Source organism: Malaclemys terrapin, chromosome 8 (genome assembly GCF_027887155.1).
Source record: "Malaclemys terrapin pileata isolate rMalTer1 chromosome 8, rMalTer1.hap1, whole genome shotgun sequence".
In the NCBI taxonomy this organism is placed as follows: Eukaryota; Metazoa; Chordata; order Testudines; family Emydidae; genus Malaclemys; species Malaclemys terrapin.
In genome coordinates, this window is record NC_071512.1 from 103,031,067 (window position 1) to 103,102,403 (window position 71,337).

Below are 71,337 nucleotides of genomic sequence, written 5' to 3' on the forward strand. Positions count from 1 at the left end.
AGTGGGTGGGTCAGCCCGCCCACCTCCCACTTGATACCAATAAGGGAACTGACTAGCAAAGCAAAAGCACCCACCTCCTCTGGCATGAACCAAAACCCACAGATAGCCCCCACCGCCCAAATCCTAAAAACGAATGCATGCGAGGAAGAGCGAGATCACCCCAGGGTGTGATATGCTCAGCGCACATGCCAGCAGGTGTTTCGCTATTAACTTCAGTGGGGCCCAACAGAGAAAGCCACAGCAGATCAGAGTCTCCCATGGTGCTTGTCTGGCTCTCTTGCAGCTAATCTTCTGTGCCAGAGCTTTTACACTGGGGCCAAAGCATTAGAGTTTTTGTTTGGAGGGCTTGCTGCTGGCGGGGGCAGTGGAGCCTGGTGGGTGGGGCACTGACTGGGAAAAACACCAGGTCTCTTCCCAGCTGATTATCTTTGCTCGCTGTTTCCTTTACCACCCGTTGGCTGCCCTGGCTAGACTGCAGGCTCTTAGGAACAAGGGCTCTTAGTAGTGTATGTATCTGCCCTGCGTCTTCTCACCTCTCCCTTCACTAGTCAGATCCCCTGGCTGTCTTAGTAGGGTGGCCGGGTTCCTGGTTTTCCACTGGAAAATCCACTCAAAAAGGGGCCCTGACAGTGTCCAGTCAGCTCTACTGATCAGCTACCCAAAGTCCGGTTACTGCAGGTGGGGGCAGCCAGGAGGCACTGGGGTCATCACCCGTGCCAACCCCTACTCAGCTGGGGCCACCTTCTACCTATGCTGGGTGGCTTCAGCTCCCAGGCCTGGCTCTGCAGGCAAGTCCCTCCTGACTTGGGGGGGGGGGTAGGGGAAAAGTAGTGAGCAACGGGAGAGAGAAGGAGGAAGAGGAGTGGCTTGGGACAGGGCCTCTGGCAAAGCAGTGGGGCTGGGGCAGAGGCAGGGGCTTGGGGGAAGCAGTGGGCAGGGCCGGCTCCAGCTTTTCTGCTGCCCTAAGCAGCAAAAAAAAAAAAAAAAAAAAAGACGAGCGGCGGCACTTCGGCGGCAGTTCCTCCCTCTCTTCCTCTTCGGCGGCAATTTGGCGGCAGCTCAAAGAGGAAGAGAGGGAATGAGGGACCTGCTGCCGAAGACCCGGACGTGCCGCCCCGCTACCGGATGGAGTGCTGCCCCTTTGAATTGGCCGCCCCAAGCACCTGCTTCCTACGCTGGTACCTGGAGCTGGCCCTGGTGGTGGGGCAGGGGAGGGTTTTGGGGGGGATAAGTGGGACAGGAGTGGGGTCTCGGGGAAGAGGTGGAGCACGGGATGGACTTTGGGGGAAATAGGTGGGCCGGGATGGCCTCAGGGGGAAGAGATGGGGCATGGGAGGGGTTTTGGGGGGGATAGGCAGGGCAGGAGTGGGGCCTCAGAGGGAAGAGATGGAGCAGGGGAGGTTCCAGCAGCCCTGCTGGAGTGTCTGGTTTTTAAATATTACCAAGTTGGCAACCCTATGCCTTAGCTGTAATGTTGGTACAGTGATTTGGAGCGGTAAAGCACCACATAAGTGCTAAATAGTATTAGTCGCATATGCTCGTGTTCCCATGGGAGCTGCTAATGCGCAGCCATTTTGTGATGACATCAAAGAGGAACTGGATTTGTAATTACACTACTCCTTCCTGTAAGCCAGGAAACATTTGGTTTGATTGGTCATGTGGGTCTTTTATGACCCAAATCATAGCGTCCTTACTTGGGCACCATAAAAAAAAAAAAGTCCCACATGTATGTGTTTAGCATTCAAGCATATAAGTCATCCTCTTCAGTGGGAACTGAAGCATGTTTGTTTGCAGGAGCCGGCCTCATGCGAATTGGCTGTCCAAAGGTTTTTAACCTTTCATCTCAGCAATATAAAAGCGAATGTGGAGGAAAGGAAAATGAAAACACTAATCCAGCTGCATTGTACTTCCTTTTGTTGTAGAGCTTCTAGTAGGCCATTGGAGGATAGCCGTGATGGGATTCTGCTTGCCACAGCCCTTCTCTCCCCCACCTTGTCCCTCCCTTTCCTGCCATGATCCTGATGCCTCCAGCGGCTTCACACCAGCACGCTGTTCCTCTAGGCCAGGGAATTCTCTGATGGCCACTTACAGCTCCTGGCTCCTTTTGTGGCACCCGAGTGAGGCAAAGGGCTTTGAGCTCAGTAATGGCTCTGGTTGGCTTCATTAAATGCTTTTTTGATCCTCATTTGTCACCCCCTTGCCGGAGTTCATCCCAAGGTTGTTCGTAAGATTGTCCGTGTAGACAATCTTGACTTGAGGGGGGAACCCATGTGAGGAGATCTTTCTTTCTCTTAGAAAATCTAGGCAAAGAACTACAGTAAAGATGGCTCCATGTTTGCTAACTTGCTGTCCAGCCCCTTAAAATTTATGGAGTTTCCTTTTTTTATAAAAAAAAAAATGTGCCTATCATAGAGTACATTTTTAAATACCATTTTAAAATATTTTCTGGTAAATTAAAGTGGGGACATGTTTGTAGGGTTCATTGTTAATTTCATTTCCTTTTGCTCAGCCAGCCAGCCAAATCGCCAAGTCATTAATCTTTGTTTAAAAGACGCTCCTTTGCTGAACAATCATGAATGATCTTGATAGATTTGTCAGGCAAATGAATGATAATCATTTGCTGATAGACACAAGCCTAGGTGGGACGATAAATAAGAAAATACGCATTGGCATCATTAATAATGTCTGCTGCCAATGGACTTGGATATCAATTACAATTCTGAATGCAATGCAGTCTTGTTAGCCTATTGCCATTTATCACAGGCACTGAGCAACAAGGATGTATGAGGCCTTGCAATGCAGACAAGTTATTCGGTGAGAAATGCTGGCATGGAAGATAACAGCTTTACCCGTTCGTGGGTGGATCTGTGTGTATTTTTCATCACTCCTTTTTTGCCATCCCCCCTTTCCTATGGCACCTGAACATGTTACATACAAAGGTCCAATTGTATTATTCTCTAACCTGGAGCCGTTCGCTGTTAAAGTGTTTCTGAAGCACCCACAGGCTTCATCCGGGCACCATTCTGAAAAACCACAACTGCTTGGGCCAGATCCATGACTGGTGTAAATCCACATAGCTCCTTTGATGGTAGAAGAGCTTTACCAATTTGCACCAGCTGAGCTACCGGCGCCTAGGTAAAAATAACTCAGCTCTCAGTATTTGCAAACACACTGTCCTGTGTGCTAGCCCTGACGTGTAGAGGACAAAAAGCTCCCACCAATGTCTGCCCCAGAAGTGTAAGCACTCATACGGCTTCATCTGTCACAGCACAAAAGCATCTCTACTTTCTTGGACATACAATGTTCTGAGAGGCAGAACTCCTCCCTGTCGGAATGTCACCGGGGCTGGTGGTGAGTCTGAGAATCTCTATTGCTTCCCAATTGTATTTATTCCCGCCTCATCGTCATGACACCGGTGAAAGACGTGCTTGGGAACTGCCTTTTACAAACCTATCACACGCTCTCTTAAATTGCACAAGTCTTTCTCCATTCATCGTTGACGCCTTACGTGGTCATATCTGAATCACGGCCATGTGACCTTGCCTTTGTCGGAGCTCGTGCTAGGGCCAGTACTCTATGTACCAGCCCCATAGAAACCAGATAAGGTAGGAAAAGAAAACACACCATTGCACGGCAATGCTGACACGTTCATGGCATGTTCCATCCAGCTCCTACTAAGACTGAGTGGGATAGCACGGGCTTATTGGCACCAGTGGCAGCGTCCCTGGCCGTCACTGCCGTAACACAGAGAGACCTGGCACTCAGATGCTAGGAGGCCAACACAATGCTTGATGAGTCCCAGGGCGGCTGGTCCTGATTCTTCAGTGGGAATTCTGGCTGCGCCGGTGCCCAGAGAGCGGGAAAGCCCCTATGTGACCATTCCACAGAGCAAGCATTGCACACGGGCTCACCAGCGGCAGCTAAATATGCTCATTGTAATAGGAAAAGCACAGGCCCTAGCCCACCTGTCTGTGAGAAGCATGGCAGCCCAGGAGACAGTCTGGCCCTGAGTCTGGTTATATCACACTGGTTGCGGAATGGTGAGCTGTGAGGCCGGATAAGTCACTTCATTCACCAGCACAGTGCTGACAGCAGCAGGAAACAGACACTCTAAAAACCCTCTTAATTTTTAAAGCACCATTATTTCCAATAGGACATGTTGGTAATTAAATAACAACGCAGCCCCAGACAAGAGTGTGACCCCCCCTCCCTGGATACCAGCTGGCTGAGGGCCCCCCATACTGTAACTCACATCAGGCCTGACACATTCATTGCCCCAACAATATAGGTGAGTATTCGAATCAGACTCTGAGGATGAAAGTGTCGTAGGAAGAGAGCCTGAGACATAAGGCCTGGTATGAGGCAGGACCTGCTCTCAGAATCGGGCAAGAACAGGGCTGATCATGTAGAAATACACATTCCTAAGTGCTAGTCACAGCGTACTCATGCAAACACATCCCGATATCAAGTGGTACCAGAATATCCCGATATCAAGGATGGTACAAAAACATTCCCCAAGGATAACAGGCACACACTGACCTCTCCCAAAAGATAAGGTCAGGATGACAGTATGTAATAGAGATGTTTTGATTGAACCAACATGTACAAGGTAATGGGTAAAAACTGCCACGTCGGGGACAGTAACTAACTATGTCAGAAGGGCAGTATGTAACTTGTTTGTATCAGGGTATAAAGATGTATCTCAGAGGGTGTAGTTTTGTCTGGCACAGGAATGGAAAGTCCCACCGTTCACTGAGCTGGTCCGTTGTTACAGGCATACACGTATTAGTGGTCCAGTAGAGTCTGCAGGATACTAGTACCGTGCTTCATTGACAATAAACCTGGCTGGGTGCCTTCATCCCTTAACGGATCTTGTGGTCATTGGGCGCTTCGCTCAAGGTCAGCTGTGCCAGTTGTCTGTGCAGGGCTGGGGCGGCACGCAGAGGGACCACACACGCACAGCCAAACATTTATCAACATCTAATCACAGAAGGTACTGATAATACTGCATTGCCATTGCCAAGAGCAGCAAGAGAAAGGCAGCTCCACATCAGCCAAAGACAATGAGGAGGAAGTGTCCTGGTTTTTCAATCATACATGCCTATGTTTGGCACACACAAAACACCGCCAGAACTGAAACGAAAGGGAGCCCTGAAAACTGCAGAACTGTTTTATGGCTGTACTATTCCCTTTTCCGGTACTGAACATCCAATTTTTTCAAGCACTGGTTAGCTGCTTAAGGCCAGGCTACAAAGCACCCAGTCGAAAGCAGGTAAACGGTTAGATGCAGTTACTGATGGCTTAAAGGTGGAAGCACACAACAAATGATACGGAAACGCAGTTCCATGAATACAAGATGGCTGGTGTAACATGCACATTGTCCCACTGAGAGCTGACTGTGGTTTCTGTATCAGCAGTTGATACTAGAAGCAATAAGAATACTGGAAAGGATTGTGCTACACTGACAAGAGACGCCAAGGCATTAGCAATTAACAGTATGGTTGTGTTAAGAGCTACTCGGCAGACAATGAGAAAAAAATGCCAAGTATGGGCAGTGATTTGGCACACGATAACCACACTTTTGCTGCATAGGGATGTGCATCACATTGGCTCAATCTAGTTGGACAAGCCCGTATACCGAGTGCTTTGATGAAACACGTGGTCGATTTACAAAAGTATTTTCGTAATCACCTGGAGCCTGGTTAAAAGCCTGTCAAGTTCTGTAACCCCCCAAATCCCTGGTAACACGCAATGGAACAGTCAAACAACATGCCTGGAAACAGATGTTCAAAAATTGGCCACATAATCTCAGGATTACGAGTGATCAAGAGGCAGAATTTAAAGCTAGAGTGGTCAGTGTAATTAATAATCAAAGGATTTACCGATAAGCAAATAACTTGATCGGTCAATTCAATTCAGTTTCTGTGGCACTTGACATACTCTAAAAAGGACTCATGGTGCATGAGATGGACGGTTGGATTTACTGATAAATGAAGATCTTGCCCCACATAAAGCAGACGTACCAAAGAGATTTCATGAGGCAATTACAAATATTGGCTGACCTCCTTCATCCAAAATACGCAGGTAAGAAATGTGTCATTGGAACAAGGAGAAATTGCGACTTTCTGCCATATTTACTTGCATTTAACACAGAAGACGCACTGTAACCAAAATTGACGTTTTCACCCGCTATCAAGGAAAAAGTTTCCACTTTCACGTGGTGGAAAAAATCCGAAAACGGCCGAGATTCTCTCTGACTTCACAGAACTGGTGGTGCAAGTCCACCAGTGTCCAGCAAGTTCAGCAAGCATAGCATGAATCTTTTCAGACTGGATACATCCATTCAAAACTGAGAAACAGGTTCAGATTGTCCACAGCGCTGCATGCTTCGGATTGCTTAATGCTTCATGGCTACAACTCTGCGTTACTGTCACGGAATGTTTTTGGCTTTGGGTTATATAATATTGAAAACAGACAGGTGTCATGGCCTGTATAACTTCCTGGAGAAAATACCAAACTAAGTTGTTTACAGACATTCTGACCCTATTAGAATTACATATATTAGTATTACACTCACTGCAATTTTACTTGTTTATTTGTACAACCCTACATTAATCTCCTAATCTAGTGCCTGATTTGACTCTGTAATGCAATTTGAATATGTAACTACGACTAAGTGTGATGTGTGTGATGATAAAACAATTTTAAAAATAGAAAATATCATAAATTGGGCCCAACTAATTTTTCCCTAGGTGACAAAACCCCACGATTTTACCTGATAAAAACCCTCTCTGGTAAATACGATATCCCTGCCCGCTAGGTTTGGTCTTCTAGATTGTGAGCTCTCTGGGGCAGGGAATTCCATTTACTGTGTTCATGGCCCCTAGAACAATGTGGCCCTGACCTGCTTGACGTCTCTAAGCATTACTGCGATATTCTAAATCAAAGCCAAGCCAGCCGAGGACTGTCTGCAGCCCTGTCTTCAGCCAAAGTAACCCCACAGAAAGACGTTAATAGCTAGTAGGATTATAGCATTAATGTTGCAAAGAGTCTTTGATAGGGGCTTTTCCTCAATGCTGGTGAGTTTCCTTTCCAGGACTGCTTTCTCTTCCTTGGTCAGCGTGGGTCCTGGGCTGCTGGAGATCCCGCAGAACCAGAAGTATAACTTCTTCCAGCAAGGAGAGCTCGCTGCTGCAGGAAATACAGAGAGGGGGAATTAGTCCCATATTCTAAACGCTGGGGTATTCCACTCGCCTCACCTCTGTCCCACGCCCTAAATACACCGTGCCACTTGTCTGCACATCTCCCATGCAGGACTACTGCTTGAGGCATACGGGTTGAAAACCAGCCCCACTGAGCCACATCCTCCATGGAAGGGAACACGTCACCCTCTCATCTCATGATAGGTCCAGGAACCAATGGCTGCAGCTCAGGAACGGCTCTGCGCAGGGGCTATGCCCTCCCACTCTTTACTGGCCGTAAATGAGAGTGACAGGGGGAGGGGGTGGAGAGGAGCGGGGGAGCCGGTCTTGGGAAGAAGTGGCAGTGCAAGGGCAGGGTTTGGGGGGAATGGGTGGTGTGAGGGCAGGGACTTGGGAGGTTGGGGCGGCGTGAGGGTGGGGCCTCAGGGGAATAGGTGGTGTGAGCTCTGGAGGAAGGGGCAGCATGAGGGTGGGGCCTCAGGAGAAAGAGGCTGCAAGAGGGCAGGGTTTTGGGGGAAAGGGTGGGGCCTCCGGGGGAAGGGGCAGTGTGAGGGCGGGGCCTTGGGAGAAAGAGGCTGAAAGAGGGCGGGTCTTGGGGGGATGGGTGGCACAAGGGTGGGGCCTTAGGGGGAAGGGGCAGTGTGAGGGCAGGGCCTTGAGGGAAGGGGTGGTGTGAAGGCAGGGCCTCTATGGAAGGGGCAACGTGAGGGTGGGGACCCAGGGAGGAAGGGGCAGCATAAGGGGGTGGGGTCACAGTTTAGGTGCCCATGGACCCCCCCACACACTTTTAGGGACATTCCGGCACCCCCGGCGCTGCATTAAAGGATTCACCCCAACCAGAGGAATTAATAGTCCAATAATGACCATGACCATGGTTAAAAAGTTGCTCTCTTCTAAGAGCCCAGAGCAAAAGCCAGACCTCCTTGTTAGTGCTGCCGAGGAAGTGAACGGGTAAGCTGGTTAACCAGCACGGCCCAGTCCACCCTCACAGCACAACTAAGCTAGCTGAAACCCAGATGAAAGAACGGTTAAAACAGCACGTTACATTAGTAGCACTTGATATGTTCCAAGTGCTGGGCAAGCATGAATCAGTCCTTGCTCCTGGCTGGAGATAGCCAAGTGAGTATAACGTTGTACAGAAACTGAGCGGCAAAGAGGTTAGGTGATTTGCCAAAGTGGCTGCTGATTTTCCACACTACGATTTTGGATGAACCATTTCCGGAAGCTCCGTGTATCCATATCTCCCAGAATCTGGTCTACAGACACTCAGCCACTTGGACAATCAGGCATAATGAATCTCAACCTGAGCACCCAAAACCAGTCACTTTGGAAAATAGTTGTCCTAAATCAGTGGCCCAGCTACAATTAGGATTGAGATGTTCCTGGATCCCAGCCCTGCACTCAGGCCACAAATCCAACCTGCCTTACTTTGCCCAGGCATTCTTAAAATGTAACTAAAAAAGACAAAGAAAATCTGTCCTCCAAAGAGGTTAAATCATCCCAGTCGATTGACATATGAAGCATTTGTTGTTTAACGAACAAAAACCCTTCTTATTTCTCCACTGCCCAACTTCCACCAAGCTCCACAAAACTTGTATGTCTCCGACACAGAACTCATGGATTGTTTATCAGGAGTGAAGCGCTGTGTGAATTATGCCTTTTAATTGTCACTGGCTGTTCCTTCCACGCTTTGAAAGGTAGCATATCATAAAAGCTTGAAAAAACATGTTACCCAAACCTCATTAAACTGTTGTATAAGCTGTTCTGCATTTCCTTTCCCATCATTGCTAATTACCAAATTACCAAGACGTCAGGCTATAAAAAGATGAGCTGGGTCAGGTATAATAAGAATTGATAAGAAACAACATCAGCACCCGGAACAGCTACACTGAACTTGAATCCCTACGGCCTCCATTAAAAAAAAAATGGAGGAGAACTTTTGTTGTTGTTTCTCACCTCTTCATTCTGAGGCTGTGATGAGAATGAAGTCAAGCACAGACAGTCTAGACTAAGGAAATGTAGATAATCTCACGAGAGCATTCCCACCTTGCGAGCTCTTCAGATTTGTGGACTCAGAAGGGTTAGGTTCAAAACGTGCACCTGAAATTTTGGATGGTTTTCCAAAGGAAGCCTCTGACCATGCTGAGAAGGGGCCGGGGGCTATTTTCTTTCTAATAAACTAATAATTAGAAGTGTGCTAATGGAATTTGCTGATACAGTTGGGAGGTTGGTCACAGGATGACTATGAGCCACTAATGCGATGCAGGTGCAAAAAAAGACCAAAGCGATCCTAGGATGTACAAGGTGAGGCATTTCCAGTAGAGACAGGGCAGTATCAATGCCATTGTACAAGGCACTGGTAAGACCTCATTTAGAATGCTGTGCACCGTACTGGCCACCCACGTTCAAGAAAGACTAATTCAAACGGCCACAGGTGCAGAGAAGAACTACTAGGATGATCAGGGAATGGAGGACCTATCTTATGAGAAGGGACTGAAAAAGCTTGGCTTTTATAGCCTGGCAAAAAGAAGACTGAAAGGGACTATGATTACTGTCTGTAAATACTAAGGAGGGTGAAGAGCTATTTAAGCTAAATAGTTGGTTAAGCACTGAAACAAATTACCTTGTGGAATCTCTATCATTGGAGGCTTTTAACAGCAAGTTAGACAAACACCTGTCTGGGATGGTCTAGATCAGCGGTTCTCAACTGGGGGTGGGGGACGCGAGCTATTTCAGGGGGCCACGTGACCCCACAGATGAAGCCTGGTGCCCCAAGTCCCGGCACCCCAAAAACTTCAACAAATTACCTAAAATAGCTTGTCTGCATCTAAAAATGTCCTGGCTTTAAAGTCCATATCGCGGGCCCTCTAGGACCTAAAAGCAGGTGCTTGGTTGGTCTATCTAGGTGCTTATCTGGCCCCCACCACTGGTATATCTCAAGATCTGCTGGGAAGTTTCTGCGTCCAGCTGGCCTGGCCGATGTAGGCAGTTAAAGCTGGGATACTTTTAAAGTCTAAAAACGCTGTTGCTGAACCTGGCGCTGAGGCCGGGGCCATGTGGGAGAAGGAAATTCCACATGTAGGGGGAGAAGGAGGAACCATTTCTCTGGAAAGTTGATTTGTTTTTTGGTTTTCAATGGAAGCTCTCTGGAACTATACAGAGGGTTGGAATGTTAGACCAAACCCGAGGGGGGAACGGGGTAGCGGCAGAGTGCAGGTGCGGTGGTCAAAGATAAATTAATTTAGCATGTAGCTGTCACCTCCACAAACGTGGTATCGTTAGATCCATGGGCCGGATGCCATTGAAGTCATTCGAAGGATGCTGGTGGACCAGGTCCCCTACACCCACACGTGCACATATTTGGAAGACCCAGCTAACCTACCTCCATGTTCTTTGCTCCCTGAATCCGTGTTCTCCCAAGTCGGCTCATCCCCATCACTCTCGCCCACTGAAGGATTTACCTCCGCCGACTCGCTCTTGTAGCTCACCAGGTCAATTGTGGGAGCTTTGCTGTGTCTAGTCCACCACGTCAGGCTAGCCAGCTGGATGCAAAACAAACAGGGAAAGCAATTTAAAGAGCTGACAGTTCATAGAACAAGACCAGTGTTGGTGACATGGCTGGAAACGGGAGCTGTGATTAGAATGGGGAGGGTTTGACCTCACAAAATCTGTTTCAGAGTAGCAGCCGTGTTAGTCTGTATCCGCAAAAAGAACAGGCGTACTTGTGGCACCTTAGAGACTAACAAATTTATTAGAGCATAAGCTTTCGTGGACTACAGCCCACTTCTTCTGTAGTCCACGAAAGCTTATGCTCTAATAAATTTGTTAGTCTCTAAGGTGCCACAAGTACTCCTGTTCTTTTTACAAAAATCTGTGTTGCTTTTTTCCAACAGTTCTTGTATTTTCCATTGGCTGGTGCCATTTTAATCTTTTGGAGATTAGCACACCTCTCTGTGTGAAGGCTCCTCTCTTTGGGAAATTGCATGATCAGTACAGGTAGAGAGCTGGATTGGGGGCCCAAAAGATGTATGTGTTCAAGTTGCAGGCAGGGCCAGTAAACACAAACAGCTGGCTTGCCATAGAAATGCAAAGCGACAACGGCAGTATCCGGAACCTCACTCCTGCTGCTATGGAATGACGTTTCCCAATGAAACACCATCAAAGGAACCAAGCCCAAATCCTAGGCACAAAGGCCCAGAAGTTCAAGGTTACAGCAAAGGACCAACCAACGGAAGGAACAACAACAGGCTAGGGCATGGCAGAGACAGGACCTTCAACCCCTCCCACACCCAGGGCACTGGGCCAAGACAGAACTTGACAACATCATGTTCATTCAGGGTTAGATTGTTCCAGCCCTCATTTGGGCATGCAGGAGAGAATGTCCCTCAATCCCCTGCATGGATTGTGACTCCAGCAGCAATAAGCCCTGCTGTGATGGGGGTGGAGGGAGTGAGGCCCACCCTGGCTTCCCCCTCTTTCTTGCTGGCTATGTGAACTCCTCCACCAGAGCAAGGGGAAAGCATGGGGGAGGAAGTGGGACTGCCTGAAACACAATCGACTCATTCCCTGCACTGTACCTTATGCAAAGCAGATTATAAAGTTGCAGCCTAGGTGTCACAGTTCAGGGCAACTTCACCTGTATTCCCCATGGTCCAGCAAAGGCGCACACTCTAGGGTCCCGGCTTCCCCACCATCACCTCTCTTGGGCAGAGACCTGAGTGTCTCTGTCTCTCCCTCCTGAACAGGACTTTTCCAAGCTGCACAGTTCCTTGTCTACACTGCACTATTCCCAGCAAGCAACACTAGCAAACCGGGCCAGCATCTGCACTTAGTTTTCTCTTCGAAGGCTTATGGCCAGCATACGTGCCCACAGTTGTAAGTTACCACGTAGCCTTTTGTAAGTAAGTAGATTTTATTCTTAAGGTAAAAGCATTACAGAGAAATCATATTAGAACAAATATTAGAACCTATATGCATGCTAGAAAACGGATGAGCAATCGGCTCCCCCTCCAAGCCCCGGCAGGTATCAGTGCTTCCAACCCTTCCTTAAGGATTTGGGGTTCCCCGGCCCTTGGACAAAAGGTCCATTTGCTGGATCAGAAAGCAGGACCTGTGTCTGTTTAAATGCTGGCTATTTATCCACAAGTCTGTTGGCCTCTGGAGAATCCGGTTTGAACTAGTACAGGTGAGCCTCCCCAGGAGGAGGTCTCTCTCTCTAGAGGTGATACAACCAGGGCCAGCGCTTCCATTTAGGTGACCTAGGCGGTTGCCTAGGGCACCAGGATTTGTGGGGGGGGGGTGGCAATTCGGTGGCGGGGGGTCCTTCCACGCTCCGGGTCTTCGGCGGCAATTCTGCGGCGGGTCCTTCACTCGCTCCAGGACCCGCCGCCGAAGTGCCCCGAAGACCGGGAGTGCGGAAGGACCCCCGCGTAGGGCACCCAAAACCCTGGCGCCGCTCCTGGATACAACCTGTGTGAACTTGTCCAATTGACTGACACACACACACACACACACACACACACACACACCCACACACACACACACCCCCCTTAGTTCCTGCAGGAGCTGTGGTCACCTGCCCTCCATGGAATAATATACAGTCACATCTCCCAGAGATATTGTAGGAAATTGCCATGTCTGCCACTAGGCCTCAGGGAAAGTTGGCAGCAGGGCCAGGGACTTGGCACTATACAGGTCCACTGGCCATTCCACACCAAAAGGATGGCAGTGTTGGCATCACAGAGGATGCTGCAACTGCTCTTTGACAACCTGGTGCGGCAGAGTCCTCTCTTCCCTACCTGTCTGTGGCACCCACCCAGGCCCAGTCTGCACCCGGGATTCAAGGCACCATGGCATTTTGTGCTAAGTTCTGGAAAAGTGCTAAGAGCCAGTAGGAATCAGTTGCAGATAAAGGAGAAATCTGCATCGTCATTGTAACTTTACAGAGCAGCGTCTTGGCCTGGCACTTTGCATGTCCATCGGCTTGGCACGAACAAGAGACATTCAGCAAAGCAATCTCTTGCTGTCAACAGAGCCAGCTGATCTGTCTGCCCACCTCTCCTTTTTATTAAAAGCTGGGAGGTTTTACACTCACAGCCTAGGCCTTGCCAATGCCCCATTTCTCACTGGCTTTCGGCAGGCCTGGGTGGCCTTCTCCTGCCTCCGCAAGGAGCAGAACAGCTGCTGACTCCAGAAACGTGCGCTCTCATTCACCCTCCCTTTCGAAGCCATGCCAGGATGGGCCAAAACACTGCGCTAGAAGCAAGAGACGCGTCGCCTGGCTCGTGTGTGGTGTATAAGCACAAGAGTCAAAAAGTCTGGACCTTCCAGGGAAATGCACAGTGTGGGCTTGAATGTTAATGGCCCTGGGTCCTTAACTATTAACATACCCTACCCAGCCTATTCCCAGCTGGAGGTGGGAAATGTTGGTCTTTGCACTTGCAATTTCCTTCCCATTCTGTCCTGGGGTGGTGGGGGAAGGGAATTGCTGCTTTCCTCTGGCATCCCATCCCACGTAACATTATTGAGAGCGAGGTGGCTAAGGTAATTCTGATCTGCTGAATTCCCATGTGTTTGTGAGAGGGGAACAGAAGCCACCAGGAGCAGCTGACACTGGCCAACCACACCTCTCAGACCGACACGTCTGCCAGACTGCTCCGGAGAAGGCACTCATTTCTCCCAACAGCAGATGTCTCCTCTCTGCCTCCATGGAAATTAAGTTCTCCACTGGGTCGCACACACAGTATCACCAGTTTAAAGGTAGATTTTTTTTTTTTAAACACGCCAAAATCTAGCTGGCAATTTCCAACGGATACAACATGTTCCGGAAGATTTATAGCTTTATTTAAATCATTTTCAACCAAGATGAGCATCAGGCAAGGCTAATCTTTCTTGTCACATTTTGCTAAATTACTTCGATTTGATGATCCTCATCTTTACAGAGGATTTTTTTTTTTAAATCACTTAGGAAATGTCACCGGAATGTTGCAAAGTTTCTGAGCACAAAAGAATTCAAGAAACTACCCAGACCCCATCACTCCCACTCCTTCCCCAAACACAAATGGCTGTTTTGTGCATAAGGTTTGTCCTGGAATTAATGTATTAAGGCCAGAATTTTCCTAAGAGCTCAGAACTAATTGCTGATTTTCAAAACAGGCCCATTCCAATTTAGGCCTCAAAATATGGCCAGATTTTCAAATGAATTTGGTAGACTGGGAGCTAAGGCCCAGATCCTCAAAGGTAGGCTCCTAACTTTCATTGAGATCCATGGAAGTTCAGAGCCCACCTTTGGCTGAGCTTCTGGCAATGCTGAATACCTCTTTTGAAAGCCTGGGAGAGAGAGAGAGAGAGAGAGAGAGAGAGAGAGATCCTGGCCCCACTGAAGTCAATAGAAGTTTTGCCCTTGACGTCACGATTTCACTCCTGACCTTTACCTCCCTGCCTCAATGAAGGTGGAACTTTGTGGAGAGCTGCTGGTGCGGAACACTTGAGAAATGTGATTCTCAATTTTTGGGAAGGGGAGAAACCCAGTTCAGTAGAGGGGGAAGGAAGGAAGGGAAAGTTACGGAGCAGAGCCTAGATACGCAAGGTGCATTGAGCTTCATGCTCCCCCCCCAAAAACTTTACTTTCAGAAGTCAAGTTTTTGAGGGCCAAGAGTTGCAAAGTCACTAATGGGAGTTCAGTGCCTAACTCCCATGGACAGGCATTTGGAATTAGGCACCTTGAAAATCTTCCCTTTCAGCTTCAGCTGAGTTGCAATGATGAAATGCCTTCCCCTGCAGCCCTGTGCTCCAAATCTCCCTCCACCGCTCACCTTTCCATTCAGGAGCTTGTCGACGGGCTGTCATGTTGGGGACAAGACTTATCGTGTGTCCTACCCACCCAGCAATGTCCTAAAAACTACGACTGCAGCAGCTTGCCTTCAACACTGACAAGCCAAGGACACGAGCTGTGATCTCATTAAGCTCAGTCAGCAGGGATTCACTAAAGGGAGATCGTGGCTAACAGGACAGCTATTTTGGAGTAAGCAAAAAAACAACTGCTGACGGGGGAAAGTTAGCAGCATAATTTCCATGTACCTTAGGACAGTATTTGACTCAATAGACTGGATGTAGCAGAAGAGCTGGAACGCAGACAGAACAGACTTGACTGCTGAAGTCAGGTGGTCTTTCTGATTGGAAGCAGTACATGAATCAGTAGAGCTACAAAGAGCACTTTGTTTTATTATCGTGGCAAGTGCACAAAGAGCAGGGTCCGGATCCACTCAGCGGACCCTGATTCCGTGTCGCAGTGCTTCACTTTTAGGCCCCCTGCCGCCTAGTGGAAGCTGCAGCCCCACGTTAGGTGCGCAGGCTCCCTACACAAGGCACAGAGGGCGTTAGGTGCCTAAGAATGGGATTCAGAAAAGCCAGCACTGCAGTGGCGTAGCCAGGTGGAGGGCACAGGGGGAGCATAAAAAAAAAAGGCGCCACCCGCTGCGGCGCTTTTACTGACGGAGCGGTGCTTTTACTCACCCGGCGGCACTCCGGGTCTTCAGCGGCACCTCGGCAGCGGGACCTTCACTCTGCGGGTCTTCGGCGGCATTTCCTTCAGTGCCGCCGAAGACACCCGGAGCGAGTGAGGGCCGGCTGCCGAAGTGCCACCGAAGACACCCGGAGCGAGTGAGGGCCGGCTGCCGAAGTGCCACCGAAGACACCCGGAGCGAGTGAGGGCCCGCCGCCGAAGTGCCGCCGAAGACACCCGGAGCGAGTGAGGGCCCGCCGCCGAAGTGCCGCCGAAGACACCCGGAGCGAGTGAGGGCCCGCCGCCGAAGTGCCGCCGAAGACACCCGGAGCGAGTGAGGGCCGGCCGCCGAAGTGCCGCCGAAGACACCCGGAGCGAGTGAGGGCCGGCCGCCGAAGTGCCGCCGAAGACACCCGGAGCGAGTGAGGGCCGGCCGCCGAAGTGCCGCCGAAGACACCCGGAGCGAGTGAGGGCCGGCCGCCGAAGTGCCGCCGAAGACACCCGGAGCGAGTGAGGGCCGGCCGCCGAAGTGCCGCCGAAGACACCCGGAGCGAGTGAGGGCCGGCCGCTGAAGTGCCGCCGAAGACACCTGGAGCGCCGCTGGGTGAGTAAAAATTAAAAAGGCGCCAAGTTGCTCAGTGCGGGAGCTTCAGAGTAGCAGCCGTGTTAGTCTGTATCCGCAAAAAGAACAGGAGTACTTGTGGCACCTTAGAGACTAACAATTTTATTAGAGCATAAGCTTTCATGGGCTACTGCCCACTTCATCGGATGCTGCTGCCTCGCTCCCCCCATGGCTACGCTACTGCAGCACTGGTTGAGTGGGAAGCCAACGGGAAATGCTAAGGAGAGGGGCATGACTGAAGCTCCTCCCCTCAAAGGGAGTTAGGCGCCTACCAGGATGTGCCTTCCTCCACTTAGGATTCACAATTGTGACCCTTCACGGAGTTAGGCACCTAAGCCAGGTCACTCCTGTCTCACAAACAACGAGGATGAGGTGGTGGTGCCTGCCTTATACCCAATGGCCCAGTGGTTAGCTCACTTACCCAGGATAGGGGAGACCTGCGTTCAAATCCTTCCTCTACCAAAGGTAGAGCAGGGACTTGAATCCAGTTCTCCCAAGCAAGTGCCCTAACAACTGGGTTATAGCGTGTTCTCATATGGATCTCTCGCCTGTGAAAGCTGCTTTATTTGGAACACCTCCAGTCTGGGGGCATTTGGATCCCAGACTTTAGTTTGAGCCCGTGTCTCCTCTGCACACTTTGAAGGTCTGATTTTCGAGGAAAGGAGCATTTCCAGCTCCCATTAGCTGCACCTGGCACTGTGGGAACTCAGCAATTTGGAAAACACGCCATCTAATGTATGAACCTGACTCTCTGGAGCAGAACAGTTGAAGTTCCTAGTGCACTAGGCCTCAAGACAAGCACAGGCCGTGGGAGTGTAGCAGGCGATCAGCCCAGGTGACCTGGTTCATTTGCAGAACAGTTGTCATGTTACTGTACCGCTTCCTTCCCCTCTGCGGCCCCTCCCCCCCACTCCTTGCCCGAGGGACTGTGAGAGAACTAGGCAAAGTGAGAATAAATCCTTCTGTTCCAAAATGCCATCTGGCACCTGACAGTTGCATTTCAGCTTCACAGCCTCAAATTTAATTGTAAGCTCTTTTGCAAGGTTTTCAAGGACGGCGTGACACAATATGGACTACCTACAATGAAGACACATGAACTCTGGAGCATCCCAAACAAATTCTTTGCATATTTGTTTCCCAGCACAGCATCAATCACCCACAGAGATGGGAGAGTGTCCAAAGCAGCGGGGAGAAATGCTACCGCTGGCAGTTCTTGGATTGTAATTCATTTAAAGCTCGGCGCATTAACTGTCCCACTCTAACATCAGCTACAAACGGCTATTTCCCCTTCTGTGCGTAAAGCATTGAGTCGTTAAAGATGTCTGGGCTACATCCTCCAATCAGCATCGCCCCTTTGAAGAGCTGTTCTTGGTATTTTAAGTCAATGCAGCTGGGTCAATGTACACCAGCTAAGGGTCTGACTCGTCAGTATTTTTCTTGGGCGTGTTGGTGGCATGTCTTTTTTAGTTCACTTGACAGGATAATAACAATCCCTCGCTCTTATCTGGCAGTTTTCCTCAGTAGATCTCGATGCATTTTACAAAGGAGCTGAGTAGCATTATCCCCATTTTATAGTGGGGGAAACTGAGGCACAGAGCTGAGCCATGAGTTGCCCATTTCAGCATCTGGAATACAACTCTGGGGGCCTGAATCCCAAGCAGAGCTCTCTCTAATGGATCACACGGCCTCCCAGTGATACTAGCTGGATTGGGCCTGGTAAAGAGATATGAAGCACTTTCATCACAAGGTTATCGGCTCAAACCCATGCCAGGCTGGGGGCATAACAATCAATGTTTAAAAAAATATTTTAAAAAATCCAACTTTCTGAGTGGTTTTTTTTATTTAAATTAAATGCACATTTATTTATTTTTTTAAAAAAACAACCTATTTAAAATGAAATTTGAAACAATGACAACCCATATATGTTAAGGCCTATATTTATCATGAATCTATTAAAACTTTTAAATTAAATGCAAAAAATAATAATATCGAGTAGTATAAATTTGGTGCCAACTTTTAAAGAATGTCAAACCACCACTGGCTAAGAACCTGGAACAAGAGTATGAAGTGCTAACCCAGCTTTTCACACCAGTGGGCTTTTCTACAAGTGCAGCGAGGGTATTTTCTGCGTTTCAGTTTATCCAACTAGCTCAGTTCAGGGACCGGTTCAATCAAAGTTAAGAAACCAATGGGAGTTGAAAACCAAGGAAAACCTGTGTGCCTCTTTCAATCAGTGAATAAAAACTAGGTGTGAGAGGACTAGATCAGCTAGTTCTAAAATCTTAAAGGATACGGTGACAAGAAATAATCAGTTCAATTCACTAATTTCAGATAATGCAGCCTTTGTTGAATAAAGCAGTTAGTTTTAAATGAAAAAACATGTTTTGATAAAAAAAATGTCTTACGTATCCAGCACATTTAAGGTAGCTTTATTTAATAATAAATAATAAATATAATAATAAATAAATAAATACATAAATAATACAAAATTTAAAATGCCGGTTTGGAGCGTTTTAACTGAATTTGAATTTCCATCCAAATAGAGTTTGACACAAATCACAAGTAAAAAGTTCATCATCATCTAGCAAATAAAAAATGCATCATTTCCTAAGATAATGTCAAAATTAAGACTCTGAATAAATGCCCGTTAAGCTATATAATTAAGGCTAAGTTTTTGTCAGGGATCTTTTTAGTGAAAGTCAGGGACAGGTCCCGGGCTGCCGTGAATTTTTGTTTATTTCCCGTGACCTGTCCCTGACTTTCACTAAAAGGATCCCTGACAAAAGGGAGAGGTGGGTTCAGCACCCGCTGTGCTGGGGCTCCAGGTCCCCCACCGATGCGGTGCCTGGGAGCTCCAGGATTCCCCTGCCCCAGGGCTGGGGGCTGCTGAGTCCCCTCGCCTGGGCACCTGGTAGCTGCAGGGTCCCCCATCCGCTGGCCCTGGCCAGCTTATTTAGTCTGCAGAAGAGAAGGGTGAGGGGGGATTTGACAGCAGCCTTCAACTACCTGAAGGGGGGTTCCAGAGAGGATGGAGCTCGGCTGTTCTCAGTGGTGGCAGATGACTGAACAAGGAGCAATGGTCTCAAGTTGCAGTGGGGGAGGTCTAGGTTGGATATTAGGAAACACTATTTCACTAGGAGGGTCGTGAAGCACTGGAATGGGTTACCTAAGGAAGTGGTGGAATCTCCTTCCTTAGAGGTTTTTAAGATCAGGCTTGACAAAGCCCTGGCTGGGATGATTTAGTTGGGGTTGGTCCTGCTTTGAGCAGCGGGTTGGACTAGATGACCTCCTGAGGTCTCTTCCTACCCTGATATTCTATGATTTTATGATTTATGGGCCATGGCTGGGCAGCTGTGGGTCCCCCCACCAGTTTGGGGGCTGGGGGCTGCGAGGGCAGGGCTGGGTGGGAGCTCCAGCCCCAGAGCAGAAAATGTCACGGCGGTCAATGTCACATGACATAATCACAGCTTGTGCAAGTTTGGTGCATCTTCCTGGTTAGCAAAAAGAACCAAATTTCATGTAAAGGCTATATTTAGTTGCAAATTGACATGTTTTAATGGTTATCAACCAATGAGAATCAATAGGAAAATAACTAAAATGTATAAATGCAAGACTCAATTAAAAGTGATGATTTAAATCATGAGTAATGTTGGTGATTTCAATCACTTGGATTTAAACCTATCCCCTCCATTGAAGTCAACAGAGATAAACCAGGGCTACATGTGGCCCAGAGAATCTATATATCCTATACCCCATTCAGAAGTTCTTTTAAAAAAAAGTCATGGAACATGGTTGCACCTGATGTTTTTTTCCTTTTCCTGCCCCCCATTTTTATGCAACCGCTCAGGAAACCAAAGCTCCTTAGACCCTAAACTACTTGACAGTATCTCTTTAAGCTGACACTCAATAAAACCTTAACCTTTATGCACAGTTCTGTTTTAATACAGTAAGTAAAAGAAAGTTGCTTTCTTCTGTACCATGACACTATGTTGTTAAATGTAATTGAGATCACATTGGGATGGAATGTTATTTCTCTAAATGCCAGTGTTGCAAAGATATTAATCTTGTTTGCTTGCAAGATTGATGGGGGCTTTGCTGAAATAGGACAGAAGCTTCAATTAGCTCTATTTAATTCCTTCTCAGCAACACACTTCTTTTCCTTCTCTCCCAGATATTATGTGCTGCAGTGTGTGTGTGCAGAGCTGTACATACAGCACAGGAACTCACACTCCATTTCAATAATTCATTGAGCCTCAAGCAGCGTTAACGCTCTGAGCCCTGGAAAACAGAAGGGCTTGGGAAAGGTGCTTCTTTGTAGATGTGCATTATAGACCCTGAGATCTCAGCAATAGGAGAGCCAGGGCTGTACAGATCAGGGAGAACTCTTGGACCCTATGATGGGGAGGGGCTTGAAAGGTTTGAACTGGAGAGCTGCTTACCTTTTCCTCTGGGATTGGTGGGGTGCAGAGACTAATTAGGGTAATGACGATGCCCGTGAGCACGCAGAGAATGAGGGCAAAGTACAGGTAGTGCACGTCCTTTAGCACAGCTGGTCTTGGGTCCTCCTCGCCACAGGATGGCACACCATAGGAAAACTCCATGATCATTCGAATGCCACCTACTACCAGCCCGAACATGAGGCCCCAGAAAGCACCCTGGGAAGAAAACATAGGAAGAGACGCATAAGGAAGTGAGGGATCCTTGAAAGCATCTTTGGGGGGTGGGGATTATAGTCCCTTTCTGGGAATGGTCCCTTCTCTCCAGGATGGAGTCAACAGAGCAGGACAGCAAGGGAGGGTCTAGATACCTTTAATGGCCCTCAGAATTTGTAATCTACTCATTCCCACCCTTCTAACTGCAAGACAGACATGTCAGACCCGACTGAGTTAAGGTCCTTCCACTGATTTCAGTGAGGCTCTGGGTGGGCAAAAGATTCCACTGAGATTCATCTCATTGCAGGATTGGGACCTATTGGTCCATCTAGTCCCATGGCGTGTCTCAGGCAGTGGCCACCCCACATGCTTCAGAAACAGGGGTAAAAGCCCTTGGAAGACTCGGTAGTCCTTCCCGGGGTAGACAGTTGTTTCTGGCCACACCATAACAGGGGGAGACAGAACCATAAGAAAGGTTAGAAAGACGCTTTGAGGGCTGTTACTGGAAAAGGGAGCAAGGTTTCATTTTCACTGCCACTTTGTTTTCAAGGGGTTTAGCAAAAAGGTCCAATTTTCCAGAAATAATTTGAACCCTGAGCTACGTTCTGAAATAGGGTCTGAAATCCCTTAGGGGGTTCCTCCTGCCTCAAAAAGATGAGCCTGTGTCAGGAGTAGAACCAGGCCCCAGTGGAAGTTTCAGAACAATGGGATTAAACAGCCCCAGTGATGCTCCCCCTTCTCGCTGACAGAGGAAAGAAGAGGGCACAGAGAGACACAGGGGAATGGTAGAAGTCTGAGTCTCCACCTCTGCAGATTGGACTGGAGGGAAGCCAAACATGGTTGGTGTTTTATAAATGAATTTCGAGCTAGTGAAACGTACTGGATGGACAGACTTCAATGGAGCCAAAACAAGTTACACCAGTTGAGGATCTGTCTCCTAGAGACTAAGGCCAGATCCTCAAAGCTATGGAAGTTAGGAACCTGGATACCTTTGAAGATCTGGGCCTAAGGCCCTCTCTGTATGTAGAGCAGTTACAGCCCAGACAGTGGGAGTGCAAGTTTGCCCCTCACTGACCTAGACCTAGAGGGACCACTTCTAGGAGTATGAAGCTAGTTGAGTTTCCATGGCCCCTCTGCTGAGGCTACCAATTTGCCCCAGTTGTGGTGGCTTCTGCGAAGCTGACACCCATCCAATAGAAACAGGGGTAAGGCCCACTAACTGATGCCACTAAGCCACTTTGTGATGGTCACAGCTTTGCTGGGCTGGGTTTGAACGGGTAACCTGGAGATAAAAGGTTCCATAGACCAGTCCCAGTCCCCCAACCATCCTGTCCTGTGAAATTTCCTGTTTAAAATCATTTTATAGTTAATCCCAAACAACTCGAACCAGTTCTAACCCCTCTGATTTCTAATTTTTCCAGATAATGGTTTGCAATAATCCACTTGAATGTTTACTAAGAATACACACACACACACACACACACACGCACACACACACCCTGAGGTGGTATAACTATTCATACCGGCCCAGTCACTGATTCCTTACTTACGGGCTCATTGATCCTCTTGCAGAAGATTGCCAGGATGAAGAGGGCAGTAATTGGTGGGGCCAGATAACTGGTTATGGACTGAATGTAGTCAAAGAGCTGACCGCTGTTGGACATCTGAATGATGGGAATCCAGAGAATGCTGATGGCAATGAGGATGAGAACAAACACTCTGGAAGACCGGAGATTGGAACAAAGAGTATTAGTTCTGCATGTTTCAGAATCCACCTGGAAATGCAATCCCTAATCAAGAGACACTTCCTTGTGTTTTCAATGAATTCTAGGGAAAACCATTGTGCACCCTGAGTGAATTCCTCATCTGAAGTGAAATCTAGGACAGGCTTCTCCTTGTAACCAGGCAGGAAGTAAATTTCACTCTCCTAAGGCAGATAGCTAACAACCCTTTGCTGAGATCTGGCCAGAGTGGTCAAATTAAGCTGTGTAGGGCCTTGTAAGGACCTGAATGGGAGAGATACGAGGAGAATCCAGAGCCTCACTGAAATCAGTGGAAGGACCTTAACTCAGTCGGGTCTGACATGTCTGTCTTGCAGTTAGAAGGGTGGGAATGAGTAGATTACAAATTCTGAGGGCCATTAAAGGTATCTAGACCCTCCCTTGCTGTCCTGAAGTGCTGCAGGTGGCTCTGTGCATGGCAATCTCAGGGCTAGCTGAATCATGACTGCCCCAGTAACCCGACACGTTTTTAGTGGGAACTGCCGGAGGCACTGTCTCTTGGATGAGACAGAGACCCTGACAACTTGTGATCATTAAAATCCCACAGCCACCTTTCAGAAGAGTAGAGGTCTTTAGTGCCGTCACCAAATTCCAACTAAGTCACTACTTCCTACTTAATAAAATTCCCACCAAAGTTTCAGCGGCATTCAATATTCTCCTCCATTTCTGCCTTGAGCTGGTGTGCCGTATTGCTGTGTACTATTAAACAGCTGATGCTTTCACCCCTCTCTATCCTTCACCTAACTCACAGGGATGTTTTGAAGCTAACTTAATATGTGTGACCTCAATAAAAGGCTCTACAGAAGTGCAGATTATTATTAACAGTGTTAGTGGGAAGGGAACTGTTTTACAGCCTTGGTGTGATGCAGTATTGGAGTCCGCCAATAGAGGGTGCCATGATTTCACTATGGATTGTGCTTAGGACAGGCGTCTATGACAAATTTAGAGAACACAGAAGAAATAATCTCTCCAGGTCAGTGGCAAATTGAGCCTGTCTATGTAACTGAATCTACTCCAGGTAAAGTTGGGAAACATAACTCATCTCAAGTTTTACTTTTTTCATTAACATGCATGTTAATTTTCACCTGTTTTTCCCCCTCCCGCTAAAAGATACGCTCTAGTTCAACCAAGAATTGATTCAGGGCAGTTCTCTGAGATCAGATGAGATGTTCACAGTGGTCCCTCCTGGCCGGCCTTGGAATCTATGAATCCCAGAGTCCAGATAGAACATTTTGGAGAGTTTAAGACCTGCCATCAAAATAACACGCTCAGTGAAGCCATAAGGAAGTGAGAGGACCTGCCAACAATCATGAGCTCCTGCTCTGTGGCTTTCTTGCGGAGCCGCTGCCAGATATCTATGGCGAAGAGCGTGCTGCTGCTGTTGAAGATCGAGGTGAGGGAACTCATCAGGGCTGCCAACATCACAGCTATCATCAAACCCCGGAGTCCTGGGAAACCAACAAGGAAAATTTGGTTCAGATTGTTGGTCTTTTAGCTCCTGCATCATGTGTTGCATATGAATGTAAACAGAGTCCAGAGAGCTCTTTGGAACTGCGGCTCTGGTCCGGGCCCATCTCGACTTTTTTTAGACCTAGTCAACATTTAAGGTCAAATTCTTTTTTCTTCCAAAAAATGTCCTTTTTTCAAAATAAAAATTTTCCAGGAACATTTTTTTTCTTTAGAATTTTACTGTTTCCATTAAAAATGGGAAAACTAAAAACGTTGGCTGAAAAATTGGAAAATTTCCATAACATTTTTTGAAAAATATGTTGGGATTTTAGTTTTCGTTTGATATTTTGCCATAGCAAATACTTTATTCTTTTCCATTCAATGCGGCTACTTCTATTTATCCATCTCTTTGTCAAACACACACACGCGTGCCTGTTATATAATGGAAAGAAAACTTTGCTATCTTTTAATTTGTTTACCAATCCAACTGATAGTTGCAGGGCATTAGTTCCTCATATGGATAGCTCCAAAGGCCACTCCATTCCAAGGACACAGCTGTTCAGTGCTAGTACAAGCCCACACCCCTAAGAATACAGCTTTCTCACCTACAGGCATGAGTCCCATTACAAGCTTAGGATAGGCAATGTTAGAACAACCCACTTTAGCTCCGCAGACGGTTTCACAGACTTTCGGGTCCACACATCCCACTTCATCTGTAGCAGAGGGGAAAGATTAGAAACCGAACCAGCCAGTTTAAACCTCCTTTGTGGCATATCTACTCCAGCTATTGGAAACTGTCTTAAAGGAATTGATTCTTGATATCTTATATATTTAATATAAGGCAGTAAAACAGCAAGAACACAGTTTTCCAAGCTATCGCAATGGGAGCCAAAGAACATTTCGGGCCCCCAAATAAAGTTAGAGCCTCGTGATGACACAATGCAAACTTGGTTCAGAGCAGATGGAACGCTTCACCCCTAGATGGGTTGGTGGCAGCTGGGATTGAACCTGGGACCCCTGGTTCTAAACTGCCTATGCTAAAAGAGCCGGCGCCATTAGCTAAGGCTGCAGCAGGCTCACCCATCTCTCTGTGTGGCCCAGCCATCACTAGAGGGGGACAGACGAAACAAGCACTGCAGCCCGGCTTGGCTCCCCCTGCACCTAGTGCATTCATAGCAATCCGATCCGAAGCAACAGTGAGAATCTGAGGATTCAGCTGGGTCTAACACAGCTTGTTCTGGGTGGCGGAGATGAGGGGAGATCTTGCTTCTTTCCACAAGCAGAATCTCAGCCTGGCGTTGCCTACCGTGCAGAACCCATGACAAAGCAGGGGGAAGAAGGGTGTCTCAGGTGAAATACTTTTACTATTACATCAGCATCATAACGGAACAAACAGGATTCCATGTCTGACTCAAAAGACCCGCCCCTAAAGTCTGTATGGGTCTGTCTACACTGCACTGTAAACTTAGGTCTGTGGGACCTGGGCTTGTGGACTCTGAGTTTCCAAGCCCGTGCTAGAGCACCCACACTGCATTGTAAACCTGGGCTTACTGTTGCTGGATGTGCTGACACATCCATACGGCACTATGCAGACCTTCTGGCCTGGGTTTACGGCTTGACCTGCCTCCACACTGCAAAATGACAGGGCTAGGACCCAAGTCACAGAAGGATTTGGGCCCTGATCCACCCCCCCTAGCTGGTTTATAGGACCCGGGTCCTGAGTACTTGCTGACCTGAGTCAGACAGATTTGTGTGTGGACGGAAGGGAAAGTTGGGCTCAAACCTGAGTCAGAGCTTGGGCTTAGGGTGCAGTCTAAACATACTCCATGTCTCCATGTTTCTCTCTCGCCTACTCCCTTTTATCTCCTATTAGATACATGCAGTGTCCACAAGATGATATTCTGACACCTGTCCCATGCAACTGTCCCAATGGCTTCTGCCACAGATGTCCTAAAGCAGCACCCCAAACCTGGAAGTGGAGTCAGGGGCTGGGAAACTCCCCCTGAGTTGCCAATAGCACTGTATGGAGATAAACCCTGGGGCAAGACTGCTGAGCTCTGGCAGGTCTGCACCGACACAAGGAAATTGTATTCGCAATCCACGAACAGTCCGACTGTAAGGAACAACAGCTTACCTGGGTAAAGAGCTCTGCTGATCATACCAGGCATGACAATGAAAAACATAGAGAGCATTTTCAAATAACCCGCCAGCACCGATCCACCCTTGGCATGCGACAGGTTCTTGGCAGAGAGAGACCTTTGCACTATAACCTGCAGTCAGTATAAAAATGGAAAGAGTTAAAAGAAAACCCTGCAGAGAGAAAACAGACTCATCATCTAATGCAGGATACTTTCATCTCGACGGATCCCAAAGCACTTTGCAAGCCTATGATAACATTCTCCTCTCTGATCTGCACTGCAGATCTCTGTTGCATGGTTCACTCTTGCTGACACCAGCGAGGGTCTGATTGCAGCGAGGAAATTTTCCCTTGCCCTTTACCAGCATCACTTCACCCGCCACTGCAATGCAGCCACCTCTAGGGTGAAACGCAGCCGCTGCTCAACAATGCACTCAGCACCATGAGACAAGAGCTCAGAATAGTGCGTGAAAAAGAACACGTCATTTTGTTAAAAATCCCACACTGGATTGCGGTGAGCAGATCTGAATTTCCCACCTTTGAACACTGAGAGCCGGGCTGTCTAAAGAAGGGCCCATTTCTCTGTGCTCTGAGCCCACCCTAGGTTTTTGTATTTAGTATTAAGGTCAGGCTTGACAAAGCCCTGGCTGGGATGATTTAGTTGGGAATTGGTCCTGCTTTGAGCAGGGGATTGGACTAGATGACCTCCTGAGGTCCCTTCCAACCCTGATAGTCTATATTCTATGATTTGCTCAGTACATTTCACACGAGGCTCCTAGTTCGGGAACAGATGAAGGACTGCACGTTGGTGGTATCTGCCGCTGCGAAATACTTCAGGCTTCTGCCGCACCTTGTGTGCAGGAATTTCAAAAAAGTGGGTCATAGATGAGATTTAAGTGACTTGCACAGAGTCATGTGCCATATCATTGGCCGAGCCGGGAACAGAACACAGACCTCCTGGCTTTCAGAATGAGGCTTTTACTGCCTACCTCCATAAAGAGACCCCACTTGCTCACCAGCCAGCTGTGCACATAGCACACCCTGCTGCTCCCCACCATCAAAACAAGCCCCCCACCCCCAATACTCAGAAGCATTGAACTGCAACAGGAGCTGTGGAAAGAATGAGCAGGTCTGGTCTATCCCAGTCAGCAGAGGCGGTGGCCCCCCAAAGACAGACAGACGGACACACACATTCACCATTCCAGTGACTCTGCGAACAGTGCAGCAGCCTGGAAAGGAAGATAGTGGGATAAAAGGCGGAAGGGGAGAGAGAGAAAGAGAAAAGAGACTTACTTTACCTGATCAGTGCACCAACACCAAGTAGCCAGCACAGAGAGGCCGAAGATAAGCCCAGGCCAAGGAATGTCCCCAGTGACAGGGTTCCTGAGCATGTGGAAGGCGTCAGCGCGTGGGAGGTGACAGGTGGTGTTTGGGACTATGACACTGGGTATCATGGTGCTGTATTTCTCTTTAAGTCCTTCAAACCAGCCGACTTTTTCAAACCCTGAGAAGGAAGCAGCCAGTGGTTTAAGTTTGATGCCCTGCTACGAGGTCATTCATCCATCCTGTTCTCGCTCCTTCTTGCTTTTTCCCCCGCTCCTCTCTTCCTTGCTGTCCTCAAACCTAGTTTTTGGTGGCCCAGTTGGTGTGTGTGGTGGGGGTAGCAGGATTGCATCCAGAAACACTGGGATGTTAATGGGATCTGGGGAATTCTGCACCCAGCAGTGCATTCTGGTGGAGACAGCACCAGCACCACAGAATTCCCTTAGCAGTGGCATCATTATCCGGACTGGCAAGAAAGTGCCACTAGAACCCAGAGTCGCTGATCAAAACCTTCTGGAAGAGCCTCATCAGGAAAACATGAAACCAGAGGAGGCAGCATTTGGGTTACTGTTTGGCAGGCAGGCTTAAAGCAAAGTGCTAAGGGTCCGTTTTTGTTCCCAATGATTCTCTTGTAAATCCAGAGTAACTCCCCTGGAGGAAAGCAGTAGAGGCGGCTGAAACTCAAAGGAGTTATGGGCACAAGAGCAGAGTTTGACTCCGAGGATCTGATCCAGCAAGCTGCTCTGTCAACTCCCAAAGGGAGCAAAAGGCGTTCAACACCTTGCACAACTAAAATAAGCACTTTGGAATAAACAAGGAAGAGGGGAGCTAGCTTGGTTTATGGGGACAGGTGCCAAATGTGGCTGTGAATCCTGTTATTAATATTAAATTATGGGCCTCTGTTGAAAGAGGGGAAAAAATGCTCCATAGGGCCTAGCTCCTTGTTTGACTCAGATTGTAGGTAACACAGTCCCTTGTTCCTCTTACCTATAAAGGCGAGAACCGAAGCCCCGAGTACCATGATCACAGTCTGCAGCACATCTGTGTACATCACAGCAGTTAAACCACCTGTAGGAAGAACGGCAAACCACAGAGTAAGAGAGAGCCAAATGGGTGAGGTAATATCCATCCAACTTCTGTTGGCGGAAGGGACAAGCTTTTGAGCTTCACAGAGCTCTTTCTCAGGTCTGGAGAAGGTAACCAGAGTGTCCAAGCTAAATAGAAGGTGAGACGGATTGTTAAGCATAAAGGTTTCACACGTGCTCTAGGAGACCGCTTAAAATGCAGTGGGCAGTTAAGGGTTAGCAGGCAGTAGGGTGTGCTACAAATTGTTGTAAAAAGCCATAAAACTAGTCTCTCTGTTAAGTCCATGTTTAGTCAAAAATGGAACTCTACAAAAGACAATATACCAAAAACCACAGATCCCCACGGTTACTTCCACAGATCCAACAACCACCCCAGACAAACCAATCAATCTGTTGTCTACAGCCTGGCACTCAGCTATCACCGAATTTGCTCGGAGGAGAAAATCCAGGATATACACCAAAACATGCTTAAACCACCTTCTCTAAACAAGGACACTCTACCAGAGAAGTAGATTGCCTTATGGAACGGGCCACTCAAAATGTCCTACAGCATGTGTGAAACCCCTACGCTTAACTATCTGTCCCATCTTGTATTTTGCTCAGACACTCCATTACTAGGGAGCCTGATCCGAAGCTCAAAGTCAGTGGAATTCTTTCCATTAACTTCAATGAGCTTTGGATTGGGCCCAGAATGCAGAGAAGTAAAATGCATTGGGGGAAGCGAGTCTTTGCCAGACTCCAGATTAGTGTGCTGCTTTTAAGGCAGTATCATTACCAGCTATAGTGTAGACAGCTGTTACTGCTAGCAAGATCACGGTGGACAGGTAAAGGTTCCAGCCCAGGGAGACTTGGATGAACAGCGCTCCAGAGAAAATATCTGTCTGGAATAAGAGCAAAGAGAATTTGAGTCTCTAGTGGGTTGCATTTCTTAGCACTTCTCTGACATAATCTCCAGCCCACACAAAACCCATTAGATGGGCAACCAGAAGGGAGGATGCTATGAAAGCGAGGGAGGGGGAGACAGAGGGGAAAAAGACAGACACAATAGGATCAAAAAGGTGCACTGAGCTGTGGAGAGCATGGGGCCTGATTCGCTGTTGCACTGTGGCTCCATGTGCCAGGCCCCAGACATGCATAAACCCTCCCCATCAGGTTAATACCCCTAGCGTGGGGGGGGCCTTCCGGGGTGAGATCAGGTAGGCCTGTCCCTCAGCAACTCTATATCCCTGCAGTAGCTCACAGAAGCCATTACAGCACAACTTAGAGCAGCCTGTCAGGGATGTAAGTGATTGGCACCTCATTCAGACAGGGTCAGAACTCTCTCAGCAGGAAACGGCTCCTGACATTGGAAAGGGGAACCAGATGAATGCACAGACAAGAGCATGAGTCACTGGGAAACAAGGGAGGGTCCCAAGCACTGTGGGTGTTGTGAATGCTTAGTCCGAGCTCACTTTTCTAGTAGGTGGGGTCATTGGCATCTGTTAAAACAGAACATCTTGGTATCACCCTGGGCTTGGGAGACTACGTGGTCTAATGGTCAGAGTGATGGACTATCAGCTGGAAAGACCATGAGTGAGTGGCCAATGTCTTGTGCTTCAACCTATCTATCTGAAAATGGACCCTAGCCAGCGCCTCACTGGTGCAGATCAGGGTTGCTCTAACAACTTCAATAACATTAGGCCTATTTATGCAGGTTGGAGATCTGACCTAGAGCTTCAGAAGCTCCCTGGGTCTCACTTTGTGGAGGGGGATAGTAAACGAGGCCAGATTGAAAAAAAAAAAGCAGCATTAAAATTAAGATGCATCCATTGTAAATACAGAAGGTGGCACATAACAAGTGGGGAGGTTTTGTTCTGTATTAATCAACCCAAAAGAAATCTGTAAACCTGGGATGTGGAAAGATGCAGACACCGTCCATGGGAAAGCGCGACAGAATGGAGTGGTAAAGAGCGTGTTCCTCTCTGTCCCCAGATCATCTCCCTAAAATCCAGCTTCCATTAGCCCTCGTGATCTTTACAGCCCCCAGATACACAAAGTGGCAGGAGGGCAGGGGGGAAGTGAAGAGCCTCCTGTACATAATGGATATGAGCTTTGTCTTCCCAGCAGGAAATATAAAGAGAACTGCATCCACACACTTTGACCCCATCACTCACTCAGCTCGCCGCTCTTCCTGGCAAGCAGGAGGACTATGAAACTGAGCAGCAAAGTTATTAACCTACTTTCCAGCAGGAACTGCGGCGTGAAAAATCCCCCTCATAACCAAACCTCCTGCTGTCGAGCCAGCCATTAAATACGCACTCTGAAAACAAAGGTGTTACCTTAGAGAAAACACCTCCGAGGCCAATAAGCTAAACCAGACACACCTGTCAGACGCGTACGAATTAGCCTTAGCAGAGAGGTCGCTGGGAATAAGCAGTGAATACTAAGCACAGACCACTGAACCGAAAGGCACTGAAAAATACTGCTTCCCCAACAGCCACCGTATAGCTGTGATGAGTCTGGAGTAGCTGCAGGCTCCCTCTCTCCCAATATCTGGTACCCTCCTGTGCCAGCAACACCTCTCACAGAAGCTGACTGGAAGTCATCATGCCAGAAGGGCATTTGTGCCCAGATCCTCAAAGGTATTTAGGCTCCAAACTTCCACTGGCGGAAGGATCTGTGAGGATCCAGGTCTTAGTCACTACAGATGTGGGCTGGAAGTAAACTTTGGCTTAGAGACAAAAGACTGTAGTTCCCATTACCAAGTCGCAGTGCGGGAGGTTTAAGTTGGATATTAAGAAACACTATTTCACTAGGAGGGTGGTGAAACACTGGAATGGGTTACCTAGGGAGGTGGTGGAATCTCCTTCCTTAGAGGTTTTTAAGGTCAGGCTTGACAAAGCCCTGGCTGGGATGATTTAGTTGGGGATTGGTCCTGCTTTGAGCAGGGGATTGGACTAGATGACATCTTGAGGTCCCTTCCAACCCTGATATTCTATGATTCTATGACCAGTCCCTTGAACTAGCTAGTCCCCTGGGTTATTAATATCTCCTGTGCCTAAGACTTTGCACTATAATCCTCCTTCCGGGTGCACAGGTAACTCCCATTAATGCGCTGAGCAGAGAATATGCTCCTTTCTTTGCAGCATTCAAATGATCAGAAGCTGACATTGCTTCATGTGCCATATAATGCTACAGGCTTACGACTAAAAATGCTTTAAGAACGCTGTGCTGTGCTGTGCCTTAAGGTGGTATACATTTCCCGTTCAGCTTACAGATTGAAACAATAGAAGCAATTCGTGAAGGTGGAGGGACTAGAGATAACACTAGTTGTTTCCTTAAAATACAATTCTTAAAATTAGAAATTTCAATAAAGAAAAGAATCATGGAAATGCTATTAGGCTAAGATTATTTTTGCAAAGAATTTAATCAACCCGAGATGCAATGGATCAGATCCTGAGATGGTGTACATGGAAGTCAATGGAGTTTAGCCAGTTTACACCAGCTGAGGATCTCGTCTGATATATGGGGAAGAGTACGGGGAGGCAAGAGGGCATTTATGGTGCATAATATGTTGCTTAATTATTTGTAACATTACGATAAGGCTCACAGAGTGATTACTCTGCCTATGAAGCCAGCTTGCTGTAGACACAATGTTGCTTTCCAGTGGGATACATACCGATATCTTGGTGAATATATAGAGAATGAGGGACAGTACGGACATGTAGATTTGAATCCTCTGTCCTCCAAATCTCTTCTTCAGGTACTCGGGCATTGTGACAACTCCTGCAGCAATGTAAACAGGCACAAAAATCCAGCCGAGGGCCAGTAGCGCCCAGGTAGCCTGGCAATGGGGAGGAAGGAAAAGAAAAGGCCATAATTAAACACATGCGATAGACTCTGCACTATGCAAATTCTCTGAACATGCCATGGGCAGTATCAGACAGCGTGGGAACGTGGCATCTCTAAAGCAAAGTATTGCTCTGCCATACAGACAGGAAAATCCTGGGACTTGGGGGTTATGGTTGGAAGACAAGGTGGTAGATGGGTGAATGAGAACAGGATGAACACTGCTGTCAGTACAGTGACAAGCCTTTGGAGATCTCGCGTCTCTCTCTTTTTTATAGGATGTCAGATCCTGTTCCACTTCCTTGCCTCCTTGGCAAGATTCCACTTCATTGCACTAGGTCTATAAAAGGAGATGTAGTATTTGGTGACCTTTGGTACCAGTGGCATTGCCACTTGTGCCAAGGTTCTAAGGCCCAGGAAGTTAGGAGCCAAGTACCTTTGAGGATCAAGGTCTAACTGACCTTCAGGCTCTTGGCTCCGGAGAAGCCTTCGAGCATCTCATGATTTTTGCAGGACAGTATGACTAGGTTAGCAGACAAGGATGCTGAATGAACAGAATCTCTCTGAGCAGCAGAAATAGAAGCAAGAGGAAGACACTGATGGACTTTTGGACAACTTCCTGTGTGATTGAACTGGATTTGAACCTGCACATGATAAATGAAATGGATCGTTTGTTTTGCATGAAGTGTCTTTTGGGAGTTTAAAGTTCTCTCTCCCATCACACTCTGCTGCTCCAAAATCCAGCCCAGGCCAAAATGGAGACGTTAAAGCTAGTGGAGTCATGTTTGCTCTCCATGATCATCAAAATATATCAATATGTCCGATGGCGCACGGGCTGCACGTAGGCTTCATGTTCTGCTGAAAGGGCTTGTTAGTGCAAATTGGAACTGGCAACGGGACCCAAATCTTAACTTCCAAAAATACGAGCTGCAGTGAAAATATATGCAAGAAAATTGATCTTGGGTGGATTCCTTACGTGCCCCTTGGGGATAAATTGGCACCATTACCAGGCTCCACTCAAGGGAGGTCTTTGAATGGAACAGCAGAGATTTTGAGTTATCTAATGGATGTGTATTGCAGGAAAACTAGCACCAGACTCACTTCTAGCCAGCGTACCTAGTAATTCCTCTTGAGTTGTACGTGCTACACCTAGTGTTCATGCTCTTAGAAGGGTCAGCGGCTAACCTCCAACGGATTTCAATAGGCCCCAATTCACACCAAGTTATTGAACACAGAAACACACATTTTGGAACTTGAAATGTTATTAGTGTTGCTAGCTCTTGTGGCTTTATGGTGAGTCTTGTGTGTAGGGTTGCCCACAGTCCCCTATTACAGGGGTTCACAACCTTTTTCTTTCTGAGCCCCCCCCCCCCCCAACATGCTATAAAAATTCCACAGCCCACCTGTGCCACAACTGTTTTTCTGCATATACAAGCCAGGGCCAGTGTTCTGGGTTAGCAAGCAGGGCAATTGCCCGGGGCCCCACACCACAGGGGACCCCACGAAACTAAGATGCTCAGGCTTTGAGGGGCCTCAGACTTCAGCCCTGCATGGTGGGGCTTTCGCTTTCTGCCCTGGGCCCCAGTGAGTCTAATACCGGCCCTGCTTGGCAGCCCCTTAAAACCTGCTCATGGCCCCCCAGGGGCCCCCGGACCCCTGGTTGACAACTACTACCTTATTACAAGGGATGCCCCTTATTTTTTCCTCTCTGTACAACAAGATCAGGAGTTCTGAGTGCTCCAAAAAGCAGGAATAAATACCCCTGGCAAATGTAGACAAGTACTGCTTATTATTAATTATAATAAAATAACAATAAATAATAATATCAGGAGGAAGGGTGGGGAGGGGGTGCTAAGAACACTTCTTTTGAAATACAATGTTGGCAACCCTACTTTTCCGAGATGTGTTGTTTTCCCTAAAGCCCCAGGTCCTGGAATCCTGTTACTATGTGGGAATCTCAACTTTTATTTTCTAAAAACATAGTTTCTAACCTTCATAGCTGCAGAGCACAGCCTAAACGTGTGACCTGGGAGCTCCCTGAAGGTTCAGTAAGCAGCAGGTAAAGAAAAAGAACCACCACATTGACATGTTTTAAATCTCATGATTTTCAAGACAATCTCGTGATTTTGAGGGGGGCCTGATTCAGGAGTTGTGAGCACTGGGGGGTTGACAATACTGTTAATAACTGATTCATGGAACCCACACCCCGCCCCCTTGTAAACTGTAACTCCAGGGCAGCCTGGATTCTTACATTCCACTCAAAGCCCCCGACGGCGAGGCCCCCAGCTGCTCCTGTGCCTGCAAGGCCGATGAACAAGCCGCTGCCCACGTTGCTTGACATCAGCGAGGCTCCAATCTGAAACACACAGCACAGGCAGAGAATGCAGAGAGTCATTGCAAGTAGTTTCTAAGCAACATAAAGCACTTCCCTATGGCCTGGCCTGCTGTCACGTCCGAGGCTGTTGTCTGATGGATTGTTTTTAAAGGATACGGTGCTTTGACTTATTAAAGTAATCTAACCTATGTGAGTCTGCCCCCTGGTGCTGGCCCTCATCTGGTCAGTTTTCATTCAGTCATTGACTTCAGTGGGAGTTTTCCCTTCGACAGACACCGCTGCGGAGTTGTCTTCATGAATTCTGAGGAGCTCAGATAGGCCAGTGAGAGATACCATAGCAGTTACGTAGGTAAACAGATGGATACGCTCCGAGCACAGATTCAGGATGGGGCCTGTTTGAAACAAGCACTTGTTTCCTTTTAAGTTTATGTATTGTAAACATGTAAATTATTGTGGAGCCTCTTTATGGCTTATTCCAATCTACGGGTATTCCATGAAGTGCGAGGAATCTCCCTATGCATTTATTGCTTTGCCCCTAGAGTATCGATGCAGGCTGCGGGACCCGCCCCAGACGCCGCTGCTCCCTCGGGATCCATCCCACTGGAGATCCCCTTCTTCCACTGCAGCTGCTGCCCTATGTGCCACCCCGACAAAGTGGGTGCGATGGAGTTGTGTTAACAGGGGTGTCCCCGGGCCACCTGTAAAGGGGGATCCCCAACCACAGCAGAGACCCCAAGGAAGGTGCAGCTCCAGGTGGTGGTATGTTTTCTGGATAAGGTCTGCAAGCTTGGCGTGGGGGAGGTACGTGTGTGAGAGCAATTTGCATCCTTAAGCTCCACCTACTTCTCCCTTGGCCTATTCAGTCCCCGCCCCCCTGTGCAGGTACCGCCTCCCAGACTAGCAGAGGGGCTAGTTGCAATGTCTGGGGAACAGGCTGGCGCCATGGCCATGTCTGAGATGCCCAACAGGGAAGGAAGGCCCCCTCCACGTGTGATCAGAGTTTAGCTACTGGTTTGTAAAGCGCTTTCAGCTTCAAAGTGTGACATAAATGCATCATGTGCCATGTATCCTCATGTGATCACTCCTCATGCTCTGTGGTCGGGGCATGACTCTGCTCCCCTTATTCGCAAGGTGCCCCATCAAAATGCAACCCAGTGGGAGTGATGGATGCAGAACTAAGGCCCACGTTTGTGAGTGCCCGTCAGGTTAGCAGGTGGTGGGCTGATACCACATCTGCAGGGCAGCACCGCTCGAGCTCCCTGGGCGGTCAGCAAGATAACCTGAGGGGCAGTTATAAAAATGTCCATTCAGCAGAGGTTGTGCACATCAAACAATCCTTCGTAGCCGGGGCCCTGGCTGGTGACAGCAGACACCGTGTCCCTGGGGCTCCTTTAAGCTCTGTTCCTTTCGTAACCCTTGGTTAGCAGAAAGGCTCACGTTTTACGAAGATCGGTGAAACTCAGGGGGCTCTGATACACGGGGTGAAAAGGGAGGTGCTTGCGGGCAGAGCTTATCCAAATCTCTCTGCTCTGAGACTCTCACAAAATCAGGGGCTGCAGGGACTTTGCACTTTCCCCTGGAAATACTGTGAAACCAACCCCCTTTCTCCCAGTGGGCCAAATCCTGATGCCCTTACAGGCCCAGATCCCCCTGCCACAGTCAGATCCTCGCAGGGGATTGTGAGGGAGGAAATCTCTGTGAGGATCCCCTCACAGAAACCCCACCTCCCACAGCATTTCTCTTCCCTCTACCCTTATCCCCTCCAACAGACTGCGAAGGCCTGTCCCCAAACCTGGCAGCTCCCTCAGGTGAGATGCTTCTGCACTGGCCCTGGTGCCCCAGCCCAGCTTCCTGGCCACATGCCTCTATCGGAGCTGACAGAACAGAGAGTCCCCGTTGTGCCCCAAAGGGAACCATGCCAAGAAGATGACACAGCTTCAGCCTTAAACTCCAAGGGGCTGGAGGGATGAAATTATGTGTAACCTTCCCACGGGTCCCCCCCATCTCCACCCTGTCCCTGCATGGCCCCCAAGCCCACGCAGAGGCCATTGCAGGGTCTAGGATGGGGGTAGGGAGGAGATGGCACCAGGGAGGTGGCTGAAGAAATGATGGAGAGCCTCAACCAGAGTGTGCCCGCCATCTATGGGGCAGCTGAGGATCATCTGGGCCTTAGTTTTTCCTCAGGAAAACTCCAATTGACTTCTGACCAAGAAGGAATGGAGGTGACGTCCTGTCTACACTGAAGTGAATGGCAAAACTCCCCCTGATTTCAATGGGGACAATTGCCCCCAAGTAGTTATCATGCCAGCATTCCCTCTGGGATAGCCAGGAAGTGAAGATGTGCAAAAAGAAAACAAGGACTTTTGCATTTATAACCTGAGAGAATCCAGTGCCTTTCTATAGGCAAATATTTACACTCCAAGCCTGGACCTTGAGCTGTTCAAGAAACACTTACATGGAAAGAATGTCGCATGCATCTTAAAGAACGTGTGATCCTGGGAAGGCTGCAACCCATGCATAAATGTGGGTTCAAACACATATAGATGGAAAACTGCTGCAGTCTGGAAAATGCTAACACCTCGGGTTAATTTTAACACCGCCCCCAGCGTGGTCCAGTGATCCCTTAACTAGATGAAAACAAGGTACAGTGCTGTTCCCATAGGATAAAGCACCTCTGGTTTTAAGTATCACTCTCCTTTCGGACAAAGCTTTGCCATGCCTCTACACAGGCCAAATTCATCCCAGGTGGCCACTGACATCAATGGAGATACACCAGGGATAAATCTGGCCGTGCGTTACCAATGCTTTGGCTTCCCTCTTACGGAAAGTTTGCTTTCCAACCACACCTTGTCTGAACAGCAGATTCCTAATATGCCACTGCTGAGCTCTGAGCAAAGAGTAATGGAGTTTGACCTGCTTCTCACCTTCTGAGCCAGTTAAAATATTAATATTGCATGAAGCCGGAAGCTGTGGCCAGAATTAACGCTGCTACCAGCCCTACTTCTCCATATAGTAAACTGCTGATTAAAAGGCTGACTGGGGTAATGTGAAATCATATCTTGAGTAAATATATTGACTCCCAAGAAATGTAAATATCTTCTCTAAAACACACATCCGACTGTATCGGACACAGATGTCAGAAACACAGAAGCTGTAGAGCAGTGAGACAGTGGCCTTATTATTTATTCTCGTAGTGTCTGTGTCCAACTCACAGGAAGACACAGACACTCCAAGAAAAATAATCCTGAAGCCATGGAAATAGTTGTCTGCGGTTCCACAGCCCATCACGAGACCCTTGTCACAATTGTATTTACCCTACGGGTCTATAGCTTATCCCGGGGTGGGCAAACTTTTTGGCCCGAGGGCCACATCTGGGTATGGAAATTGAATGGTGGGTCATGAATGCTCATGAAATTGGGGTTCGGGTGCAGAAGGGGATGAGGGCTCTGGCTAGAGGTGCGGGCTCTGGGGTGGGGCTGGGGATGAGGGATTTGGGGTGTAGGAGGGTGCTCCAGACTGGGACCAAGGGGTTTGGAGGGGGTGAGGGGAATCAGGGCTGGGGTAGGAGGTGAGGGCTCTGGCTGGGGGTGCAGGCTCTGGGGCGGGGCTGGGGATGAGGAATTCAGGGCGCAGGAGGGGGATCAGGGCTGGGGCAGGGGGTTGGGGGCTTGGCAGGGGTTCAGGGGTGCAGGCTCCGGGTGGCGCTTATCTCAAGCAACTCCCAGAAGCAGCAGCATGTCCCCCCTCCGGCTCCTATGCGGAGGCACGGCCAGGCAGTTCTGCATGCTGTCCCATCCACAGGTGCCGTCCCTGCAGCTCCCATTGGCCCAGTTCCCAGCCAATGGGAGCTGCGGGGGCGGCGCTTGGGGCGGAGGCAGCGTGTGGAGCCCCTTAGATGCCCCTAAACGTAGGAGCCAGAGGGGGGACATGCCGCTGCTTCCTGGAGCTGCGGCTTGCGTGTGCGGAGCAGCCCCCGACCCGGCTTCTGGCTGGAGCAGGGCAAACCCCAGACCCTGCTCCCCAGCGGGAACTCGAGGGCCAGATTAAATCGGCTGGAGGGCTGGATGTGGCCGGCGGGCTGTAGTTTGCCCACCGCTGGTTTATCCTCAGACCCCACTCCAGCTTCCCTTAATGTCAATGGAGAAAAACTTCAGTGGGAGAGGGATCATGCCCTGTGTTACACACTAATGTAAAATCATGAGTAACATCATCAAACTCAATGGAGATACACTACAGGGGAGGGGAATCAGTGACAGAGGAAAGGCAGGTTCTGTAGGCCTGACTGCCTTCACTGAGGGTGGTTTTTACACAGAGAGGACTCCAGACTTCAGAGGAGTTACTCCTGATTTGTACTGGGTGAAAGGGAACAAAAGCTATAGGCCAAAATCTGCAAATCTGGCTCCCTACCACCAGGCTCCTAAGGCCATGTTTAGACATCTAAATAAATGAGACTTGACCTTCAGGGTACCTGAAGCTCTCACCTCAGTCACAGAATCATAGAATATCAGGGTTGGAAGGGACCTCAGTCAATGGGGACTTCAGGGCTTCGAAGTCTCTGAAAAAGGCAGGCCACATTGATTTAAATGCCTGAATCTGGATTCAGGAGCCTCACTTTGGGTTGTTTGCCATTTTTCTTCCACCTTCAGGCTGTTGGCGATGGGATGGAAATCCTGTACACATATATGGGCTCTGTCAGATCAGGAGGGGGGTCATTAGTTGGAAATGCTGTTTGGCCAACCCTTTTGGTTAAACTGGAGGGGCTCTTGGCACCTCAGCTGATCTCAGCTGCTGTGGTATCACATGAGAGGCCTGCCTTGGAGACCATCTTTCAAGACCAAACCCATTAGGGTGTTATAGCTCGAAGCTGAAACCCTGAAGTTGCCAGAATGTTGCCACCCAAACTGGAATTTAGCTGGGACGCTGGGGTTAACCTCCCAACTCTTGCAAAGAGTGCTGGGATACTTAGGTTATCACAAGTGGTCAGAAGATGGCACCTTCAGCAGCAGAGCAGAACTCCTCCCATATTGAATCATATGTTTCCTTAGGCATCAGTGCTAAAACAGTCATAACTGGACTCGAGTGCAGCTCAGCGCCTCTGAGAATCAAGCCCAAAGAATCTCAAGTTGGGTCCGGAAAACAGAAACAGGCAAACTCAGAGGGTGCTTTTGACCTAAACAACTTGCCAGAGAGTGAATCAGTAGGAGAGCCAAGACTGGAACCCAGCCCTCCTAGCACCCAATCATCTGTTCTAACCATTGGGCCATATTACCTCCTGGAGTAGCCCAGCCACCAGACGCAATGAAAAATAAGAAGAGTAAGGATCCTGGCAAAAGCCAGCTTCCTTCCAACATCTTTTAAACCTTCCACGCTCTAGTTATGGAAACACCCCCTATGCTTTTCCCTAAATGTCACCTGGGAGAAATTGGAGCATAAAGCACATTAAAGCAATAACAGCTGTTATATATACGTACGCCTCTCCGACAGAAGAGGCCTAGAGGATTTATGGGCACTGTGTATACAGAGAAAGAAGTTTTTGGTTGAAAACTGTATTCCGTTACCAGCGACTCACTGGAGAGAGATACAGCTGTATATTTTGCAATTGGATGAAAAGGCTATTTATTCCAGTGACACCTTTATTCTTTTAAAACGTTGAAATTATTTTTAGGTGTGCCTTTCAGTCCCATGCAAGCGTGCCCTTTAAGAGCTTTATTCCTTCTCGTGAATCATTTCGGAGATTTATTTTAGTCCTCACACAGTCAATAGCGTAGCCTTTCCCCCACCCGGGAAGGGTAGAGGCGAAGGGCTTTGCCATACGATTGTTTTCTTTGTCGTCTCTACGTGATGTTTATGGCATCGTGCAGACCTGAGTCATTTAATGCTCCCATGGCTGTTCTGCAGCTGTATGTGAAGTGAGTTGGGAACAGGGGGAGGACCTAAATCCAGCTCCGAATGGGCAGGTGGGGCTGCATCATAGAAGCCACAGCACCAGGTAACTCGTTGCCTCTGACCTGAGCAAAAAATCTAAGAACTGAAAAGACCAGGGAGACTGAACTGTCCGTTTCCTCCAGGTAGGGGTCTCTGTAGCTCAGGGCTTAGGCTCCTGGGCAGAGTTGTGGGGGGTGGGTACTGTGCCTGTCCCCAGACCTTTCTATCAGGTACCTGGATTTGCTTGAATCCCAATTTTTAAGTAACAAGTGGAAGCATCAGACTTACTGGCAACCATGTCATGGACCGTCCAGCCAGGAAATACCCTCCAACTGTCCCCCGACTTGCCCGTATGGATGACTGAAAAACAGAAAAAACATTAAGTGCTTTTTCCCCCCACGGGTTCCCGCCCATCACACTGGTCCTGCTCTCCAGTAGTCCTGCCAGCAACGTGCTGGGAGTCCTCCCAGTTCTGGCGGGAGGGATAGCTCAGTGGTTTGAGTATTGGCCTATGAAACCCAGCGTTGTGAGTTCAATCCTTGAGGGGGCCACTTAGGGATCTGGGGCAAAATCAGTACTTGGTCCTGCTAGTGAAGGCAGGGGGCTGGACTCGATGACCTTTCAAGGTCCCTTCCAGTTCTAGGAGATGGGATATCTCCATTAACTATTATTATTTTGCCCTCCCAGCTGCTGTTAGAATTGACTAACTCCCCGTATCCAGGTCATCCGGTGCTTTCTGGAGGATTCAATAAACCATTTTGCAGACGCTCAAGGTGCAGCGACAATAGTTAAAACAGGGAAAGAATGCACTGTACTCCAGCAAGTCCAGCGGGGTGAAACCTCGGGCTGTAGCCCACCCATTCCTGGGACTCCAGAGAGCTCACCTTGTCGGAGACCCCAGACTCCACAGTGTGCACATGGGATTGCACTGGGGCAGTGAAGAGTTGCCCCATTCTAGGGGGAACTATGAGTAGAACAGAGCCTTAGGATGACCAATACTTCCTAAGCTTCCCATTGCACTGGAGAAACACACAGCTTGTCCCCTGCATGTTCCCAGCCAACGCTTCTGGCCAGCGAGAAGGGGAGTGCTTCCTGTTAGCCCATTATTAACACTAGCCTGAGCTAACAAGCCTCTCTGGCTTCTGAGCTGGGGGCCTGGTTGTTACTTTGCAAGTGGGAAAGCCCCTCGGTTTGTCAGGACATTGTACCCAGAAGTTACCGAGCAGCTGTGAGCTGTTGCTCCGCTCTGCTTTGGGCAGCACTCTCATCTGCATCTTGGAAGCCAGAATACGGAGCAGCTTTGGTCCTTGCTTGCAGCAGATGCATGGGGCACCGGAGACTGGGGGTGCGGAGTGATGGCCTAGCTCTTCCATTTTCCTTCTCCCCATTCCTATGTGTATGTTGGCTGCTGGCTTGGGTAGAAGCTGCCCTCTGGCTGGGTGATGGGGCTTCTGAATCCATTTAACAACCTCCCACTGAGTGCACATGTTAGGAGAACAAAACGACTTCCCCAGACAGGCCGCTGGGTCAAAGAAAATAGGGATCAACTAATAATCGTCTTTCCAAATTTTCCAATGCCCGATTCAGTCGTTTTCGCTTCATTCCCCCTCTTAGGCCAGAAAAGTCTCCCAGCTCGCCTTTCCGCAGCCATTCCACGGGGAGCCTCACCCCTTTTCCCCAGTCCATTATGGGATACTTAGCAATTCTGGCGGCAGTACCCTTCCCTCAGTGCTATTCAGGGATTGCAAGGAATGGAAGCGGAGCTGCATGGCAGTGTGGGGGAAAGTGTTCCTACTCTCTACCCCCTAGCATACTAGTCAAAGCCTCCTACTATCTGGCCCTACGAAAGTACTATGCACAAATAAAAAAGCAGGTGGATTATAAGCAGATATCTTTGCACACAGGAGAGGCCCATAGCTGATTATACACACTGTTTGTCTTCTGTCCCAAAATGGAAGCAAATCTCTGAGCTCCTGGACTCACCCATATCCCAACGGCAAGGACGAAGACAAAATAGATGACGACAACAACGATGTCCACAACCTCGAAGGCAAAGTTACTCTGTCCAGGCTGGCCAGGTGGCTCTGTGGTGGCCGGGGTGGGCTGGCTCATGGCTGCAAATGAACTGCTGATTGTCTCTCTCTCACACTGGACTTTGATGTATGTTTTCCTTCATTATTCTCCTTTAATAATTAACAGGGTTGGGAAAGTGTCAGAGGGGAAATCGAGAAACACAGGGTGGCAGATAACACTGTTGGCACACTGGCAATTGACAGATCCCGGTCTGCAGCATGCATAGGCATCCTGTACTGAGCCAGTCATCTCAGCCCTGCCTCGTAATCTGCCGAGCTAAGGACGGCAGGGTTTGGAAGGTGGCTCAGATAAGCCAGTTCAGGGAATCAGGATTAAAGGGACTTGAAAGACCTCAAATTAACAAATAAATGGACTTAGGACGTCACATTTATTTTGGTGGGTACCAAACAGGAATCACTGCGAGAATAGGGGCTGGGGAAACATAATTGAACCTACAACATGCTGGGACTAGATCTTCCCACAACATACTTAGATTGGGGAAGCGGGCCAACTTTCTGCACTCTGAGATGCCATCACAATACATAGAATAAATTGTACAGGGCCTGTTCTGACGAGGACTGCCAATTGTCTAATCACACAAACCCAAACATGCTGCGGTTGTTTGCGGGGGTGCGGGCTCTGGGAGGGAGTTTGGGTGTGGGAGGGGGCTCAGGGCTGGGGCAGGGGGGTCGGGGTGCGGGCTCTGGCAGGGAGGCACTTACCTAGGGAGGCTCCCGGGCGGCAACACAGCGGGGCTTAGGCAAGCTCACCGGCAGGCACCACCCCCACAGCTCCCATTGGCTGCAGTTCCTGGCCAATGGGAACTGCGGAGTCAGTGCTGGGGCAGCACGTGGAGACTCCTTGCCCCCCAGGGGCTGCAGGGACATGCGGGCTGCTTTTGGGAGCGGCACAGAGCCAGGGCAGGCAGGGAGCCTGTCTTAGCCCCGCTGCGCTGCCAGACTTTTAGCGGCCTAAAATCGCACTGATTGGCTTCTGTAGCCTCCGGGAGATAGGGCCTGATTCCAGGAGACCCCCGGCAAAACTGGGAGGGTTGGTGACCCTAGTTCTGACTGCTGTTGAAGTGACATCGCCAACACTCATGATTCTATCCCCAGCTGCTGGAGTCCTGTGATTAAGTGAGAACAGCAGCGGTTATTATAAAAAAAGGACATTTCCCGCCATTGTGGCTGCAGAGAAAAGCTTGAAAACGTGACCCAAGGATGACTTATAGGCTCAAAAATTAGAAGGAAAATAAAGAGAACCCACGAGGTATTATTATTATTTTAAATTCATGATTTTAAAGGCAAGCTTATTGGTTGGGGGTGGTGGTGGACGGGACTGAAATGATATTTGAATGCTTGTGGTTGGCCTTTTCATTCTACGGGAGTTGGATCAGGCTCAGGGTCCTGACAGCTGCAGGGTGCATATTTAAAACAGCCACGTAGGGTCCTACATTTAGCTTTAAACCCCCCCCCCCCACAAACCCCATCAACTTCTTTTTTAAAATAACTGGAAGGTGAAACAAAAACGTACCCCTGAGTGCTGCCGGCACATATTCATACATGGCACAGTGCCACCTGGTGCACGAAGAAGAGAACAGAAAGTAGAATTGAATGAGAGTCCAGCACCTGTTATTTAGACAAACAAATTTCTTTTAGATCCTTTATAAGCAAATAGTCTTGTTGGCAAATTCACCCAACTTAATGAGACACAAACCTGAGGGTCTAACTACCTGCAGTCATTAAAAATCCCCTGGCACAGTTCTCCACAGCAGGGCCATACGTCCTGGCCAATTTGCATGTTTACTTTTCCCTGCTTCCCCCTTGCAGTACAAATTAGGTTTGGGATTCAGCCTTTTTTCCTGCCTTAAACGGCTGTGTGTTGTTTTGATGTGTTGCGAAAAGCCGCAGAGTTCCACGCCAGAACTAGCTGCATTTCAGCAGTGGGAAAAGTAGTATTATGATTATTGATTATTCGAGTGATTTCTGTGCAGTTTGCAAGGTGCTTCCTGATCTTTCAGGAGGAAAATTGCTATCTGTATGAATATAAGCTCTTAATTATGATTGTATTCCGCTACCTGACATCAAATCAAACAGCACATGGCGACCCCGGACCGCTCAATAAATTCCATTCCCATCAACAGGAAATTCCATTCCCATCAACGGGAATTAAATGTGGATAGCAAGGCAGAGGGAGTAGCATTTGTATTGCCTTATCTAGGGAGCCTGTCACATACATGTTTGGCACTGATGGAGTTAACTCGCCTGACTTGCATGAGCATCAAGTACAGTCACAGGCAAAGAGCTGGGGAATGAACCTGGGAAAGCAGCTGTCTCTGGGCCTTAGTAAGGGGAGCAGGCATAGATCACTCTGGGTTTGTCAGGGAGCTGTAATTGCTCTAAGGTGTGGCAAGCTGGTATCTCCAGTTCCTTCACTACATCCTGTCAGTGCCACAGGCCACCTGGTGCCGCTCGGGACATTTCCTGGCTGATGTGGGAGGACTTCTGCGTTTATGGGTGTGCAGCCCTGTATCCTGTCAATCTCAAGCCACCAGGCTCCTGCTTCCATTGTCTTCAGGGTAGCCCTCTCCGCTGGGGAAAGGAAGGAAAGGAATCGAACACAGTCAAAGAGCAGCTGGAACTGCCGTGATACATCTGCTGCAGCCTGCCTGCTGCTCAAACAATACAAGGAGAACGAAGGTGATGGAGCAGGGCTAGTGGCTAGAGCAGGAAACCAGCCCTCAACATTCCTGATTCTTAACAGCTGTGTCACTGACAAAGGGGGAGTCACTTAAATGGGTTGCCTCAGTTTCACCAGCTGTAGGTCTGGAGGGAGAAATAAGGAATGTATCTGAAGCCCTTTAAGAGCTGCCCGGTGCTGTTGGTTCGAAGTGGAGGGAGGAAGCAAAGAGGGCTGGGAGCTCCTGGAGTGTGAGACCATAAAGATGTGGGAGTAAATTGCTGGGTGGGTCACTCTCACATCATCATAGATGTCGGCTTGATTTTTCACAATGGGGAAGTCTCCCTGGCCATCATGGAACTGATGGGCTTGTGGGACAGCCGGGCCACCTTCTTGGCTGACACATCATGGAGCGAGCCAGGGACCTCCTGAGCGTCAGTGTGAGCGGCTACAGCTTGAGCTAAAGAGCCAAGCCACTCCAAGGAGGGCAGTAACAGACCCACAGCCTCTGCAAATGAGGCACAGAGGGGCCACCTGGTAACATGCACTCGAGAGTGGGTTACACTTGCACAGAAGATTTTCACTGCGGTGATTCAAAGTGCAACGAAACTTCTTCCCTAGCACCTCACTGGCTAAGAATTAGGTCTTGTCTGCACAGGGTGGGTTGCATCACTGTAGCTATGCCCAGACTAACCCATAATGTAGAGAGGCCGCATCTATGTCAGAAGGGAGTAGCACTGGAGAAGTGCACCCCGGCTTGAACGTCAGCACCTCCAATTAGGTCCATGACCGAAATGCCAGTGTTCAAAGATCTCCAAGCTGCTGGGTCAATCCAGTCTCCAGTGGCTACTTCTCCTCCTCCCAAAGTCACGTAACACAGATACCACATGACACAGATACCACGTAACCCACGTCTGGGTTGTGACTGGTCAGGGGGATTTGGATAAAATGGCAGTGTGCTGGGTCAGGATGTAGGCGCATTGCCAGAGCTCACACACTAATGCAGGGTTGTAGCCAAAAGATACCCAGCCCTTGTTTTCAGGAGCTCAGTCCCCAGCAGTTTTAAATAATAATAAGAGGTCCGGTTGGTTACTATTCCAGATTTGGAAGCTTCCCTTCCAGCAGCAAAGATGACCTGTAACTTACCCTATCCCAGCAGGGTTTTTGCCTGCATAGAATGAGAAGAGTCTACTGCTCCGGCCTAGTAACGGAGAGTGCTGGGGGAGATGCTATTCCTGTCCCAGGAGGATTTTCAAGATTTCATTGTTTCCCATCCCGAAACAAAAACCCGCAAAATCTCAATCCAAGTGTTTAATTCCCATTTCAACCTTTTCCATTGTTTGTTTTTTACTATAAATAAAATTTCACTGTGAAACAGAAAATCATTTTGGATCCTAAAAATGGAATTTTTGGTTTCAAAAGGGGACGTTTCAAATCAATTTTGAAACTTGAAAAAACAAATCAGCCTGGGGAAGTGATCAAAGCTGATCCTTGCTGAGGGAAAGATTCCGTTCCGACAAATTGCCCCTTTTCCGACTAACACGTTTGTTGAAGAATTCCTGACCATGGAGCTGCTCCCTTACGGCAGACAGAAGAGTCTTGTGCTGAGGTCCCCGGGTTCAGGCTCTGCCGCGGATTCTAGAGAGACGGCTACAGAGGCCTGGATTTTCAATCGTGCCTGCACACTTTTGTGCACACCTAGTTGTATACACGGCCCCTGCTTGAGTCTGCACGTTGTGCAGTGGGCACATGCTTGCCAGGCACATTCACACACACACGCACGTGCACGCACTCATTAGAAACCCTGTCTCCGAGTCCCCAGGCGAGTAACAACGATCCTAGAACTCTGGGTGGTTCTAAACGCCAAAGAACCAGCCTCTCAGCACGTAGGGCAAAATCCAGCCTGGGCCTAAGTGGGTACCATTCAATTGGCTTTGGCACAGTTGTGCCTGAGGATACCAGGGCTGGATGGTGCCTGTAGTCTTCAGGCACATAGACTCTGCTATGACCAAGCAGGCCCCTGAGAGCCATGCAGTCAGGGCCGGTTCCAGGCACCAGACGAGAAAGCACATGCCTGGGGCCACACATTGTAAGGGGTGGCATTCTGGCCAATTTTGGGGCAGCCAGCCCAGCCCTGTAGGGGCAGGAACTAGCAATCCCCGCTGCTCACCGTGCCGCCGGGCTCCCCGGGACGCGCCATTCCCCGCCGCCTGCACCAGCCTCCGCCTCCCGCGCCACTCTGAGCCCTGCCTGGCCAACCCGCCTTTAAAGGAGCGGCTGAGCCAGCACCTCCTGCAGCCCCCAGGGGCTCCACCTGCCTGGCCGGGAGAGGCATCCCAAGGCCAGAGGGCTGCCCATGGGCAGAGGGAGCGGGCGGGTGCCGCCCTTCACTCCCCTGCAAGCCGCCTTGACCGCCCTCCACGCTCTCCCTGCAGCTGCCGTTGTTTTTTTTTGCTTCGGCAGTCCGGCCGCCTTTTTTTTTTAATTTTGCCTGGGGCGGCAAAAAAGCTAGAGCCGGCCCTGCATGCAGTCCAGTATCCTGGCCCCAATACCATTGAATACACAGCATTCCAGCTCCAGAATGCACTTTGCTAACTGGGCAACACTAGACAATCGACCAAGTGGGTGGATTTCCTTCCTGGCCCCGGCAGGCAACTGTAGTGCACGCTTGTGCATGAGATTTGAGTCCATTGATTTTATGCTGTGCATAAGCGCCTAATCTGGAGACACGCCAAGCAGCCGCAGCTTCCATTGAATTAAATTCTGTATCTACAGCACCTAGCACGTGAGCAGGGCTGCAAGGCACTACAGCAACCACAAAATAAAAACAAGAGTCTCCCCCAAATCAAGGCACTTCTGGAGTTGGCCCAGAATGGGGCCCAGATGCTCAGCACCTCTCAGGATCAGCCCTTTCCTGAAAAGAAAGGTTCCTCTGTTGCTCCATTACGGGTGTGACCCCTCTCTAAGGGTAGCCCACTCGCACACCCACAGAGCCCTCGAGCACAGCAGGCTTTTCCCAAGCCGAACATTACAAATGGCAGTCGGCTGGCTCAGGGAATGGGCTGCAAGGCCGGGCTTGCTAACCCCCTGCAGGGACCCTCAGCTCTGGAAGGAGCCCTGCCCGAAGAATGAGAACACACCCTTGCCAGGTTGCTATTTGAAATTCATTTCATCTGATTGCAAATGGGTCCGTTGCTTTTTCAAGGAAGTGTTTCCTGCCGGGGAGCTGAGCTGTGCCAAGGCAGCGCTTGCCTGCTCTTCTCCTCCCTACAAGGAGCCATTTTTGGCAGCACTCTAGTTCTTCTTATCTGTGCTCTGTCTCTCACCCCCTCCCCCACCAATCCCCATCACACCATGGGCTGACTCACAGCTACCCCACTCTGTGCCAATATGCTAACACTTCAAGATCCCTTAGAGCTCCGAGAGTAGTTTTCTTGGAAATGCAGGCTGCTAATCAATTACTTTCCCCCAAATAAGCCTCATTTGTAAAAGGCTTCCTAGCAAAAGCTCCCTCCCCCAAAACCCCAAACAAACCATCAACCAAATCCATTATCCAAAAGAGGCGTTTCAACCACAAAAGATTCCAACCCACTGAAGTATAATGACTGTCAGTTACATATGCAGGGCTGAGACCCTCCGCTGGTGAAAACTGGCATCTCTCAATTGACAGCAGCATTGTTACACTGATTTACATTGGCCTGTCTATTACCCTCACTGTTAACAGGTAGGGTGACCAGATGTCCCAATTTTATAGGGACAGTCCCGATTTTGGGGTCTTTTTCTTATATGGGCTCCTATTACCCCCCCCTCCCGATTTTTCACATTTGCTGTCTGGTCACCCTAGTTAACAGGGGAGCACAAGGTGCAAAGACAATAGCATTGTGATGCATAAAGTTCCTTCCTGATCTAGAGAGGAATTCTGGTAATTGTTAATATGCCTCAAAAGTGTACAATACCTTGAGCCAGTCTCCTGTGGGTTTCCTTCTGGGACTGTGTATTCCCATAACCTCAGTTTCCTTTTGGTTCCTGATGCAGAGGCGGAGTGCCCTGAGGGAGGCACGGCAAAACAGTGGCACGCCCATGAGGCAATCCAGTTTCCCTCCTCCTCCAGCACCGGCCCTGTGACATGAACTTGTTTTGCTCCACATTTGCTTTGGCTCTGAGTGTTTACATCCACATTGCCAATCCATTCCAAGCCACCCATCCAGAAAGACGGCTTATTGTGTACGCGTTGATCAGCGAACCTTAACCTGGGACTTCTGACAGGTTGGCTTTGTCCAGCGGTAGTATTTATCTCATGTTCCCTGGCTCGCCTTGACATTAAATTACCATCTGAGTCAATTACCTGAGCAAAGGTGTGGGCCCCGCCCCGCATCAACAGAGGCTGAGGTGATCAGTGTTAATGTCACAGGCACCGGAAACAGTAAAAGTTTAACAGAGCTAGCATGCGACGGGGTAATGTAACTTCCCTCACCTAGTGCGACGTGTGAGACTTTGCCACAAATGTTACAGGGCCAGCGCGGGTGTGATGTAAATCAGCCCAACTCTACTGACTTCAGTAGATCTGCCCCTGTGAGGTCTTGCTACACCAATACAACTATGTTTAATATTATTTGCTCTCCTTTCACAACAGCAAAACTGGCAGGACATTTGTCTCCTCTTGAGGAGTATAGTTTTCAGCTCACGTCACAGCAGCAGAGAAAGAAACCTTTGAGGGTATGGAAATTGCAAGTGGCATTACAAGAAGTGCAGCTAAAAAAGTGCTAAAGAGCAAGTGTTTCAGGGCAAAGGATGTTTGGTTAAGTGACAGGCAATTATTTTCCATAGGCTAACAAATACATGGGCTTCCTCTTCATTATGGAGCTACTTCAGAACCGTCAGCAAACAGCTCCGGTGATAATTAGTGGCTTTATAAATGTATTGAGAACGAACATATCTACAAATGACAGCATAGCCGGGACAATCCAACAGGACAATCACACACCTAACCTCCTACCTAAGGCATTATTATTAATTCCTTCCTTTGGGGTTTTTTGGAGTGTTGGGTAGTTCATCTGACCCTTTGTTTTTTCTTAGTCTTTGCTTATTGGGAGTTTAGTTTGAGTAAAATCAAATTCCGATCTGGTGTAAATTTAGTTTCCATCCATAGCGATCCAACTGAAATGACATCAGTGTGGCTGAGCTCAGCGTCTGGCCCTGATTTAGCTCAGTCTTAGTGGATAGTAATTTAGCAGGATCAGACCCTTTATTAAGATCATACCCTCTTAATAAGAAGAGGAGGGCTTGGTCACGTCAGAAGAATGGAAGGAGACTGTATTCCTAAGAATATTTTGTACAGTGAGGTTCGTGATGGCTCTAGAAAGCGGGGTCGCCCTTTATGGTGGTGTCACGATGTATATAAAAATGATATGAAGCCAATGTGGAAAGCTATGAGGAGTGAGAATCCTGTTCAGCCGGGAGGATGGAAGCAAAGTGAGAAAGAAGAAAGCCGCGTGCTGTAATCTTGGAGAACTCAGACAATACATGGATCTGGGAAACTTGTAACAAGCAGCGTTGCTCTCGAATTGGGCTTGTCAGTCACACGTGGATTCATCACACATCTGGCTACACCTCTTGCGTGTACACCGTGATCCAGTGGATCGATGGTTGCCTCACAGCCCCTCTTGAGGGGATCATCAGAGAGCAGAATGAAAAACCGCCTTCCATCCGAGAGGGGTTACATGAGGATCCTTAAATAGCAGGTGGTGCTCGGGCCAGCAAGCCAAGACTCTAGGGGTACAGCTACACGGCCCGTGGCAGCAAGTCTTCCAGCCTGGCTCAACAGCCTTGGGATTGTGGGACTCCTGCTAGTGCTCTAAAAATAGCTGTGTAGACAGTGCTTTGAGGTTGCAGCTCGGCTCTGAAGCCCACCACTCCCACTAGGCTACAGACAACTGGGCACCACTCCGAGTCGCATCTTCAAAGTGTGGTCTTTTTACACAGCTCTTTTTAGAGCACTAGTGCGAGCCCCAGTCTGTCAAACTGGGCTGCGAAGCTCACTGCTGTGGGCTGGGTGGACGTGCCCTGGGACAGTGGTTCTCAAAGCCGGTCCGCCGCTTGTTCGGGGAAAGCCCCTGGCGGGCTGGGCTGGTTTATTTACCTGCCGTGTCCGCAGGTTCGGCCGATCGTGGCTCCCAGTGGCTGCGGTTCACTCCAAGCCAATGGGGGCTGCGGGAAGGGCGGTCAGCACGTCCCTCGGCCCACGCCACTTCCCGCAGCCCCCATTGACCTGGAGCGGCGAACCACGGCCAGTGGGAGCCGCGATCGGCCGAACCTGTGGATGCAGCAGGTAAACAAACCGGCCCGGCCTGCCAGGGACTTTCCCTGAACAAGTGGCGGACCGGCTTTGAGAACCACTGCCCTAGGAGGTCCTTTCTACACAAGGAAAGGCCATGATAAGCAACAGGGCCAGCTCCAAGCCCATTCATCTCTTCCTCAGCAGTCAGCATCAAATGGGAGGAGGGGGGTGATTCCTGGTCATGGTAGCTCAAGCCAAGGAGAGACCCTGCTGTGAGCTCCAACTGAGAGAGCATTACAGCAATCAAGCTTCATGGTATTAAGTCTGCACCACCATTAGCGCTTAGTTTCCCCTCCATTACATAGAGGAGCCAAAGTTTTCTCCAGTGTCTCGTGTACAGGCTGGCCAGGTGCTGAAATCAGAAAGTGACTGCCCGGGGATTAGTCCTGGAAACACAGTGTGTCCCCCAAACTTTGGGCATCGTGTTTCTGGCTGTAAAGTGCCTGTCAGGCTTCCAGAATCTCTCTCTCCCTTCGGGGCATGCTAATTGTCAGAGGCGATGCCAGCACAGTCAGCATGCAAGACAATCTTTCCAGGCCTATCCTGCCCGTATGTCCGCAGACATGTCCATCTGGCACATCATGCAGTGCAAGGTCACCATGTTTCCTGCAGGAGATCATCATGGTCACTAGCCAAATGCTTTCCACGGCCAAAAACACTCAGAGAGGGACTAAATGCCTCTAGATACTACTGGTCAGAACCTGAGCTGGGGTAATTTGCCATAGCTCCATTGATGTCAGAGAAGTGAATGCAATTAAAGCGTCCTCTTTCTGCCTCATTCTGCTCTCAGTTATTGTGCATTAGCGTAAATATGAAGTAACTTGATCGGGATTGATTCTGGTCTTCCTTGCACCAGCGTAAATCAGGTATAACTCCATCAAGCCAATAGGAGCTCACTGGCATAAACTCGGCGTGAGCCTAGAATTCAGCATGCCGAGTGCAGTGGTGTTTCCCTGGACTGACTCCGTGTAACTACCGAGATCATTGCTTCCATGAAGTCACTGTGCATTGATTGTCATGTAATTGGGACTGTGGATGTCCAACTGAGTCACTCTAAGGTTGGTGTAACTGAGAGTGAAATCTGGCTCAAACATGTGACTTCCACTCCCATCTGCTCACTTAGTGACACAACCAAAGCCCTGCTGAACCAACCCAGCTACAGGTGACTAAACCTGATTCTACTCTGCCTCATTCCCCACACAGCGAAGTCTTCATTACCGCTGATAGACAAAGGAGGAAGGGCACGGTCAGGGTTTCAGGTTGAGTTTGCAGCAGTGGCCAGCTAGAAAAATCATTTTAGGAAAGAGTCGATTTAGCTTGGTTGAAACTGAGAGGGAAAGTGAGTGGGAACCCATCGTGTCATATTTACGGAGTGATTGCTCTGTCCGAGAACAAGCCTTTGAGAGATTGGTTTTAACAAGGGCACAACTTTTGGTGACTCAAGGAGAAGGACCCTTGGTGTGATGGATGCCACTCACTCTCGTGTTTAAACCCTGCCAGGATCTCAGTGGAGTGAGAGTTGTCACGGGACATAACATCCCCTAGGTGCTAGCTTCCAGAGAGGGGAGGTTATGGGTATTTATAACCTGCATCCTACAGTGGTAGCCCCCACCCCTGGAGCAAGAGGACGGTGCCTGAAGAGAACAGACATGCCATTGGGGCCCCCGTGGGGTCTGCAACAGAGCCTTGTGCTGGTGATTTCCCTGGCAGCGGAAGGGAACAGGAGGGGGATGTGACCACCCCAGCCCCGTCACCCTGTTGCCCCCGAGTAGAGGGCAAAAGACAGCCAGGCAGTCTCTGTGCAGAGTCCCAGGTGCTTGGGGAAGCAGGAGGGAAGCTGTGAATAGTCCGGCTTTCCCCCCGTCTGGGAGAGACCAGCTGGGGAGTGGAGAGGAGATGCGGTCTCCCTCCAGCCTTCCAGCACATCACTTCCAGGCCCAGCAACGGGCTTGCTGGAACCTCAGCCTGCAAAAAACGCCTCAGGAGAGAACAAGCTGTCCCTCCTGCCGCCAGCCTGCCAGCAACAGGAGACAGCTTGGCTCCCCTGCCACTGCCTGCAGCCTGCTTGCCCTGCAGCCAACCCACACCAGAGACCCGACCTCCTGGCCACTGAGCTCGTGGGTTCCAAGCTTTAACGACTGTCAGCACCGTCCCAGAAGCGGGCAAGCGGTTAGTCCTGCTCCAGCAATCCCCAGGGGGGGACCTGCTTGCCAATTCCCAGTATAACAAGGTGTGTTTCTAACAGCATTTCCTTACAGGCCAGCAACATCTCTCCACGCGCACCACCTGGATACCTGAGACACTGGGGGCAGACAGAACTGATGGGGGGAGACACTTTTGTTTAGGAACATCCGGGAGGTGTCACATGACCTTGTACACTTGCCAGCATATCCTTTAGTCGTTCAAAAGCATTATTAATATCTCTAAGCATTTTAACTATTGAGTATTTTTACTGATTGTCTAGGTCTCTGTGGTCAAATCTTTACAAGGAGTTTATAGTTCTTGTTTTAATTTGTTTGCATGGGTGGGTTTGAATGATTTCTGAGTTCCTGTCCGGTGCCCACGGCCTCAGTGTGGTTATCCCCTTGTCTCACTGGAGGCACCGCCAAAGTAGCTTTTTTCTTTAGACACCGGGGCTGAGCAACTACCAGCAACACCGCGAAATGAGTGCAGGTGACAGAAACTTTGGAACTGTCCAAAGACTGCGAGGTACCTCTCTCCTGTATACACATCATACAGGAACTGAGCCAGCACTGAAATGTCATTGTGGGCTACACAATGTCAAAAAGTCACAAGGCAATCAGAAGAACTAGCCACTACACAACCTCCTTGCCAGTTTTCCCTAGATGGGAAATCTATAAAGGAAAAACAATGCATTTGTAGCTCTTTTTTATGATATAGAAAGAAGATCTTAGTTTTTTTTTTTTAATTAAAAAGTCTGCTTGTGTTAAACATTAGAATTTCAGATCTTGTTTTTTCCTGGAAGACTATGGATGACTGTGGAACTAGAGAGATTATGAGATCGCACGTACCAAGAACAAAGTGAAAGTTGAGAAACTCAGCCGGGAAGCATCTTTAGTCAGACTGAACTTGAAATTTACTATTCGTTTTCCAGAGAATCCGCTCAGGTGCTTCGTTGTCCTGGGCACAAACACAATCAGAGACCATCCTTGCCCTGAAAAGCTTATAGCCAGTTGTCCCAATCCTGCCATCTCTGTGGGCAGAAGCCCACCACAGTCTATGGGGCTCTATGGGAGTGCAGGGGTCAATCAGTGTGGAGCTCATTCAGGATCAGGGCCTGAGTTACGACAAGATGGATGGCTAGCGTCACTACAAGAGGCTGACTAAAAAATGTGCACATCTTAACGTATTTGTTGTCTCATCGCGCCTACGCTGCCCCGGCCCATTTGATTGTGTCATTCCACCTCGTCTTTTAGACTGCATGGTCTTTGGGACAAGGATTGTCATTTATGATAGTGTTCTGGGTCAGGTTTGGGGTGGCTGCCACCTGCCACTCAGAACACATGTAGACAGGCTTTGTAATCAGGAGCAGGGCTGGCTCCAGCTTTTTTGCTGCCCCAAGCGGCGAAGCGAAAAAAAAAAAAAAGATAAAGCCAATCGGCGGCACTTCAGCGGCAGCTCAATCGTGCCGCTTCATTCTTCTGCGGCAATTCGGCGGCGGGTCCTTCGCTCCCTCTCTTCCTCTTCAGCGGCAGCTCAAAGAGGAAGAGAGGGACTGAGGGACCCGCTGCCGAATTCCCGCTGGAGACCTGGACGTGCCGCCCCTTTCCATTGGCCACCCCAAGCACCTGCTTCCTTCGCTGGTGCCTGGAGCTGGCCCTGATCAGGAGGGGGAAACAACGGCTGTTGCACCGAAAAACCCAGGCCCATGGGAACGCTAACGAGAAGCGGAATATCATAACCCCTGGTTCAAGAAGGCAGGGGCTTTGATTGGTGGAAATGTTTTGTGTGTGTTTGCGTGAGATTGAGGGAGACAGGATAAGCTGCAGGAAGACAGACAGAGAGGGACAGCCTGGGGAAGACCAGTGCATAGGGTTGCCAAGTCTCCAGGATTGTCCTGGAGTCTCCAGGAATTAAAGATGAATCTTTAATTAAGATTAGGTCTTGTGATGAAACCTCCAGGAATATGTCCAACCAAAATTGGCAACCCTACTAGTGCATGATCCTGGAAGAAGCTAGGGAGAGGGCAGCTAGGTCTGGTGCTGACTGAAGCAGCTTGGGGCTATAAGCCAAGACGCTTGGCCCTGGTTGTGCATCTTCCTGTGTTCGCAGAGGCAGGACTTCATCCATTCCTTGTAAATAAAGAAGGCTGCCTCAAAGAAACTACCAGAGTCCGTCAGTTTCTACTCCCAACTGGAACATCCCCAGGGCCCCGACCAGCCTCTCAGATCAAAAAGGGGGAACGATAGGTTTGCACAGCACTGCCTACCCTGTCCGGCTTTGGGCTAGCGGCTGCCTCTCTCTCGCTCCTAATTCAGGTCAGATCTCCTGACCTTCCAGCCTGGCCTGACTGCTGCAGTGACATGGCCCTCCAGCTAAATCAGTCATTAAAAAAAGCCCAACACAGAGTCTTCCACTGCCCTTCCCTCTTAGTCTGTCTTCTGTTCAGCCCACCCTCAGTGCTCAGCTTTCCCCATCCCTTGGGTCCTTTTTTTGTCTCTCTCAAGCACCAACTCTAAGGGCTTCGTAGCTGGAGTCTCCCCTTCTGTGTTCTCTCCACCAGGAAAGGCCTGGTTTAGCTGCACGTCTCTCACATGATTTGGATCATTTTCTTCACCGGGGCAGATGAGCGAAGTGTGTTACGGGTGGGGCTGGACCCTTCTCCCCTTAAAGAGCCAGTCAGCCTGTAGCGAGCTCCTGGCACAATCCATCCCTGCTGTGGCCTTTAGGCACTGTCGCAATATCAATGTTAAATAATGATAAACAACGCCAGGGAGTGGGGGAGGCAGGATGGAGTTACCTGTGACAGGAACGTGTGGGGAACAAACAAGAGACACTGGTGTTCCCAGGGATCCTGGCTGGATCACTATCCAGAGAGATGCCAACGAGAGGCAGCAAAGCCGCTCTGCTTTAGATCACTGCAAGTGAATAAAGGCCCAGCCAAGGAATGACTGATTGCCTGACAACCGAATACCTAATCCATTCTCCTCCTACCTAGTACATCTCAGTTGGTGGAATCCACATCGCAATGCAACTGCCCGGGTATGGGACCCCCACATGCTCAGGCACTACCATGCTCCCGTGTGGGTCAGTAACAGGGCGCCCGGGGGCGTCTACATCCAAAAGCCACGATTCGCCATAGGGCATGTACCAAAAAGTGGGAGGATGAAATGGGTTTCAGTTGAGGGACGGATTAGGAACAACCCCCATTAGGAAAAGGGGTGGGTGGGTGGGGAATGCGCGTCAGCACTTTTTTCGCTCCAGCAGCACGGCTAGGCTGGGCTAATTATCCCCTCCGACAGGTCTTCCTCTTCCGCTGTGTGCTCAGCGGAATGATTCTTGACAGCCCGATCCCGAAATCTCTGCTCCCGTCACATTCCTCTACCCCTGCCTGGCGCTGATCAGACTGAAAGGTCTGCGCGCTTCGTGTTGTTTCCTACATCGCCCCTAATTAGGGAGAGAGACTTGCGGGCAGGCTGCGAATGCTAAATGAACATTGCTCAGCCCCACAGGCAGGCCTGAGTCAAGCAGCACCCCAGTCATCTGTGACAAGGCGCACCGAGCGGCAGCTGTTCTGAAGGACACTTCAGTCTCCACTGATGACACATTAGCAGCATCCCGTAGCGTGCAACCATTACTGGGGCCAGCTTTTCCCTTTGCAGCTCAGAAACATATTGTTCGAGTGTCTGGAGTGCCTAAATAAAGATGTTGCAATGTGTTAGCTGGCAGCGTGCCTGGGCACCACTGCCCTCTACTGGAGAGAATATCAGATCTGGTCAATCACGTTCCCCTTGTGAGCCCACAGAAACGTTCAGTCCCAGCTCTACAGAGCCGGCGTGGGGGGGAGGCGGGGAAAGAAGAGCGGGGTTCATGCAAAAGGAAAAAATCAGTTTAAAAAAAAAATCACCTGAACTTCCTGGTGCTTGCCGATACATTTGGGATCGGACTTATAGCTGTATTCTGGGGGGCCAATCCCCAAAGTTCAAAAATCATTAGATTGACCCAAAAAACCCCAAAACCCTCATGATTTGGAAAAGATGGGGTTGTGTTTTGGGGCTGTCTTTTGATTTTTCAATGCCCCCCGCCCCCACACAGTGTGTCTGCGTGTGAAAGAGAATTGCCCATCCTCCTGCCTGTATTGGATACAGCAGTTTTGGCTCCCACTAGCTGCCTGATGGTGCTGAGCTTCCAGCTTCTCCCCAGACCCCAATATTCTAATTAATTAACTCTGTGTGTGTGTCTCCCAGCCCCACATCCACCTCTCCCCAAGGCCAGCAATTAATTGCACTCCTCCCAGCCTCCACATCAGTTCTGCTCCCTAGCCCCATAATTGCTCCTCCTGGATTTCTTCACCCTGCCCCCTCCCTTCCCAGGCCAGGTGCGGCAGGAGGGTGGAGGGAGGACCAGAAAAGCCACCCTGTTGCTCCCTGGAGGAAAGGGGAGCCATCTTGAGCTGCGGAGCACTTTCTGCTCTCTCCTCACCTCTGAGGATGGCTCCTGAGGACAGGGTTCCACCTGCTTCCTGCAGCAGTCCTGATTGGCTGTCCTTCCCCAGGAGATGAACAAGTGAGAGCTTTTGGGCAGAGTGCCGGCTGGAAAGAGGCTTGAACAAGAGAGAGTTTCTTTGCTCACAGTTCCATCTATCTAAAAATCCCCCCTGGACTTTTAGATAGATGGTAGAAGGCAGCCAATCAGAGCGTTTTTCCCCCCCCACCCCCAGGGCAGAGGTGACATTTGCAAGAGGACTCAAGCGTCTTGGTGCATGGCTGGACTGATTCCAGCCCCAGCCACACTTGTGAGGAAATCACAATGGCACCTGGGGGCCCCAACCAAGGTCAGGGCCTCCTTGTATCAGGAGCACCAAGTAGCTTACAATCTAAATAGACAAGACAAAGGAAGGGTTATGATCCTGATTTTATAAAAGGGGTATCAAGAAAGGTGTTACACCTTTTGGCTCAAGAAGTTAGTCAGTATATGGGGGGTTGGAGGCAGGGCTGGCTCTGGCTTTTTTGCCGCCCTAGGGGCGCCGGGGGGAGGGCGGCGAGCCCGGCCAGGGCCCCACTCTCCCCGACCGGCCGGAGCGCCGGGGGGAGGGCGGCGAGCCCGCTGCGGCTCCGCTCTCGGGCCGGAGCGCCCCGCCGTGCCGCCCCCCTAAAGGCACCGCCCCAAGCAGATGCTTGGTGGGCTGGTGCCTGGAGCCGGCCCTGGTTGGAGGTTGTTCCTGTTAGACAGAGAAATTGACGATGGAGTCAGGTATTTCTTTTCTGCAATCCTATTTACAAACAATGTACAAAGTGCTGTTTTCGTACATAGCAGGAAACAGTATCTCTGTTCAAAGCCTCTTTCTAGCCAGCAATCTGTTCAAAAGCTCTCTATTAGATTTTTCTCAAGGTCACACTGCAAGTGCTTTTCCGGGGCTTCGTTACCATCTATTCTGTGTGCCCCTGCCCTGCCCCCCGCACACACACACACTTCCACCAAACAATACCCAGCCTCCTATGTTTACATTCAGACCCCAAGGAAAACCTCTCAGACCACATGCCGGAGGAACTCTGATTTCAGCCTTGCATGTGGCCTATGGGTTATTTTTCTGGGGTGTGTGTGTGTGTGTGTTTCCTATTGTTTCAGTTATCTATTCCATCAAGGAACTTCATTGCTTCGGACATTTATCCTAAATGAAGGTTGGCTGTTACACTCACCAGCTTGCAATTTATTTCACCCAACTTCCATCATAACAGAGGGCTCAAGTGATGTGCTCATAGTCACACAGGAAGGCTGTAGCAGAACAGGGAATGGAATCCACATCTCTTAGCTACAAGACTATTGCTTCATTTCTAGCCTCCACCTTCAGTAACTCTGGTCTGCCCATCCCCAACTCAAACAATGGGTGAAGAGGGCAGGGCAGATCAGACACCCTGCTTTCTTAGCTTGGCTTAGTATACTTAACAGGAGATCTTTTGAAGGATCCTTAATTTCTTAGGATTATTCGGTAAATAAAATAGGTGCATACATAAATTCAAAGCTTCTCAGAGGCTGCTGAAGCCAAGAGAGTCCTGGGAGTAATTGCATGTCACTAGAACAAGCTGTGAATGAAGGACCGGCCAAGGCTGGTGCTGGAGGAATGAAAATCAAACATAATGAATTGTTACAGCTTGTGGGTGTGAGAAAAACTCTGGAACAGCCCAAGTTGTCAAACTGTGAGGTAGGGTTACATTCTCTCTCCCTCCCCCCACACCCGCCCGCTGGGCTGGCCTGATTAGGTGAATGAACTCAAGCTCACTACAGGGTAATCAGTCTTGCTCGCTGTAACCTTGCAAAAGCTAATCAGCATCCAGAAATGACAGCTCCCTCCAGGGTGCTATTTCTGTAGAAAAACGGCCCCGTGGCCGAGTTTAAATCCTGGGAAAAAATACTCTGGCACTCTCCAGTAATAGCCCCGAACGCTAATCAGCACTGCGATCGTAATAACAATAAATACTCCTAAACAGCGCCCGAATCCAGAGGAATGTGTCAAACTGATTTTCAAAGTTGATACACAGCGATGGTCCAGCACCCCAGTATAAAACTATCTAGGGTAGGCTGTAGAAGCTACGTCCTAGTGCACAGCATCATTGAAGAAATTTACAACAGTGATCAAGAATTCCATATTCAATTGAAAGTCCAGGGAGGATTTTAAATAGACCGAATCGGACCATCCAAATTGGGATCTGGCCAGGACTCTACTCTTGGGGAAAGTGTCATGGGAGCTCCGATACTGCCAACCCAAGTATTCAAAAAAAAAAAAAATAATCACAAGTCAGGCTCCAAGAAAATACTGATCGATAGGAAGAGGAGTCTTTATTTGCCTTCTGATTTCTGTGGGGCACATTTTAAAGCTGTTCTCCACAACCACGAGGGCTAGAAGTTTACTTTTCTTTTTCATGCAAGCTGAGCATCTCACATAATCACCTGATTCCAGGAGTTGGGGCTTTCAGGAAAAACACTGAATATCACGAGATGTGTGATAAATTTCTAAATGCAGGCAACACTAACACTTTGATGAGCACAAGTGGTCGGAGCTCAGTTTCAGATCTTGTCTGAAAGATGGCACGTCTTACAACACAACACCCCCAAATGCTATGCTAATGTAGCCCACTGTTTTGCATATGTTACATAAATTTGTCTTCCCCCTCCACCCTGGTGGCCGGCCCACAGAGCTACAGAACTTGTGGAAACCCATGATGGTACTAGTATACTAGGGCTTTGAGAAAAATGCCACCCAATGAACCTCAATGCCACTCCTTGCAGGGCCTGGATTTTTCTTTCCCCATCCAAGGCACAATATCATGCGAGACTGGAGAAATTCACCCAGAGCCAGCTGAACATCACTGCAGCAAGATCACAGATCGAAGTGCTGTTTGGGGTCAGTTGTGTGGTATATTTTAGAATTCGTTTTAGGGTCTCTCTTTGGAGGATCATAGTAGAGTAACTTTAAAGCTAAGCACAATTGAATACAAAACACTGGAGAAATGCTAGCAATATTAATATCAATTGTACTTGATTCTAACTTCTTTTCAGATCTAAGCTGTCTGGAAAGGAAAGGAACATATTTTTAAGGGGATCGGTGGAGTTGCATTCTCTATCACTGGCCCCAGTCCAGCAACGCTATTAAGTATGTGCCCAACTATAAACATAAGATTAGTCCCCTTGAAGTCATTGTGGTTGTTCAGGTGCTCAAAGTGAAGCATGTGCTTTACTGGACTGGGAACTGTTTTCTTGCTTAAGAATTGTTTGGCTTTTTCAGGAATCTCCCTTGCCGTTATGATCTAGATTCCTTCTGCAAATCACATGGTTAATTTCTAGGTTGAATTAGGAGCGTATGTCTATCCTGCACTGTAAACCCAGCTCTGTGGAACCTGGGCTTTCTAAGCCCGCACTTGAGTGTCCACACTGCATTGCAAACCTGGGTTTATGGTTGCTGGAGTCGGGTCTCACAACCGTGCTAACGTGTCCACACTGCATGACGCACACCTCCTGAAGTGGGACTGGAGCTCGAGCTGCATCCACACTGCAAAATGACAGGGTTTGGACCCAAGTCACAGTGGGACTTGGGCTTGGACCTCCTCCCCAGCAGGAACCCAGATCCTGAGTGCTTGCTGACCCATGTCTGACTGATTCGTGTGTGGCCAGAATGTGAATATGACAAAATATGAATGCACCCTGCCACAAAACATGTCAGTGAAATAATCCTGCTCACCACACTTGACAGCAGATGGCAGTATTGGCCCATTAAGTTCCTCTTCAATAAATGCAAAGTAGAAAAACCAGGTTCATTCTCCCATCCGCCTGTTTTGTATTCCCGGATAAATTCTGACCTGGATCAAAGCGGAGTGGGAAGGGAACCCCTCTATATATGGATGTCCCTGCTTGGGCATATATGGATGTCCCTGCTTGGGCATATGGCCTAGGGTCTGCGTGGGAGAACTTGTCTGGCTGGGCCGCAGGGGCGCATTGGCTCTTAGAGGCAGGAGAAGATTGCGTTGGGGCTAGATGAGTGTCACGGGGTCACTCACCACACTGGCACCTCCTGCTGGGCATTTCAGGAATTAGCTCAGTCCCAGCGGGTGCACCCTCAGGTGGTGGTGGCTCTCCCGTCCTCGCCTCCGCCTGCAGACCCGTTACGGCTCCTTTCTCTCAGCATCTGCTTCGTGACACAGCCTTCTGGTCGTGTCACCATCTGGTTTCCCCCCCTTCCAGGGGTCTCCTCCAACAAGCGTCCAGCCACTCCTCACAGCAGCTTGGCAGTCCCCAGCCGGGCTGTTCCTTCAGCAGCAGGGGGGCGGGGGTGGGGGAGGGGCCCAGGCCTGCCCACTACTGCAGGCCGTGGCCCAGGGACCCTGCAACCAGCAGCTTCCTGCTGCCTCTTCCTTCCCTTACATGGTCTCTAATCCCTGGGCCACTATCCCACAGCTTCCGTTCCTTCTGCTCCCGCCTCTGGCTCCAGCTCCTTTGCCCTCTTCCTGTAAGTCCTGGCTACCCACCAGGAGCCCTCTAGGACACCAGTCTTCTCCCTAGGGCTCCCTGCAGCAGACTCACTCACTCTGGTCTGCAGCTTCCTTCTATATGGGCCGGCTGGTCCATGATTGGCTGTTCCAGCCACCGCCCTAATTGTCTGCAGCCAATGCCTAATTGGCTGGATTGTCTTTTCTATATGCCCTCCCTCACCCCCTCGGGGGCCTCGGTGCAGCCGTGACTGGTTGGCACCCGTGCAAGGGGAGCTCGGTGAGGAAATCCTTGTGGAGATTTCAGTATGGCCAACCCCCAAAGTTCAAAAGTGATTGCCCCCCAAATCTTGAGATGGTTACAAAAGATGATACTGTGGGGTTGGGTCTTTCCTCCTCCTCCTTCTTCTGCAGCTCCAAATGTCTTCATACTCCCACTCCCAGGCCTGGGGGAGGAGCAGCTGCCACGGGGTCCTGTTCTCCCCCTTCCTAGACAGGGGTGTGTATGTGGGGGGAATATGTGCAGGGATTTGTCCCCACCCTCCTGCTACCAGGCATGGCGCTGCAGGGGGAGGGGAGAAGCAGGGAGCAGACTGACCTTGAGTTGCTGGGTTCTTTCTGCTCCCTCACCCCAACCAGCAGCCTCAGATCTGGACCCATGCCTAATCTGCCCAAGGTTGGGGGAACTCAGTCTTTGCATCCCTCTTCTGAGCTGTGCTGTGCATTCTTCAGCCATAGCTGAGGCCCTGGGGCTAAATATACTTCACACTATTTGTTTCTGCTTGTGCTTAGCTCAGTTTGGATAATGAAAATAACTTCCTGGTTTTCATGCTCTAGCTTGAGGGGGTCAGGTTGGAGGAAAAAGTAAGGAGTGGTACCCTCCTCAGTCTCTGACCGTAGTCCCAAACTGTATCCCTAAGCCTAGAACACTTGCTAAAGCACTCAGTGAAAGAGCCAACAAATGCTGACTTTTGAGTTGTTATCATTAGGTTTCAGAGTTAGTACCACATTGAGATAAACTGGGGCAGTTCCCACCTTTTCCTCCACTGTTGTTGTCAACCGTTTATTCTGAGTTATTCTATTGAGCCCATCACTGTCATCCGTATTCTTAAATGCACAGTAATAAAGGCCTCAACCAAGACTAGAGCCTTTTACTGTGCAAGACACTGTACACATACAGCAAAAGATAGTCTCTGCCCCACAGATCTTACAATCTAAAAGCAGAGACATAGCTGAACCCAGATCTATCGAGTCCCAGACCAGTGCCTTAACCACAAGACTATGCTGGCTGTATTCGCTCTTTGCAAGCTCAGGCCGACAGCATGGCAATGATTCACAAGCAGAAGGTTTTCCTGGCAGACAGAAGGGCTAGAAACTTTTTATTTATTTTTTAAATCAAACGCTTCAGGTCTACAGAAATTGATGGGGCCCCAGAGAAAGGCTGAGGCAGCATATTCACCAGTACCAGTTCCATGGGCTTTCATCTCTCAGTCTTATCTAAATGAGGTCTCAGATTTGCCCCTTATAGCTGCTAGCATTTTGATCTCTTGAGGAACTGTAATCCACAACTGAGGCCATGGAGTTTTGCTGGTTTTGCTGCTGCAACATTAAAAAAAAAAAAAAAAACCAATAAAACCCCCTCCAGATTTTTTTTTTTTTTTTGCTGGGCCTTCTGACAGGCTCTCCATGTGCAGCAAATGCACATTTTACATCTAACACCCATTTAAATGTATCATTTGCCTTGTCCCAGAACGTTTGGATCTTGGGGCATCCCCCCGCATGCAGACATCTGTGAACAGAATACAGCCTAGTATTTCCATCATTCTTCCTACTCTCTTCCAACATATCACAGCAGGGATACCCTTGTGCCCATATGTGGCCTCTGGAGTCCTGCACTGCAGCCATGGCTGTAATGATACATTTACTTGCAGGACATTTTCCGGCCATTAGATGTCGCAGTGTGCTATAGGGAGTTCCAGCCACATTGGATATGCCCACACTGCAGCTGGGCATGTGCCTCCCACTCTGGGTAGACAGACACAAGCTCAATATAGCAGTCTGAGCATTATGGCACGGGCAGTGGCACAGGATAGCCACCTGAGAACAGATCCAGGGGATCAGAGGGGCTTGTATGTGGGTGGCTATCCCATGCCACAACCTCCAGACTGCAATTTTTAGCATATGTCTGTCTACCCAGGCTGGGAGGCACGTGTCCAGCTGTAGCATGGACATACCCAGCGTGAACCCTGGTAAACAAGGTGGACAAAGTTGGAACTAAAGTTGTGTGCAAAGCTGTTTTTTTGGTCCATGGTTTCTAGCTTTTCTTTTTAATTAAACACCTCACATTAAAGCCAGATTGTAATCCTGTATTTCACACTCATCTGATAATGGCAGGGCGAGGAGAAAGCTGATCAGCTGCAGAATGGTGAACTAAAGACCAAATTCTCTTGAGCCATTACCAAAGCTGTATTATACACAAATATGTCTGTTGCTGTACTGTAGTTACTGTAGCAGTTGTCCCTTTCATCCCTGTTTAATCCAGGCACCGGTATAGGGAGACCCCTCATGGTGACTTTATGTAGCACAGACTGCGTTTAGTTAGACTGCAACCTGGAAAGCCAGCGAGAATCACAGGATGTGTATGTGTCCACCGGTCTCAATACAGATTCCCATTTACAATCAGTTGAACATTGTCCAGTCTCTGCTGTACCAGGAGGGACACGAAAGTGGGCACTTGTATGTTCAAATTAGAGGCATCCTTTGGGGTCCTGGCAACAGCCCCAATGTATGGAAAGTACTGGGAAGAATTTCACCATTAATTTTAAGGTAAATCTGCTCCCAATTTTCAGTGACACAGACCAGTTTTAGATCAAACAGTTCATCTCACTGATTAATTAGTTCATCTCAGCCACTGTGGCATGGACGGAAAGACCCAGCTTTTCTTTCCTTTCCTTCTGGCCTTTCACACTGGCTCTGCTTGTATCAAACCACATTTCTGCTTAACTTCGGCATCAGGGGGCAGCAGCTATTCACTGATGCCAGGAGATCAGCATCTTGAGAAGCCTTGCACTTGAGAACAAGTGAAAAGGCCGCTGCTGTGTCTCTTCACACTGATTCCTTTTGAAAACAAGGTGCATAGCATCAGGGCTGTGTTTATTTTCCCCTCAAATTAGGGCCGCCTGATTTTAATTGAGAAATCTGCGATAATAAGTCATGTTTGTGCAGCTGTCATCAGAAATTCACATGGCTTTTTTTTGGGGTTGGGGGGGGTGAGGGGAAGATATTTACTTAAGCCCCACCTCTGATCTCAAGCAGGGCAGGTTTGCAGTTTACACAAGAGCTCTCTATAGCTTGATTTGACAGGACTTTTTTCTCAGTCGGTCATTTCCCTTGCTCAATATCAAAATGTGTTTATGAAAGTGCTCTGCTGCAGGGCTAAACTGTGGCAATATTATGTGGTTTCACAGTACATAATACTTCTCCACTTTGCCTTTTGAGGAATCTGCCATGCTTTTCTTGCCTTCTCAAATCCTCTTCTCGGTGACTTTTAAAAGAGATTACTGGGGCGGGGGTGGCTAAAGTTATAGGATTGGTAAGAAGATGTAGAGATCTCCACTAATCACTGTAATGATATAAAGTCTCAGAGGGTAGCCGTGTTAGTCTGTATCTACAAAAACAACAAGGAGTCTGGTGGCACCTTAAAGACTAACAGATTTATTTGGGCATAAGCTTTCGTGGGTAAAAAACCTCACTTTTTCGGATGCATAGAGTGAAAGTTACAGATACAGGCATTATATACTGACACATGGAGAGCAGGGAGTTACTTCGCAAGTGGAGAACCAGTGTTGACAGGGCCAATTCAATCAGGGTGGATGTAGTACACTCCCAACATAATATAATGCCTGTATCTGTAACTTTCACTCTATGCATCCGAAGGAGTGAGGTTTTTACCCATGAAAGCTTACGCCCAAATAAATCTGTTAGTCTTTAAGGTGCCACCAGACTCCTTGTTGTTTTTGTAATGATATACTTATTTGCAATATATGATTCTGCCGCTAGATGTCACTGTGTGCCATCGAAAGGTGTATTCCCTGGTGAACAAAGGAGACAAAGCTGGAACTCAATCTCTGTGGTAGCCTGTTAGTTTATCTGTTGCTAGTGGCTATTTTATATAATAAACACTTTCTTCTTCTACAAGCAGATCTGTGGCTCCAGCTAGCATGGCAGTGCAAATGCTACCTGCTGGCAGTTTTTGCTGGGCACAGAAAAGGAGGTAAAAGCGGGTTGTGGATCCCTGATCTTGGGAATGGCTTTAAGCAATACTATATGGCCCCCAAGAGAAAGGGGAATTGTCAGGGTTCAGTGAACTCGGGGAACACTTCCTCCTCCCCATCTCAACCCCTATACATTGGAAGCTGTAGGGAGTAGGATCTAGCTACACTGGCTGCATACCCACTGAAGATTTCCTTGTGCTGTGGGAAGCCCCAGCTCAGGAGATGCAATCAGCGTCCCACTCCAACCTCAGAATTTGGCCCGATCTCTCGACACTTTAACTCAAACTTAACTTGAATTTGTCCTTTAGGCAACTTGCAAAAATGTCAGCTCCCGGCCTTTCCCTGGCCCTTCTGCAATGCCAGGTCTGCAGTACTTTAATATAAACCAGGCACCGCCAGTTGCTGGGGGAAGGACTGTCTGGGATGGGTATTTAGAGAAATGTGCTTCTCTGAAGCAACCTGCCGAACGCCATTCCGGGGTTTATTACCTGCTGAAAAAGCCAGACATGCTTCAGGTGCTAAGTGAAGCGCAGATGTCCTGGGAGAAGCAGCGTGGATAGTTCTTGGGATAGAAACCCTGGGAGGTGAATGCAGGGATATTAATGCAAACTCTCAGAGGCTCAGATCCGGCTCATCTGTTACAGTCTATCCCATAATGCACCATTGCTGGCTTCCCCCCCCCACTTTGTATTAGATGTTGCATTTCCATCACCTGTGGGGCTTGGGATTTTTCTGTCAGTCATAATGCTTTCTCTCTCCTCCACACAGTGTTCTGCAGCCCCAGGAATCAGTGTAGCGGGTTAAAATGGTATTGGGCAAATGACGCAAGGCTGGACCCCGTGAAGCAGAGGCACACAATGGAGTCTCCCAGTTCGGAGTGGAAAGGCACAATTGCCAGCACTAGGATTTGAGCTACTGTGATTAATGTGGGGGAGACATTTTTTCAGCACAGAGAGGGTGACTGATTGGTGAGGCGGGCTTGGGGGCGCTGGGGTCGTAGATCAGAGAGTGCAGCTCAGGAATTCAAGCCTTGGGAAGTGATGTAGATGCTGTCTACGTTGCCATCCTGGAGGACCCTCATTCCTCACCATGGATTATCAGGCTGGTGTGGGGGAAGCTGGCACTGCTCATGCCGGACCTGTTCTGGGGACAGAAATGTTTTATGGGCATTACACATACGCTTTCATCATTCCCCAGTAAATTACTTAAGAACATAAGAACAGCCGTATTGGGTCAGACCAAAGGTCCATCTAGCCCAGTATCCTGTCTACCGACAGCGGCCAATGCCAGGTGCCCCAGAGGGAGTGAACCTAACAGGTAATGATCAAGTGATCTCTCTCCTGCCATCCATCTCCACCCTCTGACAAACAGAGGCTAGGGACACCATTCCTTACCCATCCTGGCTAATAGCCATTAATGGACTTAACCTCCATGAATTTATCCAGTTCCCTTTTAAACGCTGTTATAGTCCTAGCCTTCACAACCTCCTCAGGCAAGGAGTTCCACAAGTTGACTATGCGCTGTGTGAAGAAAAACTTCCTTGTGTTTGTTTTAAACCTGCTACCCATTAATTTCATTTGGTGGCCCCTAGTTCTTGCATTATGGGAATAAATAAATAACTTTTCCTTATCTACTTTCTCCACATCACTCATGATTTTATATACCTCTATCATATCCCCACTTAGTCTCCTCTTTTCCAAGCTGAAAAGTACTTGCCTCTATACATTATTCCAATATTGCTCCAGAGCACACTTTGGGATTAAAGTCCGAACTAGGTATTTTCAGCATTGAGCAAAGACATGCAGCATCCTTGAATCTCTGTGGTAAGCACAATGACAAACCCTCGGCTCAGACTCCAAAACTCCAGTCATGCTTATCTCTTGCAACCAGTTGCTGGTTTCAGTGGCATTTCACTATTACCTTCAGGGCTGCGAATTCCTCTAATTATTCATTTTTTTTCTTGTGTTGTTGCTCCCAGTTTATTTTTGCCATAAAAAGGTCTCCCTTAGTTTGGTGTTGAAATCAGCAAGGAAGGAAATCTGCTAAAAGGACTGAATCCGTCTAGGAAGAATTGCGGTCGAGGTTCATGTCAGTGTCATCTCCGGGCAGCCTTAAATCATCCCCAACCCGCCCACCCGCATTCATAATTGAAAGGATCTGAAAAGTCTGGCCGCTTGGTTCATTGTGCAGCAAAACTGGGGTGATGCCTTTAGCTGGTGCGAGCGAAAATATTTAAAACTGTGAAAAGTTCTGCAGCAATTCAAGGAAAATCTGAGTGGAATGAAAAAATACAGCCCTTGTCTGCTGCCGTAGCAGAAACTCTGCTTGATTCTGGCCCAGAGGTAAGAGGCCAAGTTGTAACCCCACTGAAGTCAATAGGAGTTTGGTCACTGGCTGCAATGGAGCTAGGATTTCACCCCACAGTCTCTTTTTCACCTCCAACCTTAGCAACTAAAATGGCTTCATATTTGTTCCTTTATTGTTTTTAATCTATAACTCCATTGATTAAGTTATTTGCAGATCTTTGGCTTCAATGAGGCTAATCGGGTGCTTATAGCTTGGCGCTGTTTCCAGGGCCTCCTTCGAACAGGGGTTTATGGCTGTACTGGTCATTATGTGGGTCCATAAGTGGCCAAATTCATCCCTGGTGTAAGTCTTTTGGAATCACACCAGCTATTCATTTCACTCAAATATTTGTTCTGCCTGGTGTTGCAGATGGAGAGGCGTCGTGGCGAGGTCAGCGCTGAGGCCAATGAGAATTAAGTATTATTGGATTTAACCTCATGAAATCAATTGAGGGTTTAATTAAATGGTTGACTGTAAAGTCTCAGAGTTGCTGACCTTCATATTTAGCAGTGTAGGGTGGTTCGACCGGGGCTTGTCCCTCTTCGGGGTGGCAGGGAACCAGACCGCCTCGCTACTTTGGTCAGGTGTGTTGGGGAACTAGCCTGGCTGCGGGGCAAACAGTCAGTAGTTCAGGCCCTCAGGCAGGGGCTGAGCAAACAGTTGAACAGCAAACCCCAGGCTCCTGACTCCGAGCGGCCGGGGAGATGGGGAGACTGGCACCCGTGAGACTGGATGGTCTTCCCCATCTATCTCTGGGGACAGGACGGCGCCCAGTCCTACCTCCAAGGCATCAGTTTAGAGGATGAAGTCCTGGTTGAAATTTGGGCTGTAGAGGACCGGTTCCCGGCAGACTCGTTTTGAGTTCCTGAAAGGCGTGTTCGCATTCCTGGGTCCAAACCACACGTCAAGGGCTGTCCTTGGTTAAAAGGCCGGTCAAAGGGGCGGCGACAGACACAAAATGGGGAATGAAACGCCGATAATAGCTGGCGAGCCCCAAGAACTGTCGCACCTGACGCATTGTGTTGGGAGGCGGGCAGGCCGCCAGGGCCTGGACCTTCCCCACGAGGGGCTTCACTTGTCCGTTCTCTATGGTGTAGTCCAGATAAATAGTCTCTTGACATCCAATGCGGCACTTTTTTGGGTGGGTTGTCAATCCGGCTGCCCGCAGGAATCTAAGGACTGCAGCTACCTGTACCAAATGATCCTCCCAGTGACAGCTGTAGATGACCACGTCGTCCAGGTAGGCAGCCGCATAGTTGCGATGGGGTTGGAGGACACGGTCCATCAGCCATTGGAACATGGCTGGGGTCCCATGGAGGGGCTAGGCTGGGTTGTCCAGTGGCCCCTGCAGGCTGGGGCTCCACAGGAAGGGGAAGCAAGGTCACCAACTGCTGCAGGCATTGCTGCTGGTGGTTCCAGTTCTGGCGTCCCAGCTCCAAAAGCAGCTGTTGCTGTTGGGTCCCGAGCTGCTGGACCAGCTGCTGCTGCTGCTGGAGCTGGGCGGCCTGCTGCTGTTGTTGGCTTTTGGCTAAGAACTTAATAAGCTTATCCATATCCATGGTTGCTTGGGCCCGCTCCTCCACAGATCCCTTCTCACAAGGATCGGGGGATCGCTGCCCACATT

The 71,337-nt window shown here is 49.1% G+C and overlaps 1 protein-coding gene across 1 annotated transcript; it reads right to left on the reverse strand.

The window, feature by feature from the left end:
• Positions 1 to 5,962: 5,962 nt before the first annotated feature.
• On the reverse strand, positions 5,963 to 49,623 carry SLC5A9 (solute carrier family 5 member 9). Its single transcript, XM_054036388.1, has 16 exons — positions 49,551 to 49,623; positions 44,449 to 44,543; positions 42,826 to 43,025; positions 41,131 to 41,202; positions 34,834 to 34,938; positions 32,413 to 32,577; positions 29,530 to 29,635; positions 28,657 to 28,737; positions 27,645 to 27,850; positions 26,344 to 26,479; positions 24,815 to 24,922; positions 24,058 to 24,208; positions 22,530 to 22,698; positions 20,767 to 20,982; positions 10,585 to 10,744; positions 5,963 to 7,191 (listed from the first exon to the last, which is right to left on the reverse strand). The coding sequence occupies exons 3-16, from the start codon at positions 42,952 to 42,954 to the stop codon at positions 6,983 to 6,985; spliced, it is 2,013 nt and encodes a 670-aa protein (XP_053892363.1). The 5' UTR covers positions 42,955 to 43,025; positions 44,449 to 44,543; positions 49,551 to 49,623; the 3' UTR covers positions 5,963 to 6,982.
• Positions 49,624 to 71,337: the final 21,714 nt, after the last annotated feature.

What these genes read in the sequence shown, in the direction of transcription:
- SLC5A9 (XM_054036388.1), bottom strand. Translation starts at nt 42,954, where the DNA reads ATGAGCCAGCCCACCCCGGCCACCACAGAGCCACCTGGCCAGCCTGGA. An exon ending in TTCGGTTCTCGCCTTTATAG is followed by an intron (nt 27,851 to 28,656) that starts GTAAGAGGAACA and finishes CTTCCTTCTCAG; the next exon opens with GGTTTGAAAAAGTCGGCTGG. An exon ending in CACCAATCCCAGAGGAAAAG is followed by an intron (nt 10,745 to 20,766) that starts GTAAGCAGCTCT and finishes TTTTGCATCCAG; the next exon opens with CTGGCTAGCCTGACGTGGTG.